Source organism: Nicotiana tabacum, chromosome 6, assembly GCF_000715075.1.
Source record: "Nicotiana tabacum cultivar K326 chromosome 6, ASM71507v2, whole genome shotgun sequence".
Lineage (NCBI taxonomy): Eukaryota > Viridiplantae > Streptophyta > Magnoliopsida > Solanales > Solanaceae > Nicotiana > Nicotiana tabacum.
In genome coordinates this window covers 138,778,976-138,851,064 of record NC_134085.1, presented here as the reverse complement: position 1 = coordinate 138,851,064, position 72,089 = coordinate 138,778,976, and the positions used below count along the sequence as shown (strand labels likewise).

At 36.7% G+C, this 72,089-nt stretch overlaps 3 protein-coding genes across 3 annotated transcripts; 2 read left to right on the top strand and 1 right to left on the bottom strand.

The window, feature by feature from the left end:
• The first annotated feature begins 26,372 nt into the window (after positions 1-26,372).
• LOC107824634 (uncharacterized) lies at positions 26,373-35,664 on the top strand. Its single transcript, XM_075255467.1, has 16 exons — positions 26,373-27,117; positions 29,240-29,361; positions 29,448-29,536; positions 29,625-29,660; positions 29,844-29,937; positions 30,564-30,606; positions 30,694-30,794; positions 31,231-31,295; positions 31,419-31,912; positions 32,007-32,094; positions 32,183-32,302; positions 32,642-33,210; positions 33,836-33,971; positions 34,058-34,126; positions 34,239-34,370; positions 34,985-35,664. The coding sequence occupies exons 1-16, from the start codon at positions 26,906-26,908 to the stop codon at positions 35,096-35,098; spliced, it is 2,484 nt and encodes an 827-aa protein (XP_075111568.1). The 5' UTR covers positions 26,373-26,905; the 3' UTR covers positions 35,099-35,664.
• Positions 35,665-44,029: 8,365 nt separating this feature from the next.
• LOC107824635 (F-box protein At5g52880) lies at positions 44,030-47,826 on the top strand. The gene is made up of 6 exons (XM_075255468.1): positions 44,030-44,385; positions 45,149-45,303; positions 45,966-46,053; positions 46,875-47,062; positions 47,288-47,430; positions 47,588-47,826. The coding sequence occupies exons 1-6, from the start codon at positions 44,198-44,200 to the stop codon at positions 47,762-47,764; spliced, it is 939 nt and encodes a 312-aa protein (XP_075111569.1). The 5' UTR covers positions 44,030-44,197; the 3' UTR covers positions 47,765-47,826.
• Positions 47,827-48,393: 567 nt separating this feature from the next.
• On the bottom strand, positions 48,394-50,852 carry LOC107764258 (reticulon-like protein B5). The gene is made up of 5 exons (XM_016582813.2): positions 50,290-50,852; positions 49,386-49,566; positions 49,166-49,307; positions 48,961-49,030; positions 48,394-48,859 (listed from the first exon to the last, which is right to left on the bottom strand). Exons 1-5 carry the CDS (start codon positions 50,489-50,491, stop codon positions 48,690-48,692), a joined length of 765 nt encoding a protein of 254 aa, XP_016438299.1. The 5' UTR covers positions 50,492-50,852; the 3' UTR covers positions 48,394-48,689.
• Positions 50,853-72,089: the final 21,237 nt, after the last annotated feature.

Sequence of the window (72,089 nt, the reverse complement as noted above, 5' to 3'; positions counted from 1 at the left end):
AAAATAATTTTTTCTTTAAAACACTTTGGACTCCAAATTGAGTCTGCACCGGAGATTTGGTATGGGGGTTCATTTGACTCGGGGAGAAGGTGTTAGGCACTCCCCAAGTCCCGTAACTGGTACGGTTGCATAATTGATCTAGTCGGCTTTTAAAATATTCAAATTGAGGTAAAATCACGAAGAAAACATAATAAACACACATGAGGCTCGAGGTCGTCCCTACCTAATAAAACTAAAAATAAAAATACTACGAGTTCTACTACCGATCTCCAAGTACAAATACTTCGGGGCATACCCTGGAATAAAATATATACAAATCCTTCGGGGCATTCCCCGAATAAATTTAACTAAGGGAACGACCTCTCGCCTCGAGACCAACAAAAATTCTAAGGCTTACCTACCCAAATGTGGTCGGCCTAAACATGCTCCTAATGAATAACAAAGTGAAATAGAAGGAAAAGTAGAACTAAAATAGAACAGTCACTCCAATCCAATGCTTACTTTCTTTTAATTCTGTTTAAACCCAAATCCCCCATACCAACAGGCAATTCTCTTCATTATCTTTTCCATTAGTATGTGAACTAACGTTAAACATCAACACATAAAGAAACTCAAGGCAAACCAGCAGTCAAGCAACAGTATGACCAAATCTAATTAATTTAACTAGATACTCAGCTCAAACAATCAATCAAAGGAAAATAGTAGACAAAATGGTATTAAACTTGGATGAAGCTCAAGACAACTTAAAGGAACCAAAACTCAAAATACCTAGATAAGAAAGAACTAGGACCAATAAGACTAAACAAATTCAATTAATACTAAGGGTATTCACCAAAATGATGTATGTGTGATGTTAGTATGATAACGTTACTCCAACTAATTAAGAGCCACATCATTCCATCCAAGAGATATCACTTTTATGAATAGACTATTAAACATTTCCATAAATTAAAGTATTTTCACGGTCATTAGATTCCAACAACTCTAGAGACCAAAACTCAAGAAATCACTCCTCAATTGGATACTACAACTTCATATACATGCTGACCTTTTCTTTTAGAAAATGACAGTGAATTCAAACATGCGGTGACAGTACTAACCAACAGGAAACTAATGAATTAACGAGAAGAAATGGTATCAAAATCTTGTAGTAAAATTTCATAGTAAGATTATTGAAGTTCAAAATAGTACTATAATCTTCTCACCTTCTATAACATTCTATGAAGTGAAATTAAATTCAAACTGAAAATCCAGATCCTCAAGTTAAGTCTGAAATCCAGATCTGACATATTATAATGAAACTTATTGAACCCATAAACAAAACGATATTGTCACTTAGATTACCAACCGTGATACCAAGATTTCTGGAGCAACACGTTGATTTCTCAAACCAAGGATATAAAATATGTTCTAACAAGACATGATAATGAAATTCAGCGAAAGGTCCGATAATACATTTAAATCACACATCAAAACTGAAAGGGAAAGAGGGAAAAGAGACAGACCTGAGCACACAAAAACTTTTAATTAAATTTAGCTTGGGATCAAATACAAGTGAATCTGACAATGGAAATCTGAAGCAATAGCAGCCAGAGGAAAAGAGACGCATGCTTGGATCCGGGACAGAAACTCGGATCGACACTTCAACTCAACTAAATCCACACAACTTCAACCATCTTCGTAAACAGAAATTGAAAGGAAGAGATTAAAATATTTTGGGGTATTTTCTAATTTTTTAAATGAAAATAAGATTCGAACAAAACCTAAACTCGAACTATTTTTTGTATTTTGTTTTTCTGGAAAGCAAAACCAAACAAAAAAACCTCAAGAACTGAAAAGAACCCTAGAACTTTTCTCTTAATTTTCTCGAAATTTATGTCCAGATTTTTCAATTTTTCTTCTCACCCCTCAAAATCCCCCGATTTCTCTCATTTATAGTTCGAAATCGAACAAATGGAGGGTCTAGATTGACATTCATTCAATTTATGGCCCCCATTGATTCGATTTGAACTTGAAGAGCAAGAAAATGCATAGAAATGATGAGGCTTTATACGGAGTGTGTAATGTGGAAGAAGGAGAGGGGAGTATAGGGGGGACCATGGGGACCAATTGAGTTAACTCGCTGGGTTGGTGAGATTTTCCGGCGAGTTTGGGTGATGGCAGCAGCGGAGAGTGTATGGGAGGTGGTGTCGTTTGGTTAGAGAGATTAGGTTTAGGGTTAGCAAATATTAAGGTTTTATGTGGTAGGGGAATTAATTGTGGGTTGGTTGATTAAGGTGAATGGATGGCCAAGCTTGAGTGTGGAAAGTGGGCGGTTCATGGGTTGAGAGCGGGTTGGCAGAGTGGGCTGCCGATTTTGGGCCTCTATTTGGGCTAATATTGTCTTTAGAAAATGGCCCTTTGGTTTTACAAGGCTAAAAATGTTGATTTCTTTTCTAAAACAATATACTATAAAATTGTAAAATTATTACTAATTAATCAAAACAAACAACTATGACATGAAGCTTTTTTTGGTATTTTCAAAATTATACTAAAATAAAAATGAATATAAATAGATTAAAATCCTAGTAGAATTAAATAATATATTATAATAATGCTAAAATCCTTAAACAAAAATAGTTATAATAATGATAATACTAATAGAAATGTATAACAATATGAGTATTAATATGTATGTATGTATGTATGTATGTATGTATGTATATATATATATATATATATATATATATATAATTTAATATAAACTCAAATATATATGTATAAAATATTGGAATAGCTTGAACAATCGACGGGTCAAAAATTACATGTCTACAGGTGGAACTGGCTAATTATCAGAAGCCTCTGGCTTCAGAAAAAGATAGGAATAAAATACAATCTCTCTCGAGAGAGAGTGTTTATTGAACAATGCCATGCACATTGCAGCAGCGGTACAAACTTTTCCTCCATTATTTTTTGTATCTTTGTTATAGCAGGGTTTTCAGTTTATATTTCTGTTTTGCAGGCTAACTTCCTTACTTCCAAGGCCTTCAAAGGTTGATTCTTGGTAAGGAGGAACTGACCTCCGAGCGGGATCAACTATTGGCCGAGCGAGACTAACTTGTTGCTCGTCTCCCGAAATTGGAAGCACGAACTGCTGAGGCGGTTGATTTGGAGGCCTAGTTGCAACAAAGCGAGCAAGAGGTAGTGACCCTTGGCTAAGAAGATGTCGTGTTAAGGGTATAATTCGAAAAGGCTAGGGACAAATGGGTTGAAGTCCATAATGTCATTCTTATTGCATCTAATCGTGAGGCTGCCTCTGCTGAAAGATTGAATAATTTGGTGGTAACCTTAAACTCCAAAACTGAAGTTATTGTTGTCGAGGAGAAGTATGCCCGGCTGGAAAAGAGGCATAAGAGGGTCATAGAGCACAATAAAGTTTTCAGCTCCACTGTCCGTGACCTTGATATCAGCCTCCGGGCCACTTGATCCGAGTGGGATAACCTTTCTGCCAAGGTCGACTAACTTAAAGAAGAACTTTAGCGCCGAGCGGCTTCCCTCATTGTTGAAAAAATATATTCTATGTATATCATGAGGAGAAAAACCTTAGAAGAGGCTAAAGCGGGCATCATTGACTTCGATGTTGAAATCGCTAAGGCCCGTGAGTTGGAGTCAACTGCCCGAAGGGGTCTTCCGGTCCGACCTGATGCTACCGACTATTATGGTTTCGGTTCCAGCTTCTCAAGAACTGAAGAAGAACCGAAAGTTGATGATGCTGAAGGCCAAAATGTTGAAGGCCATGATATTGAGCTGGCGACAGATCCACCCACTTCTCTTGGGGTGTAGATGTTTCTCTTCCTACGGGTTCGGGAGATGCAGTAGCTTAGTTTTTGCTTTCTTTTCTTTCCCATATCTTTGTACTTGTGCTGTTTGACACGTTTATTATGAATAGAAGCATCTTGTCATTTAAGTATCGTGCAAGTTTTTCTTTTTGTGTACTTTCTTTTTAAGTATTGCGCAAGTTTTTCTCTTTGCGTTGAATTATGTTAGGCTTCGGATGTATTTTCCCTGATATCATTTGGGTTTCGGGCATAAATTATTCCAGAATGAACCCTTTACCGTGAGGGTTTCATAAGAGAGGGTCCTCTTATATTTACGGTGCTCTTGAAGAGGATGTCCCCTGTTCATATTGCACTAGCATTTGAAGTACTTGTTTAACTTTCAAATAATAAAATTAATTCATAGATAGGACAAGAAACAAGATAAAAATAAAAGAACTTTACTTTATTCCTTCTATTTTTAAAAGCACATCAGCATTCGTTATGTTAAATAAAATTGACATTACTTGTGGCTAACTTGTACAACTTGTTTCTATGGGGCTGGTCGTGCAATCCCCGATCCCAATGATACAACTTTGTTTCCGGATTTTGTGTTCCCAGTTAATGTGGCACCTCTTGTTGTCGTATCCTCATATCATTCCTCTCCCCTCCCCAGCGTTTGAATACGAAGAATGTGAATTTGTACACTGAAAGTTTTGCACCTTTGAGGATTCCACTAGTGAATGGTTAGATAATCTTCAATTCGATAGCAACTAATTTGTATGACCCTTTCCCGGTGACATCTAAAACTCGGTAGGAGGCTTCCCATGTTGGACCTAGCTTTCCTACGTTGCGATCCCGGGTGTTCTAAGTTACTTTCCTTAAAACCAAGTCCCCTACTTTGAAATAACGGAGGTTGGATCTTCGATTGTAATATCTTTCCATTCTCTTCTTTTGGGCTGTCATCCTTATATGTTCCAAGTCCCTGCGTTCGTCGAGCAAATCCAATTTGACCAACATTGCTTCATTGTTTGTTTCTTCATCTACCCAAAAATATCTCAAGGTAGGTTCTCCTACTTCCACTGGGATCAGGGCTTCTGCTCCGTACACAAGAGAAAAGGAGTTTCCCCCGTGCTTAATTTGGCCGTTGTTTGATATGCCCATAGTACTCCTAGTAGCTCTTCGGGCCATTTGCCTTTGGCTGCTTCTAATCTCTTTTTGAGATTTTGTATAATCACCTTATTTGTTGATTCTGCTTGACCGTTTGCGCTCGAGTGATAGGGTGACGATGTGATCCTTTTGATTTTTAAGTCTTTAAGGAATTTTATGACCTTTGCGCCTATAAATTATGGCCCATTTTGCAGGCTATCTCTTTTGGTATCCCGAATCTGCAAATTATATTCTCCCACATGAAATCTACCAATTGGCGTTCGCCGATCTTATGATAAGGACCTGCTTCAATCCACTTAGAAAATAATAGTCAGTTAAAATCAAAAGAAATCTTACCTTATCGGGGCCCGGTGGCAGCGGACCGACTATATCCATCCCCCACTTTATGAATGACCATGGTGACAAAACTGACTGTAGCGGCTCTGTTGATTGATGTACCAACGGTGCATAGCATTGACATTTATCACATTTTTAAACATAAGCCTTGGCGTCTTGTTCCATTCGGATCGCGTAGTATCCTGCCCTAATTAATTATAACACTAAGGAATCCATGCCTGAGTGATTTTCATAGATCCCTTCGTGGACTTCTCGCATAACATAGTTAGCTTCGGAAGCGCCCAAACATTGGGCCAACGGACCTTGGAAAGATCTTTTATACAATTGTCCTCCCTTGAAGCTGTATCGAGCTGCTTTAGTGCGCAGCGCCCGAGATGCCTTGGGATCTTTAGGCAATTTTCCATGCTCGAGATAGTCATAGATCTCATTTCTTCAGTCCTAGACCAAATTGATCGCAACTACTTCGTAATAACTATCTGCATCCAATACTGAATGTGTAAGTTGTACGACCATACCGGAGTCTGATCCCTTCATTTTTATGGACGATCCAAGATTGGCTAGTACATCTTCTTCCGCATTCTCTTCCCTTGGGATGTTCGTAATTGACTATCCCCTGAATCGAGCAAGCAGAGCCTGAACTTTCACCACATATTGTTGCATGTGTTCCTCTTTGGATTCAAAGATCACGTAAACCTGATTTACTACCAAATAGGAGTCGCATTTAATTTTTATGACCATCGAGTCTAGTCACAGCGCAAACTCGAGTCCTACAATCAAATCGCCATACTCTGCTTCATTGTTAATTAGAGGAATGGTTCTTATGGCATGCCTTAGGATTTCTCCCAAGGGCGTGGCTAGCACTATGCCAAGCTCGGACCCCTTCACATTGGAAGCTCCATTCGTGAACAAGGTCCAAAATCCTGATGTTGATTCTTACACCATCACTACTACTTTGGTAGCTAAACGTAGCAGTCCCGGACTGAAATCGACCACAAAGTCGGCTAAAACTTGTGACTTAATCGCAGTCCTAGGTTTATATTCTATGTCAAATTCACTCATTTCGATAGCCCACTTAGCCAGCCTACCTGAAAGTTTAGGTTTATGAAGAATATTCCGTAGGGGAAAAGTGGTCACCACGGCTCTAGGATGACATTGGAGATAAGGCCTAAGCTTCCGAGCAGCGACTACGAGAGCTAAGGCCAATTTTTCCAAATACGGGTAGCGAGTTTCCACTCCTATTAAAATTTTACTAACATAATAGATAGGAGATTGCATACCTTCATTCTCACGGACTAAAACGGCACTTAGCGCTACCTCTGAGACCGCTAAGTAGATCAATAGTTGTTCGCCTTTCTCCGATTTTGAATGGAGGACTTGACAAATAATTTTTCAAATCTTTCAAAGTCTGCTGATATTCCGGAGTCCATTCAAAGTTGTTCTTATTTTTTAGTAGTGAAAAGAAATGATGGCATTTCTCCGAGGATCGGGAAATGAATCTACACAAAGCGGCCAGTCTCCCTACCAACCTTTGAACCTCTCATGCTTGACAGTTGATCTGGAATGTCTTCGATGGATTTAATTTTGTCAGGGTTAACCTCGATCCCCCTTTGTGACACCAGGAATCCCAGAAACTTACCGGAGCTGACCTCGAATGCACACTTCTCGGGGTTAAGCTTCATTTTTTATTTTCTTAGGATGTTAAAGGTTTCTTGCAAGTACTTAACATGACCACCTGCATTCAAAGACTTAACCAACATATCATCTATGTAAATTTCTATGGTTTTCCCGATTTGTTTCTCAAGCATTTTGTTTACAAGCTACTGATAAGTGGCCCCGGCATTTTTTAGCCCGAAAGGCATCACACTATAACAATATGTGCCAAAGTTTGTTATGCATGAAGTTTTTTCCTGATCCTCCTAGTTTATCTTGATTTGATTGTACCCGGAGTAAGTATCGAGGAAACTCATTAACTTATGCCCTGTGGTCGCATCAGTCAGTTGATCAATATTTGGCAATGGGAATGAGTCTTTTGGGCATGCCTTATTTAAATCCTTATAGTCTACGCACATGCGAAATTTATTCTTCTTCTTTGGAATTACTACTACGTTAGCTAGCCAGTCAGGATACTTTACCTCTCGGATTGAACCGATATCAAGCAAACGAGTTACCTCTTATTTGATGAATTTGTTTCTGACCTCGGTAATAGGATGTTTTTTCTGCCTTACCGGAAGGATGTTAAGATCTAAACTTAGTTTGCACATGCCCACTTTCGGAGGGATATCTGTCATATCTGCATGCGACCACATAAACCAATCAACATTAAATTTAAGAAATTCGATAAATCCAGACCTGAGCTTGGGGTTTAGTCTTGTCCCCAAGTGAAACTTCCTTTCCAAGAACTTTTTGAACAATGTGACTTGCTCAAATTCTTCCACCCCGTGGATTTTATTGCGTTTGTTTCTGACTTTCTTCTGGTACCTGGAAATATTGTGGTACTTGGTAGGATTCCGAAGACTCCTCCCCTGGTTAACTTTATTCGGCTTGGGATCAGGCGCCGATTTTGATAATTTCTATATTGCATGCTCATTCCCTTTGCTACTGGAAACTGATATTGCATTCATATCCCTTGCCGCGAGTTGGTCTTCTCTTATTTGTTTAAATCCCTCGGGAGTCGGAAACTTCAGCAATTGATGATATGTTGATGGCACGACCTTCATCTCGTACAACTACCATCTCCCCAGGATAATATTGTAGCCCATATCGTTGTCTACTACCTCGAAAAGGGTCGTCTTCATCACCCTCTCGACATTTGTGGACAGCAGGATCTCTCATTGGGTTGTCACGCGTTCCAGATTGAACCCAGCAAGGAGTTTTGTGTCCAAAATGATATTTTCGGTCAGCTTAGCTTGTTCCATCACTCTCCACTAGATAATATTGGCCGAACTTCCTAGGTCCACCAAAATACGTTTAATTTTAAAATCTAAGACATTTAAAGAGATTACCAAGGCATCGTCGTGCGGCAACAACAGTCCATTTGCGTCTTCCTCTATGAAATTTATGTTGTCCTCAGCGACTTCCCAGAGTCTCTTACTGTGGGTTACTGATACCTTTATCTTTTTTGTTGCCGAAAATGTAACACCATTAATCTCGTCCCCCTCAAAATCATGTTGATCATCAAATGTAGAGGGTCTTCTCCTGCTTTCAAAGGTTCTGCATTATCACAATTGTGGCCGTAGTCGTTTTTAGATTGATCACTTAAAATTTTTTTGAGATGGTCATTTTTCAGAAACATTGCCACCTCCTCGCGCAAATGTCGGCAGTCCCCCGTCGGATGACCATTCGTCCCGTGGTATTCGCACCATAAATTAGGATCCCTCTGACTGGGATCAGTTCTCTTTGGTTGCAGGAATCGTGCTTCTTTAATGTTCCTCATAGCCGACACTAGTTCCACCATACTAACGTTGAAGTTATATTCGAAAAGCCTAGGGTAGGAGGAATCTCGATAACCTAATATCTCCTTATCCTGCAATGACCTGTTATTCCGACCGTGATCAGCTCTCTTATCGGTAGCAAATTTATCTGCCAATCAGAAACCTCTGCCGCGTCCTTTGGTCCTTTCATAGGGAAAAACTAACCCTTTGAAGACCGTTGATCTGTGTCAAAATCATCCTTTGATTTCTCCTTATTCTTTTCTCGGTCCCGACCTTTGGTTGATGCCAGAAAATCGAGCTGATCATCTTCAAGTTTTATCTTTGACTCGTACCAATTGTGAACATCCGCCCATGTCGTTACCTGGATCTCAAGCAAACTTTCTTTCAATTTTCGGGAAGCATAGAAACTTCTCAGATTTCAGCCCTTTCGTAAATACTTATGCTGCCCATTGGTCTGATACGGTCTGGGAGCAGCATCCTTTCTTTCTAGAATCTAGTCATGAACTCCTGCAACAATTCGGACTCTCCTTGTGCAATCCTGGATATGTCGGTCTTTCGGGCATAAACCTTCATGTCCCCGGCATGGACCTTGATGAAAGAGTCCGTGAGGATTTCAAAGAAATCTATGGAGTGCTCGGGCATGAGCGAATACCATGCCAGTCCCCCTTTCGTGAGGGTCTCCCCAAATTTCTTCAATAAGACTGACTCGATCTCATGCGAAGTTAAGTTGTTTCCCTTTACCGCCGTTGTATATGTGGTAATATACTTCTGAGGGTCTGAAGTCCCATCATACTTCGGTCGTCTGGCATTTTGAACCTCTTCAAGATCAATTCTAGTATCGCGTTTGGTTTGAACGGCAACTGGGTGTACTTCTTTGAGTCTGGTCCTTTCAATACTAGTGGTGTGCCCGGAATTTGATCCATTCGGGTGTTTATTTCCCTCACAACCCGCATGAGTTCGGTTTTAAAAGGATTATTCTCATTGTTGTTACCGGATCCGCTATTGTTCCCCCCAGCCCTGTCAAAGCCGACTTCACCCCTCGAGATGTTGTTGTCTACCATCTGTGTTGTTTGATTTGCGAGAACACTATGAGGAACTGGACGTCTATTCGTATTGTTGGAGCACTTGACAATACTTGCCTTAATTTCGTCATGACCTGATCCTGTCATGAGAGATGGCCCATAATGGCCTTTGTTGCTCCCTCAGGATCCTTACGGTTTCGACGACGTGCTCGTCTTCAGCATCGTCAGGAGTTGCCTCTCGAACATGACGCGGATATTGCCCGCCATGAACCGGTGTGGCCTCATCCCCCTCATTGCGGGTATCACTCGTAGAATATTCGTGATGAGGCTGATTTCCCTGGCCTCAATGTTGTGTGCGAAGTTGACATCATTATCTGCCATTTTCTGTGATTTTTTCTAAGAACAAAGAATCAAACAGGTTAGAAATAGATGCAAGCATCAACTCAATTACACAACTGTCTAAGCCTCACGGTGGGCGCCAAACTGTTTACCCGTAAAATTGATACAGTTAAATTTATACGTGAATTATAAACAAGTGAATCAATTTGATCCTAAAATGCTAAATATATTAAACAAGAATATAGGACTTAGCGTTGAAATCGAGATAAAATAGTAGAAATTCTGGTTCCGGGAGAAGAACTTCAGGAGACAATAGTGTTAGTATTAATAAGCAAGAAGATAAAATAGTATTGAGCTTTTAACAGAGTACTCCCTCCGGTTCACAATAAGTGACCAGTTTACTTTTTTATTTTGGTTCAAAATAAGTGTCCAGCTAGGTAATCAAGAAAAAATCAATTTATTTTTACTTGTTTACCCTTATGTGCATATCCCTAAAAAGTTTTCTCACTCCTCACTATAACTATGTGACCAATATTTAATAAGGGTAGTTTAGCCATACTAGGTATTTTTATATAGGATTTAGCATTTTCCTAATAGGCGTGCTAAAAGGAAACTGGTCACTTATTGTGAACCGTAAGGAGTATAATATATGTTTGTGAGAAAATTCGTGTAGGTTGTAGAGGTCACTCTTTATAGTTGCACATAGGGAACAAGGTCCTAGGATCAAGCCCCTATTAAATGGCAATTATGAGGGCTATTGAAGAATGTGTAATGGTAGGTATTGAATGTCACATTCTTTGTAATGGACCATATACTTAATGCTATAGAATATTATCTATTAAATGCTACCAGGTGGCAGATATTTATTTTGCCTTTATGGACACCATTCTCTCCGGTAACACACGAGATCATCATTGCTCTCGAACTTGATTGTCTTCTGTCTTCGGCTCCACGTGTCGCTTTATCATACGAGCACTTAATATGATCATAGTTTACCATATACAAGGGCCTGATACTATTAAAAGGGATATTAGCCTATTAATTTGGCTTGTCAAAGGCTATTTAAAATAGCAAAAGTTTATAATTTTGTGAAGGTCAGAAGTCAGGGACGCTTACCAATTAAATTAGAGGGGGAAATGATTTTAAACAAAAAAAGATCTAACAGTCTAGGTGGACATCTCGATCTATTTAAACGATAAGAAGTTATATTAAATGCTAGAATGAGGTAGCTGTCACGCGAGGTAACTAAAGTTAATATATCTCGTAGAAAAAAAGTTACAACTCATACATATTATTGGTTCAAACATCAGATCTCAGCACCAGCTCACAATCGAACTGTCACAGTTAACAGTTAGCCACCATTTACTTGGAGCTAGCAGCTGCCAATAAAATATTCTACAGCCATAGTTATATTCCTGTTCTTATTGGCTAATGGACATGTTTTATGTTGTCAAGTGGCAAACACCAACTATTTTATTATTTTGTCGCCCGCCTTTGTCATTTTCCTTTGTGTCGGTTTCCTCTATTCCAAGATGTCACTAAGCTAACTTGCTAAGCATAATACAACATAAATGTATCGTAGAACAACATTTACTTGAGTTTCATGTTAATAGAATAGACCTATTAACATAACCCCAACAATACTAAAATTCGGTCAAAACCAACCGCGAACGGCTGACTCAATCGGTCAAAAAAACGGCCGAAACATAGACTGAAATCGATCGGCTTTCCAAAATACTTTATTTTTTAATTTTTTTTTACGAAATTGACCAACTTCGGTCGATTTTTTGGGCGCAAAAATACGGAAAACTATTTTGACGTGTACCAAAAGTTAATTTTTAAGAAACCGACCAACTATATTAGTTTTTTCATGTAAAATAAATTAAAATTAATATTCAAAAAACCGACCGATTTCGGACGATCATTTTAAAAACCCAACCGATTTTGGTAGGAGCTCCTGTCTGAAAAGACGAATACGAATTAGTAGGCTGCCCCCAATAGCTCTTTTTGAATGGACATCTGAGATAGCATCAAGCCGAGCACAAAACAGATCTGGGCTGCAAATAAGGAGGACTGTTAAGCCTTCTAGCATAGGTGATGCCTGTTGAGGCAATTTCCCTCGTCGCTTACCCGCATTTCTCTTGGTATACCCACTTGTGTGCCTCCTAATTCCGTGAAGTACTTGGAGGATGTGCGATTTATTCAGGATCCTTGTCAAGAAAGAAGTCAGTCCCTTATTCTTATTTTATGTTAAAAAGTCTGGACTCGAAGAGGGAGTCGATTCACGTATTTCACCATTTTCTGGGTCGTTATTGCCTTTCCCCGGTTCAGGGTATGGGATCTTTCTCTATTAAGAAAGTCCCGGTGTGAACTCCCCTACTGATCTGACTCCAGCGGATTCTCGAGAAGCCAATTCTTAGGGTACTAGATGGACAGGAGTGTAGGCTCGACGCCAAGTACGGAAAGGTTCTTAACAAAACAAGAAAAGTAATTTTATATTTTTAATAAAACCGACCGATTATTTTCGCACGAAAATGCAATTAAATAGTACAAATAAATTAAAAGAAAGTTTTAAACCAAAATGTATCAATGATCTAGTGGTAGAATAGTATCCTGCCACAGTACAGACCCCGATTCGATTCCTAGACGATGCATTTTTTTAATTACATAATTAAAAATACTGACTAACTTCAGCCGGTTTTTTTGGCAGATTTTTTCATTTTTGACTGTTTGTGAAATTTAATTGACTGATCGAAATCGATTAGAAATTACGATCGACTTCGGTCGCTATTTATTATCGACCAGGCATTTCGATGGATTAAAGTCGATCGATTTTTTCAATTTTTTGACAGATTTCGATCGGTATTCCTGAACGATTTTTGCAGTTTTTTTAGTAGTGCGATAGCTAGCTTTCGAAATGATTGTTCAAAACTGTATATGAAGACATCAATTTATTCCCTCAGCCAGGGACGGAATTAAAGTGCAGCAAAACTCAATAGCTTCAACCCATGTCCTATATTTGTGCTAAAAAAAATCTACTTAATATGTGTAAATAATTTATCTAAAACCCAATAAAATAATTTTTTAGAATATATATTTAAAATTCTAGCTCCATCTCTGCCACAACCAACGTGGATAACACAAATCTAGTATGCAAATATTTACTTGTATCTCCCTTCTCACATGTAAGTGATCTTAATTGCTTTACTTTGAGAAAATGCCAGGAAAATAACTTTGTCCATGATAAAAAATGATGGAGGACATGAATGTTTCTCTCTCTTTTTACTTGGTTGGTAAGCAAACGTATGTTATGAAGTAAAAGGTCAATTTTTTTCAATAATTGGACTCTCAAGTTGCAGTACTATACTACATATATTATGAGCGGAAATGTTAGGACCGCGAACTTATTAATGCGCCTATAATTAATCATTGGTCTTAATTATAAATATTAGAGGGTAGTACAATCACTAAAATGAGCTAAAAGCGACACACTTATATTACAACTCAACAATTTCTTTTAACCAAAAAAAAAAAAAAAACTCAACAATTTCTAATGGTATATTCAGCTAATAGAGAAATATATATATAGAAAACATGTTATGGTGGAAATTGTATCGTTCAAAATCTGACCACCACAACCTCTTTTTAGCAATCTGGTAGTAGAAATCAATAGAGTCCACTTCGTTCCTCCTCCAAGATATCCAACAAATCGACGAGAGCAATGCCTAGCCACAACCAGAATGCAACGCTGATCCTAGCGCGCCAGGTCACGATGAGGGTAAGGAGGTTTCGACTATATATATAGCCCATAAAGGCTTTCAAAACGGGGATCTGGCCCACAGAGGAAAAATAAGGACAAAACTCTATTCTTGTATCCTGAGAGAAGGAAAAAGACAATCTGTAATCCTGCTTCCTTATCCATCAATGGGGAAGGCAGTGTCGAATCTTATTAAGATTATTGATGGTTCATTCGTCTCATGGGTGATCATTACTTTCAAAATCTTTCGATCCGAAATTAATTAAGTTTGACTACGATTTACCCCTTCATCTTTTATCAAAAAAGAATTTAACATCTTTTGAGTCAAACACAAATTTATGTAAGGAAAGTGTAGATACCCTTCCCACAAGAGGATCATACCTAAACAATTTTAATTTATTACTACAAGTTACACGGTTGTAGCAGTGCATGCAATTGCAAGTCGTCTCCTATGTGGAAAGGTCCAAAAGAAAAGGAATAAAGTTATGAGAAGCAATGCATGTGCCAATCAGCTTTTGCAACCGTCCACGTAAAGTAATGACGGCTTAATAATTATCAATTAATTAAATGAATGTAGTCACAGGCTTACGGTGCTATTAAGCAATAAGTAAGCGAAAATACCAATATCTAAATTGACGTTTCTAATTCTCAATGCTAAATTTAGAATGATTATAATTTGTCGGGTTGAAGTTTCAAAAAACGTGATTTATGGAGAAAGTTTGTACCTCGTTCATATTACCACGTCTTACTAATCCTTAATTCGCAAATCAAAAAAAAAATTGTTCCATCATTTTGGAAACAATATATTGGTGGCAATCACAATTGTTCATCTACTTTATGTTTAGCTAACAATTTTTGTCTATTGAAGTAACTAACTTAGATTATTTATCATTTGTGAATAATTTGTTGTTAGTATATTACTACTTTAAACCATTCAACTCTCTCAAATATCTTAAGAGTCGTTTGGTAGGAGGTATTAGAAAAATAATGCAAGCATTAGCTCTATGCATTACTAATACCTTGTTTGGTATATTTTTTCAACCTGTGTATAACTAATACTTATATTAGTTATACATCATACTTTGTATTATCCTATATATAAGTAATGCATAGAAAATCATGGCATTAGTAATACCAAGACTATTAATGCATGCATTAGTATGGTTAAAGACAAAATTATCCTTAAAGTCCCTTAAAGCTAGAGAATATGGATGACATTTTTGTAAACAACTATTTTTCTTAAAAATTATGCAATGCATTATAATTTTAATACACTACACCAAACAGTAGATAAGAAATAATATCTGCATAATTAATGTTTGCATTACTAATCCATGCATTACATCTTATTCCGCATTATTCTTATATACCCTACCAAATGACCCCTTAGAGTATGTTGACTTATACATGAAAAGGTCTGCCTCTGCTGAAGGAAACATGATAAGAAGCGTAGTAATGAATATTTATCCGAAAAAATGTTCAGCAGGAGGCAGTAAAATGTATTTTCTCAACAACAAAAAAATCAAACATTTAGATTTGAAATAAGGATAAATTACAATCTAACATAATATTGATAGAGGCGGCCGTGGAATATAAAATTAATTTGGATAGCAATGTATACTTCAGCTTATTCATTTTGAGTTTACTTAAGTTTGCTAGCCCTAGGATTACTTTCATTATACACGAATAAAAACTGAAATACAATTGCAAGAGAAATCATTTCACTGAAGCTCTTAATTACGAAATTTTTAAAGAATAATTTTAAAACATAAAAATCGATATAAAAGCAGATTGAGTAGGGAAAATTTATATCACAAGTACTACCTTCTGTATAGTACTCTCCCTGTCCGACAAAAAATAAAGCTTATTTGTTTCTCCTTTTAATCAGCTACAAAATGCTGTCCATTTTCTTCTGAAGAAAAATGTTTCAACATAATTGTATATTACAGTAACTTTTTTTCAATTTTTAATAAGACAAAAGTCAACGTATAACTATATTTTACACCCAATACACACTAAACAACTTACATTTTTAACTCAACTCTGAATAGTCTGTTGGGGTTTTATGTATTTAAGTATATATATTAAATACTTAAAAGAAGGTGAATGGAAAATAGAGGGAAATGAAATTTTTGAGTAAAATTTTAAGTTTCCCCCCTTGGCAAAGGGACATTATCCCATATTGGAAGATGAAGAGGTTTTCATGGGTATATAAGCAATTGCTCTTCTTCTAGCTCTTAAAGAGTTGAGAAGAAGGCAAGCCTCGCGCCGTCGTCATCGTCACTCGGCTTTATTTGTTAATAGTAAAATATTAACAGAAATGTTATTAAATATTTGTTTTAATAACAGAATATTAATATTAAAATAAATATTAATAGTAAATCCTCCAATCCATTTTTCAGTTGTGTAACTGAAAATTAAACTATCCTCTTTAATTTTTTCTCTTTATTTTCCCTCTTTATTGTTGAGTAAATAGTCATTTATGTAGTTCTTCTCCTTTCTTCTGCATATTTTAACTTCAAAGAAAGCAATAGTAAGTGTGATTTGCTACCGAAATTTGTGTTCGCTGAAATACTGGGGTTTGAAGTACCACTACACCAGTGTGTAATTCGTTCTATCCTGGGAGGAAATAATCCATAATCTTGGGTACTAGGAGGGAATTAAATTCTTTAAGGAAACACTGTGAATTTAGTGGGCTCGAATTGGTTTTTGTTATTTCGTTTACATTTCTGTTTATGTTAATTTATTTTTTCCAGAATTGTTTTACAAATACAATTTAGTAACAAACTTAAGGAATTTAATATATTTTTTGTATTTGTACTCACTGTTTCTAGATAGTAAAACCTTTGTGGTTTTGTACTCTATTGGAGATTAAAATCTACGTGATTTTAACGTTTGTGTCATTCTCTTACAGAAATGACTAATGATAATGTAAACCAAGTTGTTCCAATGGTGACTGCCAATGCCTCAACCAGCCGAAAAACACCGGCAACATTGGCTCTTGCGGAGAAACCCGAAAAAATTTTCGGAATTGATTTCAAGCGCTGGCAGCAAAAGATGTTCTTCTACTTGACTACTCTAAGTCTCCAGAAGTTCATCAAGGAAGATGTTCCTGTGCTATCCGATGAAACTCCAGAAACTGAACGCTTTCTCGTGATTGAAGCATGGAAGCATTCAGATTTTTTGTGCAAGAATTATATTCTAAGCGGGCTGGAGGATGCTTTGTATAACGTCTACAGTGGCGTGGAAACGTCAAAAGAACTGTGGACTACGCTTGAAAAGAAGTACAAAACCGAAGATGTCGAGTTGAAGAAGTTCGTTGCTGCAAAGTTTTTGGACTACAAAATGGTAGATAGCAAGTTTGTTATTACCCAAGTCCAGGAATTGCAAGTGATTATTTACGATCTCCTTGCTGAAGGTATAAATCAAATTAATACTGATGTTGAAAGTAGTAATCGTAGTATTTTTACTAACAAAAATTTCATTGAAGGTCTTGTCATCAATGAAGCATTCCAAGTAGCAGCGATAATTGAGAAGTTACCTCCTTTGTGGAAGGACTTCAAAAACTACTTGAAAAACAAATGCAAGGAGATGTCCCTTGAAGATCTCATTGTTCAGTTGAGAATCGAAGAGGACAATAAAGTTGTTGAAAAGAGAGCCCGTGGAAACTCGACAATAATGGGAGCAAATATTGTTGAAGAGAACAAAAAGAGGAAGAAGACTTCTGGATCGAAACACAACCCAAGCAAGAAGCGGTTCAGTGGAAATTGCTACAACTGTGAAAAAACCGAATACAAATCTACGGAGTGTCGTGCTCCGAAGAAAGACAAGAAGAAGGGTCAAGCAAACATGGTTGAAAAGCATGATGATGTTGATGACTTGTGTGACATGCTTTCCGAATGCAACTTGGTGGGCAATCCTAAAGAGTGGTGGATTGATTCTAGAGCCACTCGCCATGTTTGTGCTGTTAGAGAAGCTTTTGCTACTTATTCTCCTGTTGGACCCGATGAGACGTTTTCTATGGGAAATGTTACAAAGGCCAAGATTGAAAGATGTGGGAAGATATTTCTCAAAATGACTTCCGACAAAGTGGTGACTTTGAACAACGTCCTTCATGTTCCCGAGATTAGGAAGAATTTAGTCTCTGTTGGACTTCTTATTAAGAATGGCTTTTGTGAGTACGTGATTTTTGCCCTATATATGAATAATTCCCAAAATCCCAAACAAAATAATTTTTCTTTTGTTTTTACAATTTTTGTGCGTTTTTGGTGTCATCTTCTGATAATTTTTGCATTTTATTTGTGCGTGTTAATTTTATAAAATACAAAAATACGCATTTTTCTGCACTTAGGATTTAATTTTATACTTTAGTATTAATTAAGGATTAACCTGTTTTGGAATAGGATATGAAGAAAATGACAATAATAGTTCACTTTAACGTTTTTATTATTTTAATTGTGAGACAGTCGCAAATAGTTATCAAGTTAATTTTAGGCATTAATTGGTTGTAGCTTAATTGTTAGTTTAATTTCACATCTTTGAAAAAATCAGAAAATAAATACAAAAAAATACAAGATTGCAAAATGAAAAATGGAAAATTATTGTTTAAAAGAATAATAGAGGGGGTCTTGTTTGAGACCCGAAATTTGGGCCAAATACACCAAATATTTCAGGCCCAAACGCATCAAACATTTTAAAGTGAGTCCAGCCCAAGTCCCTACCCGGTCTGCCCCCCCCTTTAAATGAAACGGCGTCGTTTCAGGGCCCTTGGATCAGGACCGTTGGATCTCATCAATCCAACGGTCCGGAACTAACGAGGTTTCCAGTATTTAAGTGTCCAAACCACCCCCCTACCCCCCATTTCCATCGTCTTCCTCACCCCACCCCTTCTCCCCAAACCCTAATCCGCGCCGCCCTAAAATCCCTTGCCGACGGTGAACGCGAACTACGCCGTTCACCCTGAAATTAACACCACGGACTCCCCTCACCCTCCTCTTTCTATTGCACCCGTTGGTTTGCCTCGAATAAGGCCGGAACTCTTCGAATCTTGATTTGAAGTTTTCCGGCCAGGTGACAGTTTGTCCGAATCAACCCAAAATCACACCCTACAACCCCCAGCCCTTCCTCAACACTAATCTGTGGTTGTTTTCTTTCAAATCACCTTGAAACAACCCAAATTTTAGATCTAAGAATTGCTGGCCAAACCCTAAAACTAAATCCTTTTGATTTCGAACCGTAGTACCCTTAACCATGTGTTCTCGTGTAAGAACACATGGTTAGGGGTGTTACGCGTCAAAAATCTGAAAGGATTCAGATGTTTATGACCAGCCAGAATCCCTTATGCCTTTGTGAGTTTTTCTTTTCTTTTTTTTTACTGTTTCTTAAACTCGCATGATTAGAATATTATTTGCAGTCATTGTTTCATTGTTGTTCTATTAATTTTAGGGTTTAATTGTGGTTCTGTTAATTACTGTTGATTCTGAGATTGTTAGTTGGTTGAATGATTATAAGTTCATGGTTCAATAATTAGTTTTAAGTTCATTCAATGGTAATCGTGGTAGCTTAAGCTCAGTCTAATTTTGTTTAGCTTGTTTGAGTTGGTTAATTGACCAGAATTGGTTCAGTCAGCCTGATTAGTTGGTTTCTGATTGCTAGTTAATTAATTTTAGTTAGTTTCTGATTGCTAGTTAATTAATTTTAGTTAAGTTCCAGAATGGTTTAGGATATTGGGTATAACTGTTAGGGATAAGGGTAGGTTCAGTGATTCTAAAAGTCTTTCAGGGGTAATCTGGGTATGGAAAAGGGTAGTTCTGATAGGAATAGTAATATCAAGGTATAGGGAAGGGCAGTATGGGTATTGTATGAGTATAGGAATACCTTAGGGCCTTCTAGAATAGGGTTCAAGTGTAAGTTTTAATAATTATACTGCAGTTACTTGTTTAGCAAGATAAAAATAGAGGGACCAAATTGAAAATAGAGAGGGACTAATTAGAAAATCAGAACCTAGTCCATTCTCTTGAGGGTTGCTTATAAAAGGGCATAAGATGCCTTGGGGAAAGGGGGTCTGCTCAGTCTACTGCCTTGAGCCCTAAGTTTTAATTTGAGCTTCATTCCTGTTTTTTTTAAATCCAGTTAACATTTCAATTCTGAGATTATTCAGAAAATAAAGACATCAAAATATGGAGATCTGAAACAGCTTCATAGTTCCATTACTAATTCTGGGTTTCAGCTGTGAGGGTCAGGGAAATGTTAGAAGTCTGTTAAGCTGATCTGTGGGAATTTGCTTATATTCCTGGTTTCAAAACAATCTGTTTGTGTTTCTGTGGTGTACATTGCTGGGTTTGTTGTTTGTTGCTGTTGAAAGTAGCTGATTCCTCTCCTTTTCTCTATTTTCATTACAATTCCCAGGTACATTTCCTTGACTCGCATCTATGTAAATCCAAGTTTGAAGTGGAGAAGAATGAGAATGTTACTGGAATTCTGTTGTCTTTCGAAACATTGTCTATTGACTATCTTTTCATAGTTTAATTTGTTTAAATTGTTGGACTGTTACTAACCTACTTAGTTGTTGTTGATTCGAGCCAATAACTGATTTGTATAATCGAGACTGATGAACTGTCTAGTATGAGTTTGGTTATTTTAATTAGTAAGTGGACATTTGGATATTTAGATTTATGTATATAGCCCAGGGTGCGAGCTGTTTAAATGGATCATTTCATGTTTATACAATTGTCATTTTCAATTTGTTTAAAGTTTCACAGTATGCTGGAGTCAAGTCTGCAAAGTTGTGATTGATTTAGAATTCAACACACATGGTTTTTTTAGTTTTGGTCTAAGATGAATTGGGCACAACTTCATACTGGGCCAATTTTGGGCCTGTCGAATTTGCAGTCGGCCCAGACTGTGGTTAGGCGAGAAATCGAAATGGGGCCTAGGTACATCAAGGTTCGAGAGTTTAATTAAATAGGAAGGAGCCTCGAGGGCTCGATCATTGGGCTGTGCATTGGCCCATCCATAAGTAAAATTTGGCCTCCGTAAGGCCTGGTTCTTAGAGCTCTAAGAACCCTCACCTGCAATATATGTAATGACAATGCTTTGGATTATATGAGCTCAAAGCCCATTTCCTCAGTACTTCTGCATAGAAGCTCAAATTTCAGGTTTAACGGATGATTGGCCTTAACCAATTAGGATCCTTAAGTAATTGTTGACATAATTATCTCGCTGTTTAGATTTGGGAAGGTTGTTTAACAAATTTCATGGCATTCCCCCAAAATAACACTACGTTAGCATCTTAGGCACGATTTAATTGAATAACATTCTTAAAATTAGAGTGCGCATTGATGCGACTCAAATCCAAATCTCGACGAAGTCAAAATGTGTTGATAACTACGGGTGCATTGATTGCGACGTGGTTCGAAACGCGTTTTCATGACGTCGCAATTCTTTAAAAATAAACAACAATAAAAGCGGTTTACAAATAAAAAGCACATAAGTTAACATGTATTAAGATCAGATAAATTCAACTACAATAGTTAAGCGACCGTGCTAAAACCACGGTACTCGGGAATGCCTAACACCTTCTCCCGAGTTAACAGAATTCCTTACTCGGATTTCTGGTTCACGGACTGTTAACTGAGTCATAAATTTCTTGGGTTCGGGATTCAACCGGTGACTTGGGACACGATTAATCTCCCAAGTGGCGACTCTGAATAATTAATAATTAAATCCCGTTCCGATTGTCCTTTAAATGGAAAAACTCCTTTACGCCTCTTCTGGGGGTATAGGTGTGAAAAAGGAGGTGTGACAACTTTAAATGTGTATTTGTATCCGATAAGGTTGTAATAAGTAAGAACGAGATGTTGGTAGGAAAAGGTTACCTCACCGAGGACCTTTTCAAGTTGAATGTAATGGTTGTTGAAACTAATAATAAAATTTCAACTTCGTCTTACTTACTTAAGTCAAATGAATTGTGACATATAAGTTTAGGTCATGTTAATTATAAAACCTTACAGAAAATGATTAATTTGGAAGTATTGCCTAAATTTGAATGCGACAAATCAAAATATCAAATATGTGTGGAATCTAAGTATGTTAAACATCCTTATAAGTCAGTTGAAAGGAATTCAGATCCATTAGACTTAATTCACACAGATATTTGCGATATGAAGTCAATACCATCTCGCGGTGGAAAGAAGTATTTCATAACTTTTGTTGATGATAATACTCGATATTGCTATGTTTACTTACTTAATAGTAAATATGAAGCAATAGAAGCATTCAAGTAATACAAAAATATAGTTGAAACGCAACTTAACTAGAAAATCAAAATGATAAGAAGCAATAGGGGTGGTGAATATGAATCTCCTTTTGAACAAATATGTTTAGAATATAGAATTATTCATCAAACAACGTCCCCTTACACGTCCCAATTCAATGGGATTGCAGAAAGAAAGAATCGTTCATTAAAAGAGATGATGAACGCATTATTGATAAGTTCTGGTTTGCCATAGAACTTGTGGGGGGAAGTCGTTCTTACGGCTAGCCGAATACTAAATCGAGTACCCCATAGCAAAACACAATCTATTCCATATGAAAAATGGAAAGGAAAGAAGCTCAACTTGAATTTTTTAAAATGTGGGGGTGTTTGGCAAAAGTACAAGTTCCTAAACCCAAAAGGATAAAAATAGGACCGAAAATCGTTGATTGTGTTTTCATAGGATATGCGACCAATAGTAAAGCATATCGATTTCTGGTTCATAAATCAGAAAATCCCGACATTCATAATAATACGATTATAGAATCAGATAATGTTGAGTTTTTTGAAAATATATATCCGTATAAAAAGGAATGTGAGTCGATTGGTGAAGGATCTAAATGACCTCGGGAAGAAACAAAAGAAAGTACATTTATTCAGGAGGTTCCAAGACGTAGTAAAAGAACGTCTACTTCATTTGGACCAGATTTTGTGACTTTCTTATTGAAAAAATGAACCTCAAACATTTAAAGAAGCTATGTCTTCTTCGAAATCATTGTTTTGGAAAGAGGCAGTCAATAGTGAAATAGAATCCATACCGAACAACCATACATGAGAATTGGTTGATCTTCCTCTTGGAAATAAACCTTTGGGTTCTAAATGGATCTTTAAGAGGAAAATAAAAGATGATGGCACTATTGACAAATTTAAGGCAAGACTTGTGGTCAAAGGGTATAGACAACGAGAAGGTCTTGACTATTTCTATACATACTCTCCACTTACAAGAATTACGTCCATACGAATGTTAGTAGCGTTAGCTACAGTGTATGGTCTTGAAATTCATCAAATGGATGTTAAGACAGCATTCTTAAATGGAGAGTTGGAGGAAGAAATTTACATGGAACAACCTGAAGGGTTTGTGGTTCCAGGTAAAGAAAAGAAGGTATGTAGACTTGTTAGTCCCTTTACGGACTAAAACAAGCACCCAAACAATGGCATGCGAAATTTGATCAAACAATATTGTCAAATGGTTTTAAAATAAATGAATGTGATAAATGTGTGTACATTAAAAATGTTCCAAATCACATAGTCATTGCTTGCTTATATGTGGATGATATGTTGATAATGAGTAATGACATTGCCAACATAAATGCGACTAAGCGCATGCTAACTGGTAAGTTTGATATGAAAGACTTGGGAGTTGCTAATTTAATTCTAGGAATTAAGATCCATAAGACTTCTCAAGGTCTGGTATTGTCACAATCTCATTATATTAAGACAGTACTTGAAAAATTCAAGCACTTGGGCTTTAAAGTTGCAAAGACTCCAATTGATATGAATCTTGCATTAGCAAAGAACAAAGGCCAAAGCATATCACAATTGGATTATGCTCGTGTGTTGGGTTGCTTAATGTACATCATGAATTGTACACGACCAGATATAGCTTGTGCTATAAGTAAATTGAGTCGATATACGAGCAATCCAGGTCAATCTCATTGGATGGCCATAAAATGAGTTTTGGGGTATTTAGTACATACCTAGAACTTTGTTTTGCACTACAGTAAATATCCTGCGATCATTGAGGGATAATGTGATGCAAATTGGATCACAGTATCAACTGATTTCAAGTCCACAAGTGGATATGTATTCATTATTGGTGAAGAAGCGGTATCTTGGAAGTCGTCCAAACAAACTTGTATTACCCACTCTACAATGGAGGCTTAATTCATAGCCTTAGATAAAGCCGGTAAAGAAGTTGAATGGCTCCGGAATTTCTTGGAAGATATTCCATTTTGGCCCAAACCGTTGGCACCAATATGCATACATTGCGATAGTCAAGAGACAATTGGAAGGGCTAGGAACGTTATGTATAACGGTAAATCCCATCATATACAACGAAGACATAAACCGTTAGGCAATTACTCTCTAGAGGAATTATCACGGTTGATTATGTAAAGTCAAGTGATAATGTGTCGGATCCACTTACAAAAGGCCTAACTAGAGAGGTAGTTGAAAAATCATCAAAGGGAATGAGACTGTGGCCGAGAACAAGTCATAGTGGCGGTAATTCTACCTAGAAGACTGGAGATCCCAAGATCTAGGTTCAAGAAGATCAAACAAAGTCATTAATGGCGGTTCAATATTGTCAACTAAACTTTTGGTCCATTCTCGTGATGAGACAATGTTCAAGTACCAAGGATAAAACATTAAGGCTTTTTAATGATTTCTAAATTTGATATGGGGTATATCAAATAGTATATCTACGGGATGAGACGTTTATGAATCACCTATGTAAGTGTGAAGTGTTAGTCGCTTCAAGGAAAATCTTGCAATGCCAGTTCTCTATGCACTTATGAAGCCAGACGGTGTTCATGGGTGAAATGAACACAACAATGAAAACCAAAGATAGTTAAGGGTTGGTTGTGTGACTTGTGGTTGTCTAAGTATACACCAAAGTTCGACATTTCAAAGATATCAAATCTACCGATTGATCGAGTATATCCGACATAAGTTCACTACGGAAAGTTCAAAGGGAAACCTACTTATCTAGATGCAATTAATCCTTGCTTGTGAATTACACAATTTTTCATCCATGTTTCCATGATATAGCCATTCCCTATTCATGTGGGGAATTGTTGGGATTTTATGTATTTAAGTATATTAAATACTTAAAAGAGGGTGAATGGGAAATGGAGGGAAATGAAATTTTTGAGTGAAATTTTAAGCTTCCCCCTTGGCAAAGGGACATTGTCCCATATTGGAAGAGGAAGAGGAAGAGGTTTTTTTATGGGTATATAAGCAATTGGTCTTCTTCTAGCTCTTAACGAGTTGAGAAGAAGGCAAGCTTCGCGCCGCCGTCGTCGTCGCTTGCTCGGCTCGGTTTCAGCTTCGGCTTCGGCTTCGGATTCAGATTCGAATTTGGATTTGGTCAAATGATCGATTGATTGATTAATTTTTTGGACCAAATTTATTTGTTAATAGTAAAATATTAACAGAAATGTTATTAAATATTTGTTTTCAATTTTTCCTCTTTATTGTTGAGTAAATAGCCATTTATGTTATGGCATTTATGCTGTGGCCGTTTTGCATAAACAGTCATTCTGAAGAGTTGCACCTCTTCAGATTTCAGCCCAACTTTGGCTATAAATACAAGACTATTCTGCTCAGAATTTCCATACGGATTTTCTGAGTTCTTCTCCTTTCTTCTACATATTTTAACTTCAAAGAAAACAACAGTAAGTGTGATTTGCTACCGAACTTTGTGTTCGGTGAAATACTGGGGTTTGAAGTACCACTACACCAGTGTGTAATTCGTTCTATCCTGGGAGGAAATAATCCATAACCTTGGATATTAGGAGGGGATTAAATTCCTTAAGGAAACACTGTAAATTCAGTGGACTCGAATTATTTTTGTTATTTCATTTACATTTATGTTTATGTTAATTTATTTTCTCAAAAATTATTTTACAAATGTAGTTTAGTAACATAGTCATGCCGAGTCAAACAATGAAAATCATAACTGGACGAAAGAAGTGCCAAATGAAAAAAACGAAAAAGACAAAATGCTTCTCCCTATTTCGGTAACGAAAAAAATAAGTTTTTGAAGGAAAAAAAAAAAAGAAGCAAATATGTTATTTTGAGCACATGTGCTAGACAAAAAACGGAGGGAAAGGGCATTGGAAAAGCAACGATCAATAACGTTCCTAAGAAAAGTAGTAAGAGAGTAGTCCAAAATCAAGAAGTAAACATTTTTTTAAAAAAAAGGAAGGATTATTGAAGTAACAGTCAAATTATCATCGTATAATCATAGGCCATGTGTTCTAACAGTCACTAATAGTTGTATTGGAGTAGATTCTCTATATCACATCTCTTAGTTGTGGAAATAATATTTTAGGCGAAATACATAAATCAGTCCTATAAGTTGTGCTCAACGATCGTCCAGACATCTCAATTGGCTCTTTTATCATTTAAACAATTCAAGTGGCTATTAACTTGCCATGTCATTATGAACCGTCCATTCATGCACGTAACTTGCCATGTCATTATGAGGTGTTTACTTGATATAGTTAATAGCCACCGAGTTGTACATTTTAAACATTTTTTTTTATAAAAAAAAGGTTGGAGCATTGAGTCAAAAGGTCAAAAAGAGCTTTCAAATGGGGCTCCGATTTCATCTCTCATAACTCTATAAATTGAGACAACACTGCGTGTAAGAAAGAAACAAATTAAACAGAGAGAAAAACAGCGCGCAGTCGCAATGGGATCGATCAATTGATCAAGTTGTTAATTGTTTTTTCATTACCTGTCATTATTATTAAGGCAGAATCCACCAACGTCTCCTTCCTTTCGTATATACGACCCATTTCACTTTCTCTCTCTCTCCATCATTTTCCAACTTCCTTCTTCTCCATTCCCGTACATTATTATTTCACATTTTCCCCATTATTGCTTGTTTGATATTGACATTTATATAAAAGAAATACGTTCAACTTGTTTCAATTCAACATTTTGGAACTATTTTTTATTTATAGAGCAGAGGATCACAACACAAAAACAAAAACAGATCTATCTTTGGCGTGAATATGGAACAGAAGCACGTATTGTTATCGGCATTGAGCGTAGGGGTTGGAGTAGGGCTTGGATTGGCTTCAGGACAGGCTGTTAATAAATGGACCGGTGGTAATTCGGCGGCGGAAGGGATAACGGCCGACCAAATCGAGCAGGAACTTCGACGGCTCATCGTTGACGGCAAGCATACCAAAGTCTCCTTTGAGGACTTCCCTTATTTTCTCAGGTAACAGTTTTTTGACAAAGCCGCCATTTTTTCTATCTTCGGTTTTTTTTGTTGATAATTTGCTTAATATCTGTCAAATGCATATACATAAAAAAAACTTATCAGTGCTATACAAATAATTGCAGAACATAGTTGTTTATGTTTCAATTTCTTTTTCTGTTGTTTTTTCGTAAATGATCATTTTATATTAATTCCCTGGATCTCATGATTTAATTGTGTTAAGCCTACGTGATGTAGTCCTGTCACCTGTAATGCATTGCGCGCACCATTGATGCTTCTTTTCGAATTTGGAATTTTCAAGTTGAGATTTCTCTGCAATTTTTTCTTTTAATTTTCTTATTGAAAGTTTGTTTCTTTTTTTCTTTTTAAATTTATTTTTTGTTTTGTATCTGTTCCCCTCAGTTTTTAGTCCTTCAATAAAAACAGCTGCTTTTTAGATAAATCAACGATTTTATATTTTTTTTTTATAATTTTACTTTGTTCGTAACTTGTTTACTCTTATGATGTATGGTTTTTCAAAATTGGCCCTTCAGTAAGCAAACTACTCTGGTGCTCAAAGGTCCATTAGTAATAATTAGTAATAGCATGAAACTTGCAAACTTGCAACTACTACTTGAATTTCCAAATTTTATGAATTTGGTAAAACTGGTGATTTCAAAATTGTTGGTCGTGGTAAATCTTAAGCCCAAAATGATCCGACACTTTCATATACACTAGTTTATGGTCTGGTTCAAGTTGAAATTGCTGATACTAAGACAGTGGCAAGATATTGCAATTAAAGCTTACTCCCTCCGTCCCAATTTATGTGGTTGTGTTTTAAAAGGGACAGATTATAAGAAATAAAGGAAGACTTTTGAAACTTGTGATCTCAAACATGCCTTAATAAATATTTTTATAGCGATAAATTATTTTATTAAGAGTAAATTTGAAGTTTAAAGCTAAAATGTTTTCTAATAAAAAAATCATTCTTTTTTGGAATGGACTAAAAAGGAAAGTACGTCACCTAAAATGAGACAGAGGGAGTATATATTTCAACGATTTCGTTCTTCTTCTCTAGATTGTTTAATAAGCATATAGGTGGAAGATGTTTTATTATATAACGATAGTTTTTAGGTCAGCTTGAGCAAATATTATACCATGTACCTCTTTTGCACTACTGCATCTTCTTGATGCCATCAATGAACAAATTACTTTATCAAAAAAAACTATTATACCATATACCTGTTATATATCACTAGCTAGGTAATGGGTAACTCCGTCCACTAGCGGAGAGGAACAATCACCTAGTGCTTTTTGCCTCCCTACGATTTGAATTCTGGTCTCTCACAATTTTTATTTCACTTAATTGACCGCTAACCACACCTTGGGTGCATCAACTATGTGTATTTCTTACTCTTACCTTTTGTTATCTAATTAATAGACAACCTAACTTATCAAAGTACAATACTTCCTCCGGTTTATTTATATGTCTTAGTTTGATCAACACCAAGTTTAACAACGTAAAGAAATTTTTTGAAGCTTGTGTTTATAAACTAAAGGTATGTGTAATATGCGAAAAAAACTTTTTGATTTTTTTAGTCTTCTAATGCCACGTCATTCCCATAAGAAAGTGTTACTAAAGGTAAAATGAGTATTGGAATTACAAAATAGAAAGGTGACATTCTTTTTCTAAACCGACTAAAAAGGAACATAAGACACTTAAATTGAAACGCATGGAGTAACAATAACCAGCCACCCACTAGTGCTTGCAACCTATGAATTTTATGGGTTGCATGTCTGGAGTTCTTCTCAATACAGCAAAGTTGTTGAATGCGGAATCAAAATAAGCAGAAGAATGTAACAGCTTTTTGTTTGACAAAATTCAAGTACTGGTTATCCCTTGACACTTGCACCTAAAGTTCTCATTCCTTCACCTAATGTTCTGTTGTTGGAGACTTATGCTAAATTTCATTGTGGTGGCTCCAGTTAGGATCTTGGTAAAAGTTGATAATTTCAAAAATATCTGTTCACGTCCAACTTGTTGTATCCTCAATCTACTTCTCTGATAATCTCTACGACTATATGTTGAAGATGGTTTCCGTTCACACTTGATAATCTCCTTCAAATGTGATGGCTTTGACAGTGAACGGACGCGCGTGTTATTAACAAGTGCAGCATACGTTCATCTGAATCACTTAGATGTGTCTAAACATACAAGAAATCTTTCTCCTGCAAGCAGGGCCATACTGCTTTCAGGGCCTGCTGGTATGGCTTTCGCATTTAAAGTCTGTTCCAAGTTGATATGTTATCTGCATTTAGCGCTTTAACTATGTTTGATACTTATAATGCAGAACTTTACCAGCAAACTCTAGCGAAGGCTTTGGCGCATCATTTTGATGCTAAACTGCTGCTTTTGGATCTAACTGACTTCACTCTAAAGGTATTGTGTAAGGCCTCTTTTTACTGTACTTTAGCATATCTTCTGCTGATACTTGTATTCATTCTATTTCATGGGTCAATCGTTGCAGATGCAGAGCAAGTATGGCATCTTTAAGAAAGAATCGGTAAGTACTAATTTTTACTATCTTTGAAGAATTATGTTCTTATTTGGTCAAAATATTGTTGTCTTGGGGCCCATTATTCATGTTTCCTTAACTGTTGAATCTGAATTCACTTCCACTATAAGTAAAAGGGAATCATTTCACCCCTAGTGGAATATTACCTGATTCAGAATCTTACTTTTGTAGGCTTTCAAGAGGTCAACCTCAGAGTCTATGTTGGGACGTTGGTCCAGTTTGATTGGTTCATTCTCAATTCTTCCAGCAAGAGAGAATAATGGAGGTATATGAAGAAAGGCCATAGTTCTTCACTATTTGGTACACTTAATTGTATTTGTGTCTGTTTATGTAAATTAATGAATATATCTGAACTTAAATATAAGAATATGAATCACAAACTATTTGATCTCCAGATCTGCTGATTTCTTTACACATACGTTATATTTAAATGAGGTTCTAGATGTTTATGGAGTTACGAAATATTAATAGTCGTATAATACACCAGCTTTAAGCCTTTAACAGTACGTTTATCTTGTGGGAAGTGATGCCATTTCCACATTAACACCAGCAAGTTGTTTTTGTCCTGTACGTGAAGAGTAAAAGCTATCAAAGCTGATCCTAATTTCATAAGTCCTAAGGTGGAGTGAATTTATCGTGAGAACTTTTCAGAGGCTGGTAAGTGTAAAGTTAAAACAATTGATCAGAAAACAAGAAATGTAAAGTTCAAGTAATTGCTGAAGTTCAACATCCATCTTTCACGTGGAGCTCCGCAGCCAGTATGCTGATGGTTCTGATTTCGATCTAGACCTAATCAGAATTTTAGAACTTAAAATCTCAGGCTTGATAATTTCATGTTGCTTTACTTCTCCAGATGCTCTTCATATACAGTTTTTATTCTCTTTTTGGCAGGTACCTTTTCAAGGCAAACCACTGCGTTTGATGCTAAATCAAGGTATATTAGTCTTATTCCTCATTCAGACATTAATGCAGGTTTTTGGAGTTGACATTTCATTTTAACCCTTAGCCTTGGGATATACAGGAATAGGGAAGGTGCAAGCAACTCTATAAAGCATCGCAGGACCGCTTCTGTTTCTTCTGATATAAGTAGCATCAGCTCTGACTCCTGTTCTTCAAATCCAGGTGGGATGCTTGTAGGGAATTGATTTACTTGTCATGGCTCTGCTATTTGCTTCCTGTTACACGTCATGCATGGAGTTCAGAGTCCGCTTGCATTCATGATGTTCATGTATAATTGTTAGTGAAGTTGTTAATTTGGATCATGATTTGAATATCCACTAATTATGTAAAAGTATCATTTTCTTACTCTCATGATCTTGCTACTACAGTGTGGTTTGCATCTTTATGTTTCTTTTATTGAAGGATCTCCTCAAATTTCCCATCTAACCATCAACCAGCTTTACCTGATATAGTGTTCTTGCAACGGATTTTTAGATTCATCTCTTGCATAAGTTGCATCTATCAATTTCACAATGTTGAATTTTGATTAACCTATGAGGGATAATCATTTGATTGAAGATTATCTTCTGATCATTTCTTGCTTCTTCATTTTCATTAGCTCCAACTAAGAGGGTGAACAGCTGGTCAATAGATGAAAAGGCTTTCTTACAGTCACTTTACAAGGTAGTAAATTTTCTCTTAATTTCAAACTTGTATCTGTGTTGTTATTCCATATGATCTTCTCAGTATCTTTCACGTTATGATTGTTTCATCTTAAATCTTACTAAAGAAGGAGGTTACTTGCAGGTTTTGGTGTCGGTCTCTGAAAACAACCGTGTTATTCTCTACATCAGGGATGTTGACAGACATCTTCAACCACCCAGAGTTTATAAACTCTTTGATCGAATGCTGAAGAAGCTGTCAGGATCGGTGTTGGTTCTAGGCTCCAGGATGTTTGAGCATGAAGATGATTGTGAGGAAGTAGATGAGAAACTCGGTCTTCTGTTTCCTTACAATATTGAAATTAGGCCCCCTGAAGATGAGACACATCTTACAGACTGGAAAACACAACTCGATAAGGATATGAAGATGATTCAGTTTCAGGACAACAAGAATCACATTGCAGAGGTGCTTGCAGCAAATGACCTCGAATGTGATGATCTAGGATCTATCTGTCAAGCTGACACAGTGGTGCTGAGTAATTACATAGAGGAAATTGTTATCTCTGCTATATCATATCATTTGATGAACAGCAAGGATCCAGAATATCGAAATGGGAAGCTCCTCATATCATCCAACAGGTAGATGCCAGATTTCCAATTTGTTTGAGTAATTTAGCTTCTTTTATTTTTCTTACTTGATGTTTATGTGCGTACCATGCTTCGTCTGGTGCAGTTTGTCCCATGGATTAAATGTCTTCCAGGAGGGAAAGAGTGGTTGCAGAGACTCCCTCAAAATGGAGGCAAATGCTGAAACGTCCAAGGTTCTTTTGCATTTTGGTGTTTCTGTTGAACCTTGAGGAATTATCTCAGACGAAATTAATTCTGTTTTCTCTTTTCAATCAAAAATAGGATACTGGGGATATTGGGTTAAAGCCTGAAACAAAGTCTGGGAACCCAACATCTGAGAGTAAGGGCGAGGCTGAAAAATCAGTTCCTTCAGCAAAAAAGGATGGAGAGATTAAGGCCCCGGTATGTGCCGCACCTGATAGAATTTTTTTAACAACCTTCTCTACTAAACCTTTCAGTTGGTAGTAGTTGATCTTGAGAGCTGTATTCTTTCTTTTTCTTCTCAAATGTCATGTTGACTAATTTATAGGATGTCTTTATATTCCTCTGAAAAAATCAATGCTGATTTACTGGTTTCAACAATGTCTGTCTTGTCACAGTATGCGCTTACATTTTTTACTCTCTGATTTGCGTCTTGGTATATATTTTGACTATTTGGCCCAACTTGATTTTTTGTTTGTTAATTCAATCTTCATTTGGTGCTTCTTCCATTTGCTTTAATGTGTAATATGGTATCTACAGGAAGTTCTTCCTGACAATGAATTCGAGAAGCGGATAAGACCAGAGGTTATACCTTCAAATGAGATTGGAGTGACATTTGCGGATATTGGTGCTCTAGATGAAACTAAAGAATCACTTCAGGAGCTGGTCATGCTTCCTCTTAGAAGACCTGACCTCTTCAACGGTGGACTGCTGAAGCCTTGCAGAGGTATACTACTCTTTGGTCCACCTGGCACTGGGAAAACGATGCTGGCCAAAGCAATAGCCAACGAAGCTGGAGCGAGCTTTATAAATGTCTCAATGTCAACCATTACTTCAAAATGGTTTGGGGAAGATGAAAAGAATGTCAGAGCTCTTTTCACACTTGCAGCGAAGGTTTCTCCTACGATCATTTTTGTGGATGAGGTTGATAGCATGCTCGGGCAGCGGACAAGAGTTGGAGAGCACGAGGCTATGCGAAAAATTAAGAATGAGTTTATGACTCACTGGGACGGATTATTGACTAAACCAGGTGAGCGTATCCTTGTTCTTGCTGCAACCAACAGACCTTTCGACCTCGATGAAGCAATAATCAGGCGGTTTGAGCGCAGGTACTTCTACAGCTCGACACCAATCATTTACTTAGCTTAATTGTGTTCTCCAGTCGTGTGAATTCATTTTCACCAGTATGTTATGCATTTCGAAACTTTACTGCTAATCCTCTACATCTCAAAGAAGCTTTGTAAAAAGAGGAAGAAAAAAAGAGAGGCAGAAAGCAAGTTAGATCTCCTTCTCTGGCGGCTTGAACTAAATGCTGATGCCCTTAAGCTTCTCCACTCTAGGATGAAGATCTATTTCTTATAGTAATCTTCATAGATTTTCTCTTTTGAGCATAAATATGAAGAACAACAAAAATATTATTCATGCATTTGTTATGTGTTTCTGTTAGTTTTACATTATTTTCTGCTAGACTAGTTGCACGATTCTTAATTTTCTGGTGACAAAAAGTCTTCTGTGATCAGAGGTATGTTGCTCATCGTAACAATTTTGTTAGCTCTTGCCTTATCTTCTGAAGGTTTAGTAGGCAGTTAGTTTTGCAGATATTTTACTCTGTGCAATGGTTCCTATTGATACTTTGACGTTAAGGAAACATTTATAAACTTCGAGACCTTTTTCAGTTTATGATGATATAGCAAAATGATATAAATGCTCAAATTTGGTTTTCGTGTTCGCCAGAATTATGGTCGGTTTACCTGCAGCTGAGAATAGAGAGAAGATTTTGAGAACTCTTCTAGCAAAGGAGAAGGTAGAAGATCTTGATTTTAAAGAGCTCGCAGCCATGACCGAAGGATATAGTGGAAGTGATCTTAAGGTTTGTAATGTTCTATTTCCAAAATAATTTAAGAATGTGCCTATTATTATCTTGAAATAACTGAAGGCATTAATTTCCAACAACAGAACTTGTGCACAACAGCAGCTTATCGGCCTGTCAGAGAGCTAATACAACAAGAGAGAAAGAAAGATATGGTAATACTGCAAGCTTCAAGCTCCCTATTTTTCTCGACAACATAACCTTTTTTTATCTATCTGCTTTATTGTGTATTCTTCGTGTTCTCTTATATATTCTTCTTCGTCATAGGAAAAGAAGCGGAGAGCTGATGAAGGGCAGAGTGCAGAAGATCACTCAGATGAGAAAGAAGAAGCCACAGAAGAAAGAGTAATTGCTTTGAGGCCTCTAAACATGGAAGACATGAGACAGGCAAAGAATCAGGTAATCCATTTCTTATATTGGGTCCATGAGGCTTAATGCGTAAAACAAAAAAGATCCTAAACCAAATTATAAAAATACTTCTGTTCTCCTTTGATTGGACCATCTGAAGCATTTAGTTCTTTCATTAATTTTTCCTTTGTCCTAGCATTTGATCCCAAAGCTACTCTTTGGCCATCTTGGACAGGAAATTGCTGTTTTTGGTACACAAAATTTCTTGGATGGACTAATATTATAAAGAATTGGTTCTTTGCACTATCATGACATTACAGTATCTCCTTGCTTTTGAAAATGAAATTTCCTGTTTGCTGTTTATTCCACAGAAGTTGTAATTAGCTGTAGCTCTGCATTATTATTAGTGATGATATTGTGGCTGATTGTAGGATTATGTTTTTCTAACACAAAAGTGCAATACGAACCAAGAATTGTTTTTATATAGATTAAGGCATGGAATAATCAAGCACTTGGCCACTTTGTAGTCTTTCTTTTGTGGAACCAAAGAACCTGGAAATCAATACTTAACAAATAATGCATGCGAAGGACTTATTTCCTTCAGTTCTTTTGTTGTATTCAATTTGGCATACACACAGATCTTCATGGATCACTTCTTTTGCTAGGTTGCTGCTAGCTTTGCTTCTGAGGGATCCGTAATGAGTGAGCTGAAGCAGTGGAATGACCTTTATGGAGAAGGAGGTTCTAGAAAGAAGCAGCAGTTATCTTATTTCCTTTAGGTCGTCAAATATATGCATCAAGAAATGATTGTCAGCATTATTGTTCGTGAAAGGGGTGATAACTGTGATCGGTACAACCTTCAGAATCGAAAACTGCATTCTCCTGAATCTAAGGAAGAGATACTCGAACCCTGTGCCAAACTGGTCTCCACTTCTGAGAGGTGTGACATGAATATGCATGAAATGTGCTTGTCAAATGCTTGCTTGTGTTTGTATGTGGATGGTTGCAGAAGGAAGGAGAATTCAGTCTGTTTCTGCTCAGAGCGACGGTTAGCCCATAGCAGTCTTTTAGGATATCAAAGATGATCTCTGCGTGGCAACTGGAATGGCACATGGGCTCGGAAATCTCACAGCAAGTTATGATTTTGTTCAAATCTATAGTGATTCCATGTAATAGTGTATTGTAAATTAGTCTTGTTTACAGTTAATGCTATAGTGTAATTTATCAACTACTTTTCAAGAGTTTCCTGGGACTAATGTATTCTTCATTTAGACACTTTACAGCACAGGTTTGATTTTCTTTTGAAATTTGGGAAGTCATTTTAATATGAATGTAGTTTCTGCCACTTGTTGCCATGCAACTCTTTCTTAAATACTAGTCTTAGGGTATGCGCTTTGCTCGTGTACTCTATATTAATGAATATAAAATTTTAAAATTATATAAATATTATTAACTAAAGTGTTTGAGTCATAAAATATAATTTAAAAAATATAAGCTCTTGAAAATGACGAATATTGGTCCTATTTGGTCAACAAAAATAATTTTGATAGCTTAGTGATCTATTATTTATCCTTCTTTTGTTTTAACTTTGGATGAAAATAATTGTCTAGGTAATATGTATTCTAGATAAGGCCAACTAAAGAAAATAAAATAAAAATTATAATAAATTATGTAGCTAAAAGGCAAATATTCATTGCTGAGTAGAATTTAGCTATGGGTTAGTGATAGATTATCAAAAAATGTCCTATTAGCTATAAGACGAATTTCAAAGCTAATTCCTACTTTCTTAAAATCAAATTCTATAATAAATATTATTTTTTACCAAAAAAAGTCCTTTTCATCCAGTTGACGGAAATAAGCAATACAATAAATTAAGGTATTTCCTTGTAAACAAAGTGTTTTAATTTAGTATTTTCTGATATGTATTATAGGTAAAATTTTAATGATTTTAAAATCCTAAATAAAAGGACTTCTTATTTAATTCAAATAAGGAAAGAATTAAAAATAATAAATATGATTTAATTCAAACACCTAAATATTAGCTTGGAGAATAATCAAATGACTATTTTATCTAAAAAGGCGAACCACATTCGTTAAGAGCCTTCGTACTTTTAATATACTATACATCTTAGAGCTTGAGCCTAAACAAAACGGCTTCAGGACATTCTGTTACACAAGACAGATTTGTCACAGGCTCATTTACCATCACTTTATCAAACAGCTTAATTCGTGCGCGTTGAATTTTGAACTTGCTTCATAACTAGTCTGGAGGGAAGATTTTTTGATAAGCAGCTAACAACAACAACAATGGGTAAAGAGGCTGTTTCCAAATATAAACCCGACATCCTTCCCTCCAAGAACTTCTCACCTTGCTCTTGGGGAGAATCGAACTCACAACCTCTTAGTTGGAAGTGGAAGTTGCTTACCATCAGAGTAGGAGTGACAAACGGGCGTGTCGGGTCGGATATGGTTCGGGTTGAAAACGAGTAATGAAAAAACGAATCAATTATCCGCCCCGACCCATATTTAATACGGATAAAAAACGGGTTAATCGACGGTTATCCATGACTTCTTGTATATGATCACTTTTGGGAGAATTCTTAGTCTCTCTAACTTGAGGAATCCCCAATTTGAGGCTTCACAAATATAAAAGTTAGACCCATTGGTTATCCATTTTCTAAATGGATAATATGGTTCTTATCCATATTTGATCCATTTTTAAAAAATTTATTATCCAACCCATTTTTTAGTGGATAATATGGACGGTTAACTGTTTTCTTTGAACCATTTTGCCACTCCCGCATCAGAGCAACCCCTCTTGTGGAGATAAGTAGCTAAGTTGCAAGCATCTGAGAGATGTTAAGCTTAAATGAGTGACCTAGGGATTACAAGATTCTATAATTGAAGTCTTCTGTTTTCAGGTTTCACTTTAAAACTTCACAAATTTGTTCTTGAAACGTTATTTGCTTTTTCAATTAAGATGGAACGATGCTTTGAATCAAAGAATGATCGAGAATATCAAGGTATATTGTCTCCTGGTTAAATCCAAGCAAAATTGTTGCTATTCAATTCTAAAGTATATGCGCCTCTAGCTTATAATTCAGAGGTTAAAGGAAAGGAAGAAAAGTAAAATCAAATTTTAGGTATAGATTGGATATGTTGAATCATGAGAGTTGAGAAGGAATTTTGGTAATCAAGATTTAGTAAGAGTTCTACCATCCTCCTTTATCCTTCGATCGATGATCTATGGGAGATTGGTTGCAACCACTGAGTTGAGATTAAGAATTGACCTGATTAAATTATTGGTTGACTTCCCTCAAGAAGATCATATGATTTATTGCTTTGTCTATAGAAAGGGGAATTAGAACAGAAGCAAAAAAAAAAAAAAAAAAAAAAGAAGAAGAAGAAGAAGGGAGGGGGAAGAGAAAACTCGTTTAACCGTCTGGTAAAGACAGGCAAAACTTGAGCATAACTAATCTTTAGGAGACTGAAATTTGTGAGAAACCTTGGAGTACACCTATGAAATTAATTATCAGTACAAATTGTTGAGTGATGATTTTTATGAGCTCTTGAATGAGTTTACACTTGCATAGTTTTTTTTGTTAAAAGCTCATTAGGATGACGCCGATGTAACTAAAATGAAATTATTAAATATATTATCATTATAAAGAATTACTTTTTTCCCTTTTTTTCAAGTGAATTAAAAAATAAAAATAACTTTTAAAACTTATGTTTTTAAATATATTTGTTATAAAATAAAGACTATAAAGTAAAGACAAGTATAGAGAGAAACTGATATATTATTCGAATTCAAACTGATGTACATAATGAACTGAAATCTCTTCTATTTATAGAAGAAAGGAAGCTGCTACTACAAGCTGCTGTGTAAGCCGCTACTACAAGCTGCAGTGTAAGCTACTATAAGCTGCTGTGTAAGCTGCTACTACAAGCTGTTGTGTAAGCTGCTACAAGCTGCTGTGTAAGCTGTTGTTGTACCAGATATGGATAATCTTCTACTGAGAACAATATTTATCCATAACGGAGTACTGAATGGATAAGCTTATTATATCCGGTATGGATAATCTTCTACTGGGGGTAATGTTTATCCATAACCGGGTACTGAAAAGATAAGCTCATTATACCCGGATGGATAATTTTCTACCGGGGATAATGTTTATCCATAACTGGGTACCGAAGTGATAAGCTTCCTGAAGAAGCTTCCAATATAGTACTAAATAGATAAACATATTTACGGTGGAGTCCCATATGGATAAGCTTCTTCAGGAAGCTTATTTACAACGGAGTACTAAATGAACATCCATAATATAATATATTTATAACACTCCCCCTTGGATGTTCATTAAAAAGATAATGTGCCTCATTAAAACCTTACTGGAAAAAACCACGTGGGAAAAAAATTCCAGTGAAGGAAAAAGAGTACACATATTTAGTAAGACGCATTGTTAGGTGCCTCATTAAAAACCTTATAAGGAAAACCCCATGGGAAAAAACCTTAGTAAGGGAAAAAGAGTGCATCGCGTATTTTACTCCCCCTGATGAAAACCTTGTTTCAAATATTTGAGTCTCCGCATTCCAATCTTGTATGTCATCTTCTCAAAAGTTGAAGTTGGCAAAGATTTAGTGAATAAATCTGCTGGATTATTACTTGAACGGATTTGTTGCACATCAATGTCATCACTTTTCTGAAGATCATGTGTGTAGAATAATTTTGGTGAAATGTGCTTCGTTCTATCTCCTTTTATCAATCTTCCTTTCAATTGGGCTATGCATGCAGCATTGTCTTTGTATAAAATTGTGGGTCTTTTCTCACATTCCAACCCACATATTTCTCGAATGAATCACTGATCTCAATCATATTCACTCCCTGCTTGCCGGTTTGAGATCGAGCTTTATGGGTATCGGATAAATAACCTGCATCTGCATTATCAATACGATCTGCACCACTTTTGTTAGCATTAGCAAGATAAATAAGTGCAACATCTACACCGAGATAGAGTATTTCAGGACCAAGGAGCTCCTCATCCTCTTCTAGAGGTTGGAACAGATCCTTATTCACTTCAAGTGATTGAATATCCAATGGTGTACTTAATGGGTACACTTTGTCCATGTAAAAGCATTTTTAAGACCCTCTTGAGCTCTTCTGGAGTTCCAATTTATGTCACCAACATAAACAACAAGTGTAATAAAGTCTGATGATATTTTCTTTATAAAAATACATGGACAAATAACATAATTTATGTAACCTTCTTTCAGCAAATATTCACTAAGGCGATTATACCACATGCGCCCAGATTGCTTTAAACCGTACAAAGATCTTTATAATTTGATCGAGTACATTTCTCAAGACTTTGAATTATATGCTTCGGGCATTTTCAATCCTTCAAGGATCTTCATATAGATTTAGCCAAATAAGTCATATAGGTTAAGACTTGTATCTAAATGGTACGACATCTTCAAGTGTCTGGACTGCTAGTCCGATCCTCACAATCGTTTACAATATTGTGCACTATATTGTATTAAATATATCGTCGACGATCATTTTGTGTCAGTTCCAAAGCGACATAACTTGTGGAGATCTCATCACTTTCTTTATTTTCAGGTACCTGAACTTTTTCGGGAGTTTCATGAAATGTTATGTCGTGGGCTCTTCTAGAGCTTATTTCCTCCTCATTATGATCATTTCGATCATTAGCTCCTACTATTTTTCAAGGATTGTTACCTTTGGAACCGATTGGTCTACCACGCTTCATGCGTACAGTAAACTCTATCCTTCAGGGACTTTAATTTTAATAGGAGCATTTGCAGCTGAAATATGATATTTAATTTTGGATCAGCAAATGCTTCTGGCATTCGACTTGAATTATCTTCTAAGTGAGGATCATGATAATTCAATTCATATAACATATTTTTCAACTGTTTATTCAATCCCTCAAATGTTAGAAAAACTAACATATATCCTCAATCATCTTTGGGAAACATATCTTTGTGTATTATGGTAGAGAAATTAATCACATACCACACAACAAAAGATAGTAAAAATATTTGGTTTCTGATCCTATACCAATTGTGAAGGGAGGATTTATCATATATTGTTGATCTGATGCATACAAGTGCTGCTATATGCAATTTAGAAAATCTTAGGCCAACACATGAAGCTTTGTTCTCATAAGCAATGGTTTAGACATTAATAGGAGGTATTCAATGCTAAACCAGCTTGGATATAAACCAGCATTATCAAGATGAACTGTCTTGATTTCATAATCTGAAAATTATGCTCTTAATCGAGAAAAGCAATTCCAAATGCCAAACTGCAGGTTGACAATAATTACACATGTAACCATCTCATATATGCACCTACAAGTGGTTCACATGATAGGTGAACGGGCCCATATTCACCTTTTATATATTTCAGAATCAGGGGTCTTAGTCCCAACTTTAGCTGGTATAATCAATTCATTATGAGAACAAGCAACACATGAGAATTCCTGAAGAATCTTCTAGTTCTTTAGTATATGCTTATATGAATTCTCAAATAGCTCATTTTAAAAATGGCAAATGAAAACTTCAAGTTTATCATGTCATGTGCTATCTCTTAGTAAACTTCTGGTTTACTATGACATAAACTTTTGCTTTAGTAAACTTCTGGTTTACTGTGATACATGATATAGTACAAATTAAAGAATAAGGGTAGGTAACTTCTCACATACATATTATTTTACCCCCTATGATTGTGGAAACATGAAGATAATCAATCTTCCAATCATTTGTAGTCTCAATATGATAGCCATTTGTATTAGTAAACTTCAGGTTTACTACAACATATGTTTTGACCATAATCATGTAATATGAATGACATATTTGTATATAAGCTCTTCGAGAGCCTTAATTTATTATCCACAATCTAATATTTATCTGGCACTACTGGTGTCATGTATTCTTTAGGCAAACATTTAGCTCTTCAGGAGTTATTGATACATTTTGTACTATCAAATATTGCTCAGACACTGCTGGTGTCATGAGAGAAAATCACAATCAAATAAACAATGTAAAACAATTGTTTAAGCACACGAAAACTCTTCTTTATAATATTTTTCCACTTCAAGAGGCAATTTCAACTGTGTTACTTCTTTAGGAGCAAATTTAAAACACGAAATATTGAGTATATATTCTCTCAATTATATTAACTCTTCTGGAGGTGAATTGTAATGTATTCACATCAAGAGCGCGTTCATATTTACCCGACTTATTAGTATTGTCACATTCACTTCAGGGAATGGATTAATATTATCAAAAGTTCTCATCCTTTAGGAAATCGAACATAATTATCTGAATGCACATTAATCACATTAAATTGTGATGCCTCAACCTCTTTTAAAATATTTACTACTTCAGGAGCAAATCGAGGCGTGCATTTAATATAGAGAATATTTATGTAGCTTATCTTCAATTGTAACTATAGAAAGCCTAAATTATCACTTCTGGTGATCATAGACATATACCACTTCTGGTGGTTAACAAAATATAATTACAATGAGATATATGAAATATAACTACTTCTGGTGGTTGTATATTTCTTGCAAACTCTGCTAGAGTTTAAGTTGATCTAATAATATTATCCATATTCTTTAAAATGACATAAATAAGATATATTATAGTAAATATCATTATCAAATCATAATTTTTCTTTATGTACAACAATTACATAACCATACTATCTATTACAAATAACAAAAATTAAAATATTTATATTTCTACAGATTCACCACCGATTACATTTCTCCTTCTGGGAGTGCAAAGTAATCAGCTACATCCAAATGCATGAAGTCTAAATTATCTTCAGAAATAAAATTTGCTTCAGCATTTTTCTCTGTCTTCTTCAGGGAGGCTTAATAAAGCTCAACCAGGTGCTTTGGCGTACGACAAGTACGTGACCAGTGCCCTTTTCCTCCACATCTATAGCATGCATTTTCTACATTTGGCGCTTGCACCGCTTCATGCTTTTGTTCCTTCCTTTTCCACTGCTGGTGGTGAGAAGGCTTCTTTGGTGCATTATTATTACCATGATTGGGATTTCTTCCCCAACCACGGTCATGACCACGACTGGGGCCACGACCTCTTCCACGTTTAGCTTGGTGGAAGTTCGTCTCATTCACTTCAGGGAATGGACAAGAACCAATAGGTCGGCTTTCATGATTTTTTATTAATAGCCCATTATGTTGCTCTGCTATAAGAAGATGTGAGATAAGTTCAGAATACTTTTTAAATCCCATCTCTCGATATTGCTGCTGCAGGAGCATATTCGAGGCATGAAAAATGGTGAAAGTTTTCTCCAACATATCATGATCATTAATATTATCACCACATAACTTCAATTGGGAAATAATTCTGAACATAACAGAATTATACTCACTGATAGATTTAAAATCTTGTAGCCTTAAATGAGTCCAATCATATCGTGCCTGTGGAAGAATGACCATCTTCAGGTGGTCATATCTATCTTTCAAATTATTCCACAGTATGACTGGATCTTTAACAGTAAGATATTCCATTTTCAGGCTCTCATCAAGGTGATGGCGTAGGAATATCATTGCTTTGGCACGGTCTTGGTTTGATACCTGATTTTTATCTTTGATGGTGTCTACCAGACCCATCGCATCAAGATGAATTTCAGCATCAAACACCCAAGACATGTAGCTTTTGCCCGATATATCCAGGGCTACAAATTCAAATTTAGAAAGATTTGACATTATTTAGGAAAAGAAAGTTCTTACCTCAGATACTTTCAAAATATTTGCTCGAGATGGCAGAGTCTCGTGCTGATAACGTGTTATAAAATAAAGACTATAAAGTAAAGACAAGTATAGAGAGAAACTGATATATTATTCGAATTCAAACTGATGTACATAATGAACTGAATTCTCTTCTATTTATAGAAGAAAGGAAGCTGCTACTACAAGCTGCTGTGTAAGCCGCTACTACAAGCTGCAGTGTAAGCTACTATAAGCTGCTGTGTAAGCTGCTACTACAAGCTGTTGTGTAAGCTGCTACAAGCTGCTGTGTAAGCTGTTGTTGTACCAGATATGGATAATCTTCTACTGAGAACAATATTTATCCATAACGGAGTACTGAATGGATAAGCTTATTATATCCGGTATGGATAATCTTCTACTGGGGGTAATGTTTATCCATAACCGGGTACTGAAAAGATAAGCTCATTATACCCGGATGGATAATTTTCTACCGGGGATAATGTTTATCCATAACTGGGTACCGAAGTGATAAGCTTCCTGAAGAAGCTTCCAATATAGTACTAAATAGATAAACATATTTACGGTGGAGTCCCATATGGATAAGCTTCTTCAGGAAGCTTATTTACAACGGAGTACTAAATGAACATTCATAATATAATATATTTATAACACTCCCCCTTGGATGTTCATTAAAAGATCATGTGTCTCATTAAAACCTCACTAGGAAAAACCACGTGGGAAAAAAAAATTCTAGTGAAGAAAAAAGAGTTGAAATAAATAGGGCTACATAAACTAAAAAAATGTATGGAGTATTACATTATCATGAAAATCAAACTATTATAGTAGTATTATACTGTATTTTCTAAATTACCATACTAGACTTTAAGCGGATGGTTAATACTACAGTACTAATTAGTATAGCAATTTTCCCAATAATTTGACATGTTAATGACAATCAAAGTCAGGAATCCGGAGAAGAGCACAAAAAATCGAAACCAGAAAAACCGACCATCTCCTCTTTACGCAACACACACATACATATTTGGATCTTCAATCGGCCATTGAAACACACAGCAAACATGTGTGGGCTTGGATCTTAGAGTAGAGATGGGAGGTTTAATGGTGGAGAGGTATGAAAAGCTAGGGTTAAAGGAGTCGTTGAGTCGAGCCTATCATTACCCAATTGCTTGTGAAGAGCTAAGCTGTATTCTAAGAAATGCATATTCTAAAGTTCCCAAAAATTTGCAATCTCTCATCTTTCAGGATTCCCTCGCCGCCTTTCGCCTCCTCCCTCAGTAAGTCACTCCTCCTCCTCCTTCGATTTTTATTAGAAATTACTACTGCATAATCTACCTGAATAGTTAATAGGTTTGTCCTTGTATTTTCTTTGATTCGATTAATAGAAATTTAACTCCGTGTATATAAAGGATAGTTCGTCCAAGGTAGATTGGAAAACAGTGTAAAATTAGTTTATCTATAAACAAAGAGGATTTCATGTAGTTAGCTTAATTAATTGGGAATTGCAGCATAATTGACTGATGGATTAATAGGATTTAGAATGTTTAATTACTGATTGATATATGTTCCTTTTCACTCACTAGCGAATTGTTGATTATTACATTTGAGAATCGAAGTTTCCGGTGTGCATAGAACTAGAGAAGCATTTACTAAAATTTGCAAGTTTAGAAATTAAAAATATAGTTGATCAACACTTTCCGTGGGGCTTAGCACTTGTGCTAACGTGTTGGTTAACCTTAATAGAAGACACACTAGCTACTACATTTTCATCTTTTTTCTGCTTTCCTAATGATAAGCATTTGCTGGTAATAAGGGCTTGATGGAGCCATGCCATGTTGAAGGAGAGATCCAATCCTTTCTACTTTGAGCCTTTCAGGTCCCTGAATCAAAAGATCTTATAGATAACCTAATTTACTGACATTAAGAACATACTAGTGTTCACATATTTCTTGTTCATGAAATTGTTTGTTGTTGATCTGTATTTAGTGATATGTTTCTATTTCAAGTGAAGGAACCTTAATATTAAAGTTTTCACTTCAGAATGCAGACACAAGCAGCCATATCAGCAGCAAATGGCCTGCTTCACAGCATCGAGGCTGCATTACCTAAACAAAAAAAAGTTTTAGCTGCATCTGAATTTAAACAGGCTATGGTTGCTCAAAGGAGGCGACGGAAGGTCCAACCAATGGTAGAAGGTAGTTTTAATTTAACATTTCTTTTCAATGATAAAGGTCAGTATAGACATTTAGTGCTTTCAGTATGGAATACCTTTTTGTCAAACCCTGCGGATTAAGACACCTGTAGCTCTATTGCCTTTGCTATCCAGCCATAGTGGCATATTCCTCCAAGGCCATTTTTTAAATCTCAACTTGCAGCCATGTCTGCAAGAATGGAGTGGACAGCTTTAAAGGAGAGTTATTTCCAGAATTCTGGAAATGCAAACACCTCCCCCCCCCCCCCCAACCACCACCACCACCACAACAACAAATAAGAAAGAAAGAGATGTTCGTGTGTCAGAGTCCTTAGAGATTTGTTGAGAACATTCCTCCACCTCTCTTCTTCCCAGTAAAGGGAAAAACATTAGCGGAGAAATGGACAGTGTAATATACTACTTGGTAAGGCAAAAGATCATCCTCCAGTTAACAGTTAAATCTCGAATTTATAGTGCCTCCACCGACCCTTATGCCACAACTGAACTTCAGCTAATGTAGATTTCATAAGGAACGGTAAAGTAAATTGCTAACCAGTTGTAGAGATGTTAACATTCAATATGGTGTCCTTTTTCTAAAATATTGCTCAATACTTCTGTATCACTGCTCACTGCATTCTAATTTTGTATTGCTTCTTTGCATTCCAGGTAGGAGCCAACTTCCTCAGGATGTTCTTGTACACATATTTGGCTTCTTAGATTTAACGTCTCTTATCACTGCCTCTTTAGTCTGCAGGTATGAGTCTTTCCTTATCAACTTAAGTGGTTGCATCAAATAAATTCAGTGTAAGCATCTCTTGAACATAGGACCTAGTCCTCTGTCTGATTTAATCAATTACCATCAGAGGTGGATCCAGGATTTGATGGTTACGGGTACCACTGTCTCTAATGTAAACTTACCTCTAGTCAAGGAGGTCGAATTAGGGTATACATTTGGCTAGTTTGCTCAGTTTTGAATTAACTCGGTTCGGTTCGGTCCATTTTTCAATGTTCACTTTATAAGATTTTCTGGTGCATAAATACACACGTGATAACTAAACTAAAAATGTTTGGTCCTTCAAGAAAAAAATAACATTAACTAGATCAAAAGAAAAATGATTAAAAGCATATTGAAATTTCAAAATTCGAGATTTAGAAAAGGAAAACAGAAATAAATATACTTTTATAATCTAAATAACTAATAAAAATGGAATTGTATAGAGAGAGAATACAAAGATGAAAATAAGAAATTAAGAGAAAGAGAAGAAAAGAAAAATCTAGAAAAGAGGGAACAAGGAAAAGCAAAATAGGCTTTGTTAAAAATGAATGAGAGGAGACTCGATCCTGGGCTGTGGGCCTGGCAGGAAGCACTTGGACCGTGGCACCTACCATAACTTTTTTACTCAGGGTGCACACTTTAATTTATGTACCCTTTTTACATGAAATATCAGTGGAATACCAATACTAATATGAAATTCTACCGGAGCGACCGGGTCGCGTACACCCCCTTCCCTCCGCGTATATCCGCCCCTGATTACCATATCAGAATGATATATCAAAAGGTGTCTACTTTTGCAGGTCGTGGAGTGTGGCAGCTAGTGACAACCATCTGTGGCAGTCGATGCATATTAACTTTTTCGGAAGGCCAAGTGACAACCCAAATATTATCAGGCTTACCTATGGTGTGGAGAGAATTACTTTTACTCCGGGAAATACCACCACAGCTAGTGTTGACTGGAGAGATGCTTTCAAGCGAGCTTATAGAGGTATTCCCATTGGCTGCTATCCCACTTTGATTAGGCAGAATAATATTCCGCCTATGTTTCATTGTTTTTATCCATGTTGCATGGGTTAATAGACCACTTGGACTATTCTAGCATTATCATTTGTCTTCATTCAGAGAGGTCTTTACTTTATCTGCTTGTTTTCTTTTTTCTTAACAATTCTTTTTGTGTCATTTTTTTTCATACACCCTAGCTGTTTTGACTCAGGAATTTCAAGAAAGGTAACATCCCAGAGGGGCTTTTGCAAGCAGTGCAATTCAATTGTTTGGCTGAGTAATTCCAAGTGTTCCAATGAATGCTTTGGGAAAATTTCTGATGAACATCAGATCATGCCTGTGTCAATTAAACAGGTTTGTGAATGCTATCTCCTTAGCACTGTAAGGAGAAAAGAAATGTTCCTGTCTCTTCAGATTTTCTTAGTTCAATACAACATTGTTTTTTCACCATCTTAAGCAGCTCATAGCTAGTCCTGCAAGGTTTTCTGAAGTTGTCTTTTGCCTTTGCCAGATTGTGGACTACGTAATAGAGGAGTCCATACCTTCCTCAGATAGTGATAGTGATAGTGATAGTGATTCAGATGACTCAGTTGATGGCTCACTCTTCAAGCTGTGGGCGTATCCCATGAGAAGATCTTTGTTAATATATCGAGACAAACAGTTCATTGGCTGGGGACTGAAACAATGAGGTAAAGGATTGTAATTAATGTCCCCGTTCAAATATCAATCAAATGTGACAATTAATTTGCCTTCTCCGTTGTTTTGTCCTTTTTATTGTTTCTGGTTTGGTTGGGGAGCTTTACAGTTTATGTGAAATGGTCGAATACATCCTTTATACAGAGAGTTGTAGAAATGAAAATGTCATCAGCGTAAATACATTTTGGAATTAGGTTCGCAGACTGCAACTATTCATTGAATCCGCCTAACCTACATTTTGCAAGTAGACAATTGACAGCTCACAAGTTTCAATCTTTTTTAATAGTCAAGTCTACCAAATCATAACCTTGAGCTAAGCCATGTCCTTGAACTGTAATGAAAACCAATTGATGCCTCAGTGCCATCCTATGCCTAAATGGGCCATTGAAGCAACAAGGTATAATGCAATATCAAGAGTCCTTGCGGATGAGACAAATGCTACAGGTATTCTAGAGCCACAGCAGTATCACCAAGTACATTGCACCGTACAGCAATATTACCGAGTACATTGCACCGCAGCAAATTATACGGCCAAACTGATACATAACACACTGAATTAAGTTGTGAAACGTAATTCGCATCATTCCCACCCTTGAAAGTAGCCACACAGAGAGACATTGCTGTCAAACAAAAATCAAATACGTGTTTTTCATTATCTGATTTATAATTGTAGGAAATACTCACTTGCATATTAATGTGTACTGTCACCCTGATGACTGCCAATATTCATACAGCAGTCTTTCAAAATTTAACAAAGAAGAAAACCATATCTGGAACTCAAAAACTACCACAAAAAGCGCCAAGCTTGTTTAGTAATAACAAAGCAAAACCAGTAAACAAAGGGTCTTCTAGCATAACTGAATCACAACATCTGGAGAAACGACTCTGTGAACCTAAGGGGTGCCACCTATTCTTCTCTATAGGAACTTTTTGTCTTTCAGTGGACCTCTTGGAATTTTGCTTAGAACCTTGACGTTAAAAACAGCATACTGCTTTTTGATCTCTGCCTCAGCCTTCTCAGCAAAAGCATCAACCTGGTCCTCATACTTCTCATAAAGTACAGGGACGGTATGGAGCAATACAAAGCCTGTTTGCAAAGAGAAGGGAAAAGGCGCACTATCAGAACTAAACTAAATCATACACATTAGATCTATTCATTCCAGTAAAGAACAGGATAAAATCGCTTACATATGTAGAACAAGGTGAGGAAGTTCCAGCAATTCCCCAATATTGAAAGTACCCATAAGCCAGCAATAACCTGCATGTAATTTTTGTATCAAAACTTGGAGAAGATGAAACTTAAATAATGAAGAACCAACAAGAAGTTATGCTCAAGCTTAAGCTATCAAAATAATGGACTCAAATTACAAAACAAATGGACACGAAAACATACAGCAAGGAATTTCTTCAATTCCTTTCCAGAGGCAATATCCCGAAGGATTTCAAGAGCTCGGTTGATTTCAATCCTGAGGGCAGAAGCAACACCCAGGACAATGTCCTCGGGCAAAATGACTTCCGGAATTTGGGGTGGAGACCTGGTGCATGATATTTCAAGGTCAATTATCAGGTAAATCTGGATAGAAAATTACTAAAGAAGGGAAGAATATACTTACTTGTTGATGAAGGTGGATGCATTGGACCAGAGGAAAAGGACAGCTAAGGCAAGGATCAGAATATGGCACACAAGTGTGAGCAAGTGGTACTCAAGCAACTCAAAAAGCACCCAAATTGCAGTGGCAAACCCAAGCACGCCGGCAGTAATTTTTTTGTCCCTCCACAGGAAAACGTCAGCAGCTGCCCAATCGAATTGAATAATTAGATACATAAAAGCATGCAGCTATAAAAGAAAACTGTGTAACTGCACATCAGACACACATCACCGATGTAATTCTACCATCTCACGTAAACCGTGCTGCTAAAGTTAGATTGTATATCAAATATACATGTTACATGTCAAAATTGGCCAATAAATCTTCCTATAAAAATAATTCTTCAGTTAGTGGATACGAGTAACAACGAAGCATGCGAGTGTCTAGTTTATTTACAGGTAGTACATTCACAATGCAACCTTCTCAAGAATTTGATCTCGCTATGAACCAATTTCGAAAATATTATACACTGCATGAATGGGAAAGATAACAACACAACCAACCGCAGATCCATGCGAAGCCAATGAACAATAATGTATCAGAAAAGGAAAACAATAGAGAGACACTAGCGTGGATCCAAATGTATGTAGCTACATATAAACGAATGAAATTCGGCTCCAACTGTTGCAACAGATCTCCAATTTCAGAATTTTGAAAAGGAAAAGAAGAATTAAAGCGCATTTCAACAGCAATGCCAAATAAATCTAAAGTAATTCAAACTCCGAAAATCTTAAACTAATTTTAAGGTATAATGAAAATGCATTTTGAATCAAAGGACAAACCGTATCACATATATCTTTATACACATCTATATTGAAAAAAGAAAAAAGTAGAGATTTAGAGAGAGAAAGAGATTTGAGAGATGTACGTTTTCCACCGCCGAGAACCTTATGGACGGGTTTTTCCCTGCCAAAGAGACGATAGATCTTAGCCTTGACGGCCTCGACCGGCGATATTTTCTCCTTCTCATCTTCGGAGTCCGATGAGGATGAATCGTGGTGCAACTTATCGTTGATCTTATCCATCACAGATTCAACAACTGACTCGTGCTCGCCGGCGTGATCGGCCATCCTGTACTCCGATCTAACAGTCGTTTGCCGCCGGCAATTGGGGATATTTTTTTGCTTTTTGAGTTGCTTTCCTTACGCTCGCAAGTGTGGGGAAAGAGGGAAAATATCGAAAGGCTTAAAGAGCGTGATTTCGAACCTGAGGCTCGGATCCGAACCAAGTGGTTCGGCAAAATAACGGAAATCGATGAAAAGCTGGTGTCCGCTAAAAAAAAAGAAAAAGAAAATTCTATCTCAGTTGATGCATTCGAGGATAAACGGAAGACGTCGGATTTAACGGCTTGAGAATCTTTCGGACAGCCCCTCGTTGACGGCGTCAAGCTGTCGTTGATTCTACGTGACTGCACAACGCGCAATGGGCGCTGTTCCGGGCCCTTTTCCGGTAAATTTGGAATATGTCGACACGTGGGTGCGCATAAATGGAGCATTACAAAAGATTGGTGGGCCAGGAATAATGGCTGGGCTTCAAGCAATAGTGGCATCCAAATTAGTTGGGCCGACTACAACCGACGACTTTGGTTTATTTCAGTCTTGAAATTGCTGAAGGTTCTAATGACGCGGAGTGGTTCACCAATCACCATCCATTTACACACTCAAAGGACGAAGATTTCTTTTTTGAAATGTATTATTTCTAGTCGTTCCCGGAATAAATAGTCGATAAAATATGTATATATTTTGTGTATATGTGTATTGTATAAAAAAATATATACATATTTTATATAATTTTTTAAAAAAATGCAATTAGTTTCGACCAATTTTATTCTTTTTTTCTCTAGAAAAGGTCGAAGATGTTACCCTTTTATTTATTTTTTTTTTATGTAGGTCCATACATCAGTGTGTACCTAGAGTTATCTTAAACTCCTAGGTCCTTGAGTTTTAGTCGAGAAATTTATTTACATATGTTAAATTTTTTAATTTTCAATAAGCCTATTTTTTGGTAGTTAAAAGTTTATACCTATTGCAACTTTTGCTCGTCTACTTTTACGTGGCACTATTTGACAGAACAGTGATTTAAAGATTTTTTTTTTTACTTAAATATTACATATCATAATGTAAAAGGGTACTAAAATTTGGTTGCAATGTTAATTTGATGAGACGACTAAGTATGACTATTAAAATAAATTTGATTTCATGAAATTTCTGAAGTTGTATTAAATAACATTATTAATGGGAGTATGCCTAAAACTCCAAGTTTCCAACACGTCTCAAATTAAGAAATGCGTCGTATGATTTAGAAATTATAATTGATAAAGTAATGTATGTTATAATTTTGAAATAAACGTCCCTTACTATGTTATTAAATAAGTCATATTATTTATTTTGCCCATGGGAATAGGAATTTTAAAAGAAAAGAAATGTGCAACTGCGAATCCACGTTCAAAGAACACGACTGATCATCATTAACAGTATATATTGAGATTGGGATGAAACATAAGATAAACAATCCATTGGGCAAAAGAATAATTTAATATTTTTTGTCCTAATTCCTATAGACATGTTGACAGAAAGCAATTCTTGAACTTTGCAATCTTATTGTAGTCCTACAGATTTTCTTCATTCACATGGTAGCAATTTTTTCAACTCTCCAATTTTGTGTGCTATGCTATGCAACTAGAAGGAGGACCAGAACAAGTTTTAAATAGCGAAAAATGATCAATTACATTTTTAATCTTAGTTCTAAAAGCTCATGCCATTTGAGGTGAGCAAACTAGTAAAATAGGCCGATATTCTAAAAGGAAAATTGCGATGCTGTCTTGTACCCTTAACTTGAATTTTGCCATTTTTTTTATGTCTAAAGTACCTTGGATGATCCTACACCACAATATCTCGAGCTAATGGCCTAATTCAAATTCGTTAGGGAACAGTGCTCCTATCAAAAAAAATTTATTCTCAAGGCTCAAACTCAAAATCTCTAATTAAAGACATGAAATTCATTCATCCTACACATCCCTAGTTGGAACCACCTAGCTAGCGGTTAAATAAACATGCCTCCATAGAGTTTGAAGTGAACTCTTGACAATTATTAACGATTAACCAGTTAATTGAGGTGAACAAAGTAGTAAAATAGGACGAAATTCTAAAAGGGAAATTGCGATGCCGTCTTGGCCTTGCACTCTTAACTTGAATTTGCCATTTTTATGTCTAAAGTACCTTGGATGATCCTACACCATAATGCCTCAGAAGGACGACCTAGATTTTTTTTCTTAAAAGCCATTGGGTATCAAAAACTAATGGCCTAAACTAATACTATATATTTGCACCGAGTGGCTCACTTAAGAGGGAAACACTCTTATTAGAAAGGTCTGACTTCTAATTAAAGATAAAGAGATTCATACATTCCACACATCCCTTACTGGTACCACCTAGCGGTTAAAAAAATATGTCTCCATTGAATTTGAAGTGAACTCTTAACAATTGTTAACTGTCAACCAGTAAACGAGTTAACTATATATACCTCAACTCTTCAATCTTATATTAGCTAGAGCAGTTACATAAATATTTCTTATTCATTCCGCTCTTTTGTGGTCCACTCCATTCCCCTACCATCAATTTTTTAAAAAGAAAACAAATGCTAAAGTCCCTAAGTCATGGTCGTGGCACCAAACAACTCTTTTTGGCAGGTAGAATTTTATTGTTTTGAACGAGACTAAAGGGTCTAACAAGATTTCTTGGTCGCTGGTCTGACTTACTAAAGCTGTCACCTCAGCATGAACCTTAGAATTGTAAAGACTTCCCATTTCTAGATCATGGGTTGTTAATATGTACTAATTACCGGTGTTTTAAAAGGCGTTCTCGGGCAAGCTCCGAGGCGAGACGCACTAGAAATGCCCTGAGGCGATGGTGTGAGGCGAAAGTCTCAAAAGGCGTACACCCAACAATTCGGGGCGTACATCCGGGCGTTCGGAGAGTACACCCGGGTGCTTGAGACGAGTTTTTTTAGTTGAGGCGTAAGCCCCAGAGACTTTTTCAAATTAAAACAAAATTTGTTGAATAAGAAGGAACTGAAATGTAAAATCTAAAAGTCAAGACCTTTTTTATTGATTGAAGCCCTAATTCATGGTATTTCCCAATTCTTTATCTCGTCCGCTAGTCTGCTAATATCTCCCAAAAGCAATGAATATTTAATTTTTTTTACAAATACAAAGAGAACTCCATTCTCCTTCATAGCAATAAGTTCTGAGTTCAAATTCTAGGTTAGTCAATCTTTTTGTTTCTTTCATGTAGAAAGCTTTATTCTTTTCGACTCAAGCTACTTGAGTAGTGTATAATAGATTGTTTTGACTAATTTTTTTTGGGGAGAGAGTGTGTGTGTGTGTGTGTGTGTGTGTATACACACACACACTCTTTTTTCACATATTTATAGTTTTCTTCAATTTTTATGTAATTTTACATGTTTATAAATATTTACTGTAATTATATTATTTTATAAAATATTAAAATTTAAATACCTATGGGGCTTATGCCCCGTGCCTCGGGGCTTACGCCTCGCTGGGGCATATATAAAACGCTCCGCCTTACGCCCACGACTTTTAAAACACACCTAATGACTAAACAAAACCGTAGTAGGAAAGCAGGAGACCTAACAATTAATTTTGGCGTCTTGATATTCCCAGCATGACAGCTTATTCTCTGCAAAATTACTTCCCACTTTACCCAATTTAAGAGTCTATATTTGTGTTTAACTTTTATATTTTGTGAAAAAAAAATATTTATATAATTATGTCACTTATTACGTAATTACACGTAGCTTTTACGATAAAAATTAATGCATAAACAATTAAAAAGATTCAGCAACGTGATATTACAAATTAAACTATAGTTAAAATGTAAAAAATATGTATATACTTTAAAATGACCAGCTAGTGATTGTCACGAATATTTAAAAAAAATAAGGAGATTACAGCTTTACCTGTTGAAACATGGAGTAGACCTTCTTCTGAAGCAGCTTAAGAGATGAAGTGATTGTTTACCTCAGGAAGAAGATAGGCATTTCTATATTCCATTTTTTAGGCATTTCTGTATTTCATTTGAATAGTTTATTCGGGTATATGCATTTATTCTGGAACATTTCAAGAATATGCTAACAAGAAGGTCCAAAAGAGTCCACATCCTGTCAAAATTTTACATAAATGTACTTCACCTAATAAGCCTTGTCTTTCTTTTTTTCCGCACCTGGTGTCCTTAGTAGAATCCACATTGCGCTCCACTTAAATTCGTATTCGCGCCAAAAAGTCTCATATTTAGAGTAAAATGCTCTATAACAAAGAAGACTTATATTCAAAGCTCGAACCAAAAATATGTGGTTAAAGATGAATGAATGCTTATCATTCCACCACAAATCCACAACCTAATAAGCCTTGTACTAGTATGGAAGGAAAAACAACTTTCTTTAATGATTTAGGTTAGAGTTAGACATCAGATCAACATTATTTTTACCTTTTGTTTTATAATTAACTTTACTAGTAATTGTTATGCCAACTCAAATTGTTTTTTTAAGTAGTAAATTAGATTGTCCCCTTTAATTATGTTATTAATGATACTACATGATTTAAAAATTGTATTACTTAAGAATAGATACTGACAATTGGCGTCATCAAACTAGAATTTCAAACAATTTCATTAATTCAGTAAATAATTCTCCTGAAGTTTAAAATTGGTCACTATAGAATTAGTTTGTTATTATAGTAGTACAATATATTGTTGTTGCGACCAAGCGCACACGCAAGTATACGCGATCGTCAAGTAATAAAGTGACTATAAGTCGGATGTCGAACCCACGAGGACTTGTGATTAACTACTAACTAAATTATATTATTCTAATTATCTAAACAAGAGTTAAACCTAGAAGTATTTGATTCTAAACTAATTAAATAAAGAAATATAAATAATGAACTTTGAACAGAGGAAGAGCAGATTTTTATGTTATCAGTGTGATGAAAACGATCTAGGGTTATGGGCTACCTAACATTCCTCTTGTATTTTTCAATTGAATTGTCTAACTAATTTATCTAGTTTATTGGTTAACATGGTTAATATTGCTCATAAGAATCTATCGGGTTCTTACTCGCCTATTCACGCTAACCTAACGCCTATATGTCTATGGGGTTAGTGTCACGACCCAAACTGGAGGGCCATGACTAGCACCCGACCACACTTGCCGAGCACCAACGTACATTTCATCTAACCTTCATTATTATCTTTTAAGGCTAAAGAGATCAACATAAATGGTAGACCTAGATCATGGACAACCAGCAATAAAATATGACGGCATGAACATACATAGCAGGGGATGACCAGACAATCAAGAAACTACATATAAGGTATGAGCTACCACGCTACTATGAAAGACTATACAACAAAAACTAGCCGACAAGGCATACCAAACTATACATGAGCCGACACTTGTCTATGAGCCTCTAAAAGAACATAAGTGTTGCAACATAGCCGGAACAGGGCCCCGACATACCCATAATGTCTATAACAAAAATTGCATACCAAGACCAAGGCAAGTCCGGAGAAGGGATCTCGCCAATCACCGCTGATCTACTGTGGTGGGGGAGCTGTACCTGCCTGTCTATCAGGACCTGCAGCACGACATGCAGCGTCCACAAATAAAAGGACGTCAGTACGAATAAAGTACTGAGTATGTAAGGCAAGGAACCATAAATACGATCAGTAATGTAAGCAAGGATAGAGAATATACAACCTGTAACATCTTAGTACCTCTGAGGGCTACTTACATGAAATGCATGATACATATGTATAAATACATAAACCTTTAAAGCATTCGCCTCTGTGGGCATCATCATCATCATATCGTACCCGGCCATAATAGGCTCGGTAGAATCGTACCCGGCCACGTGGAGCTCGGTAAAACCCAACTGATCAGTGGTTGCACAATAGGTGCCGTACCCGGCCAACTATAGCGTGGCTCGGTAGAGTAAAATAGATACATATATATAATGCATGCTCGACTCATGGAATCACATTCTAAACCTTTCGGAGTGACGTAAGGTCGGTATCCTCTGTACACGTTATTAGGACTAACTCTTCACTATGAACCTTATAAGAATCAGGAAGTACCAATAACATTGATAACATAAGAATAAGAGAAGCAACATTAACATCAATCGTTCCATAAGAGGGAAAACAATGTAAGTACTGCTAGCTTCTAAGAGTAGAGTATCTTTGGAAGCTCGTTCATTACATTATGTACAATCGGAGTCGTGCAAAAGAAGGAAAGGGATAGCCTCACATACCTTGTATATACTGCCCCAATCTCAAGCTATGCAATTGTCAAAACTCCTTAGTCTACAATAAGAGAAACGATACTATCGTTATCATTTAAGCGTCATAACTATTATGTATCGACCACAACCTATTTTACGATGAAACGGGCAGCACCTCCCCTATATATATGACCTCACACCATTCAAAATAGTCACCAAACAGCCCAAACAACATCAATAATAAACATATTGAGCCTCCCAATATAGTCCACACACAGCCTAATCACTCCATACATACGACGACCACCGTAGTCGTGTCAAACAATCTGGAAATATTACGAATAACTATCAGCCCATAACCCTACATATATATGGTGTTTCCCCACACCCTTACTCCTCCAAAACTCCACAAGATAGTAGTAAAATACGCAGCCCAACAACAACGCAAAACAGTCCACAAAACAATAACATTACTACCAAACCTTTCGATATATATCTCACAAGTTCTAGCTTCAATGGCTTAGCCGCAACTTGGATAATCTTAAATACATATAGAGTAAGAGGTTCCTTACCTTTATACAGAAAGAAAAACTCCAATTTGACCTTAAATTTCCAAGAAATATCCCTCCAATGCTGCCACAACAAAAAAAATAATGAAACTAGCGATCAATTAGTGCTTTTCGGCACTAGAATCACTTTAGAAGGCTTGAAATCACCTAGGATTAATATTAAGAACATTAGGGAGTATTTACAGAACATATACCCTTTAAAACAACCTCCCACACGAGCTGTAACGACACAAAAATGAGCAACAACAAGAAGAACAAGAGACTTACTAGCGCCACGGAATTCCCGACACTTGATTTGTGTTGTTTGCCCTTTTTTGGGTCTTGAATCTTGAGAGAACCTTGAGAGGATGTTCCTAGGGTTCTAAGTTCTGAAAATAGTGAAAAGAAATGACTAAACACGGGTTGTGGTCATCCTATATAAGTCCAAATATCTTAAACCGACTTAGTGGGCCCCATAGAGAGGTGCTTGGCGCAGTCTCGCGAAAATGCGAATATCTCTCTACTCCGAGATCGTATCGATGAACGGTTTAATGCGTTGGAAACTAGACTCATATATCTTTAATTTGGTGGGTATATCACCCCGTAATTCCTTGTAAATTATGAGAAAAGATTAGAAACATTTGACCTAATGTTTAAGTAAAATTATGAACCTAAGTTGCGACAACTTTTGTCGACTTTTGTTTCATAACTCGTTTGACTTCAAGACTTATGATACGGATATTATATGATTAAAATACCTTAATAAATGACCTCTTGAGTGTATTAAGCACCGCTAGATTACCTGAAAATACGAGTTACAACATCCTTGATTCGTTTAACTTCTAATATTGGTTAATCACCCTTATACACTCTTGTATCACTTAAGACCAATAAGATTGACTTCTTATCATCTCAAAGATAATTCCTTCTTGGATTTATGTTAACTAATATATGGCATGAACTAACACATGTGGATATGGGTTGTAACACCCTCCCCTCCTTAGGAACATTCGTCCTCGAATGTAAGGGTTTAGGGGGAGTTTAAATCACCGTGGATTCCAATGGAAATTTCCGATCAATTTTCCCCTATAAAATGGTCACTAACAAAACTTGCATGTAATTAAGCCCAACATATGGCTTCACAAGGCTACACAAAGCATTATGCGTATTTACATTATCTACATATCACCATTTTGTATTAAGGAGGAGTATTCTCAAATTATTGCTTACCTCATAAAGCCGTTTCTTCTTCCAATGTATCCTGTCTTCCACCAGCATCCTTGTTATCTTCATTCTGGAATAAGTAAGGGTATTTAGACTTCATCTCCTCTTCTGCTTCCCATGTCATTTCTTCCATATTTTTGTTCCTCCACAATACTTTGACGGAAGCTACATCTTTTGTTCTCAGCTTGCGGACTTGCCGATCTAATATCGCCACTGGCACTTCTTCATATGATAGGTCCTATGTAACTTGTACATCTTTGATAGGGACGACTCGAGAAGGGTCTCCAATACATTTTCTCAACATAGATACATGGAATACCGGGTGGACAAATTCCAATTCGGATGGCAATTCTAACTCATAAGCAACCTGTCCAATCTGTTGAAGAATTTTATACGGCCCGATATACCTTGGACTCAGCTTACCTTTCTTCCCAAAACGCATAATACCCTTCATTGGTGAGATCCTCAGGAAAACCCAATCACCAACCTCAAACTCTAGATCACGACGTTGGACATCAGAATAAGATTTTTGCCTGCTTTGTGCCGTCCTCAATCGCTCCTGTATCACTTTCACCTTCTCAATAGCTTGGTGAATCAAATCTGGCCCATATAATTCTGTTTCACCGACTTCGAACCATCCAACTGGTGATCTACATCTCCTCCCGTATAGTGCCTCGTATGGGGCCATTTTAATACTGGAATGGTAGCTATTGTTATAGGCGAATTCTATGAGTGGAAGATGATCATCCCAATTCCCCTTAAAATCTAGAACACATGCTCGTAGCATATCCTCCAGTGTCTGAATGGTACGTTCAGCCTGTCCGTCAGTCTGCGGATGAAATGCAGTGCTGAGATTTACTTGTGTGCCTAAACCCTTCTGGAAAGACCTCCAAAAGTTAGCCGTAAATTGAGCTCCTCGGTCTGATATAATAGATATGGGCACACCATGAAGCCTAACAATCTCCTTGATATACAACTTCGCATAATCTTCAGCCGTGTAAGTTGTCTTCACTGGCAGAAAATGGGCACATTTTGTAAGTCGATCAATTATCACCCAGATGGAGTCAAACTTATGATAAGAGCGAGGTAATCCAATAATGAAGTCCATATTAATCACCTCCCACTTCCAGGTCGGAATCTCTATATTTTGAAGCAATCCACCGGGTTTCTGATGTTCTATCTTTACTTGTTGACAATTGGGACACTGGGCCACAAATTCTGCAATAGACTTCTTCATATTATCCCACCAATACTGCTCCTTGACATCATGATACATCTTTGTCGAGCCGGGATGGATGGAATATCGGGATTGATGAATCTCATTCATAATCTTCTCTCGCAACCCTGCCACATTAGGCACACACAATCGGCTCTGGTATCTCAGTGCCCCATCTTTTCCGATCCCAAAAGCCATACTTTTACACTGTTGAATGTTTTCTCTTAATCGTACTAAGATAGGATCTTCATATTGTCGTGCTTTTACCTCGGCTACCAAAGATGATTCTGATGTATTCTGTACAGTAACACCTCCGTCATCAGAGTCTAACAATATGATTCTCATATTGGCTAGCTGATGAAGCTCTTTAATCAACCCCCATCTACCCGCCTCAATATGTACTAAGCTTCCCATTGATTTACGGCTGAGAGCATCTGCCACAACATTGGCTTTACCGGGATGATACAATATCTCGACGTCGTAGTCTTTCAATAATTCAAGCCACCTACGCTGCCTCAAATTCAACTCTTTCTGCTTGAAGATGTATTGTAAACTCTTGTGATCTGTGTAGATGTCAACATGGACGCCGTATAAGTAGTGCCGCCATATCTTCAAAGCATATATTACTGCAGCCAATTCCAAATCATGGGTTGGATAATTCTTTTCATGCTTCTTCAATTGTCTTGATGCATAAGCAATCACATTCCCATGTTGCATCAATACGCACCCCAAACCTATACCTGAGGCATCACAATATACCACATAACCTTCTGTTCCTTCAGGAAGAGTGAGCACTGGTGCAGATGTCAATCGATTCTTCAGCTCCTGAAAACTACGTTCACAAGTGTCAGACCACTGGAATTTGGTAGCTTTTTGTGTTAACTTAGTCAATGGTGATGATATAGAGGAAAATCCTTCTACAAACCGCCTATAATATCCTGCTAGCCCTAGGAAGCTGCGGACTTCTGATGGTGTTGTAGGTCTCGGCCAATTCTTTACTGCATCGATCTTCTGAGTGTCGACACTAATACCCTCATCAGATATCACATGGCCAAGGAATGCTACTGAGTTCAGCCAGAATTCACATTTGGAGAGCTTAGCATATAACTTACGATCCTGAAGCGTCTGTAATACTATCCGCAAGTGGCCCGCGTGTTCCGCCTCCGAACGAGAATACACTAGAATGTCATCAATGAATACAATCACGAACACATCAAGATAGGGCCTGAATATAGTATTCATGAGATCCATAAAAGCTGCTGGGGCATTTGTTAGCCCGAACGACATCACCAAGAACTCAAAGTGCCCATATCTTGTCCGGAAGGCCATCTTTGGAATATCTTTCTCCCTAACCCTTACCTGATGATACCCTGAACGTAAATCAATCTTGGAGAAATACTTGGCACCCTGGAGTTGGTCAAACAGGTCATCAATTCTTGGAAGTGGATACTTGTTCTTTATAGTAGACTTATTCAACTGTCGATAGTCGATACACATCCGTAACGACCCGTCTTTCTTCCGCACGAATAGGACTGGTGCACCCCAAGGTGAAGTGCTAGGCCTAATAAAGCCCTTATCCAGCAAGTCCTTCAACTGCACCTTCAACTCTCGCAACTCTGCCGGGGCCATTCTATATGGAGGAATAGAGATCGGTTGAGTGTCAGGTAACACATCAATGCTAAACTCAATCTCCCTTTCAGGAGGAAGGCCTGGGAGTTCATCTGGGAAAACATCTGGGAATTCGTTGACCACAGGGATTGATTGTAAAGTAGGCGGTTTCGCCTCCACATCCCTAACGCGAACGAGATGATAAATGTAACCTTTTGAGATCATTTTCCTTGCCTTAAGATAGGAAATAAACCTACCTTTCGGTGTAGCAATGTTCCCTTTCCATTCAATGACGGGTTCACCCGGAAATTGGAACCTAACCATCTTCGTACGACAGTCAACATTTGCATAGCATGAGGCCAACCAGTCCATTCCCATTATCACATCAAAATCAACCATTTCTAACTCAAATAAATTTGCCGAGGTTTGACGACTACAAATCATCACAGTGCAACCTCTATATACCCTTCTAGCAATCACAGAATCTCCTATCGGAGTAGATACCGCGAGGGGTTTACTTATCAATTCAGGTTCAATGCCAAACTTATTAGCCACAAAGGGTGTAACATATGATAATGTAGATCCCGGATCAATCAGCGCATATACATCATAAGAAAATACAGATATAATACCTGTAACAACATCTGGAGACGACTCGAGATCCTGTCGACCTACTAGAGCATAGGTTCGATTTTGAGCACCACTCGAACTCGGCACTACACCTCTACCCCTACCACGACCTGTCGACTGCTGAAAACCCCGTGCTGGAGGTCGAACTGATGAGGAAGAACCAGACACAGATCCAGTCGGCTGAGCCATACCATCACCTCCTCTATTAGGACAATCCCGCATCATATGGCCAGGCTGCCCGCACGAATAGCATGCATTAGAACCTCGACGACACAGTCCAAAGTGGGCCTTGCCGCACTGATCACAATGTGGTGTTGGGGGTCTCATTTGACTAGTATCCCTGTGATGTTGCGAGCCAGATGCCCGCGAACTCTGACCTGGACCAGAATAGGATCGATCATATCGAGGCCTCTGAAACTGTGGAGGAGCACTAGCTACAGGTGGCGCCGAACTCCTCGAAAACTGTGGCCTGATGCGGCCTCTGAAGTCATCAGAATACCCTGCAAATCTCGCCCTCTTATGCTGGCCTCTATCCTACTCCCTAACTGCCCTCTGCTGGCGCTTACGATCCTCTAGGGTCTGGGCATAAGCTTGAATACGGGAAATATCCATACCCTCCACCAAGGAGGCTGTCGTACACTCATTTATCAGATGTGGTCCCAACCCATTCACGAACATATGCACCCTATCACTCATCTCGGCCACCATATGGGGAGCATACCTTGCCAAAGAATCAAACTGCATACTGTACTCTCGTACACTCATATTACCTTGTCTAAGGTTCAAGAACTTATCAGCTCTAGCTCGTCGTATCTCAACTGGCAAGTAGTGACGAAGAAAGGCCTCAGAAAATTCCTTCCACACAGCTGGAGGAGGGTTCGGACCCCTGGATCTCTCCCAACTATCATACCAGAGAACCGCTAAATCCCGTAGCCGATAAGAAGCCAACTCTACTGCCTCTGTATCACTAACATGCATAACCCGAAGTGTACGATGAACCTGGTCAATAAAAGTCTGTGGGTCCTCCTTGGGGTCTGATCCGGTAAACACTGGAGGGTCTAAATTAATAAAATCACGAACTCTTGTACTAACTGGTTTCTCAGCAGCACCTGTATTCTGCCTCTGAGCCTGAGCAGCTACCAAGCTAGTCAATAACTGCAAAGCACTCTGCATATCCTGGTCTGGAGTGCCAGACGGAGGAACTGGAGGCGCTGGGTGCCTTCTAATATCCTCTGGAGGAGATGGAGTAGATGAGGTATGAGAGGGCATCTCACTTTGAGCCTCACTTTGTCCTGCTCTGACTTGGGGCACCTGACTGGTACCCTCTCCCGCTGCTGTATCAAGCCGCCTACTAATCGTTTGCTTCCTAGTCGAAGGCATCACTGAAAAAAACAAGGTGAATATTAGAGACAAACACTTACGACTCAACTCTACGCACGATCTAGATTCAGGAAGAAGGTAACAACCCTAGATGTCATGTAGCCTCCTGATTATAAATGTGGCGCGCTACACATCCATAATCAAGACTCTACTAGACACGGCTCATAGACAACCCCTAGGACAGACTTGCTCTGATACCAAGTTTGTCACGACCCAAACTGGAGGGCCATGACTAGCACCCGACCACACTTGCCGAGCACCAACGTACATTTCATCTAACCTTCATTATTATCTTTTAAGGCTAAAGAGATCAACATAAATGGTAGACCTAGATCATGGACAACCAGCAATAAAATATGACGGCATGAACATACATAGCAGGGGATGACCAGACAATCAAGAAACTACATATAAGGTATGAGCTACCACGCTACTATGAAAGACTATACAACAAAAACTAGCCGACAAGGCATACCAAACTATACATGAGCCGACACTTGTCTATGAGCCTCTAAAAGAACATAAGTGTTGCAACATAGCCGGAACAGGGCCCCGACATACCCATAATGTCTATAACAAAAATTGCATACCAAGACCAAGGCAAGTCCGGAGAAGGGATCTCGCCAATCACCGCTGATCTACTGTGGTGGGGGAGCTGTACCTGCCTGTCTATCAGGACCTGCAGCACGACATGCAGCGTCCACAAATAAAAGGACGTCAGTACGAATAAAGTACTGAGTATGTAAGGCAAGGAACCATAAATACGATCAGTAATGTAAGCAAGGATAGAGAATATACAACCTGTAACATCTTAGTACCTCTGAGGGCTACTTACATGAAATGCATGATACATATGTATAAATACATAAACCTTTAAAGCATTCGCCTCTGTGGGCATCATCATCATCATATCGTACCCGGCCATAATAGGCTCGGTAGAATCGTACCCGGCCACGTGGAGCTCGGTAAAACCCAATTGATCAGTGGTTGCACAATAGGTGCCGTAACCGGCCAACTATAGCGTGGCTCGGTAGAGTAAAATAGATACATATATATAATGCATGCTCGACTCATGGAATCACATTCTAAACCTTTTGGAGTGACGTAAGGTCGATATCCTCTGTACATGTTATTAGGACTAACTCTTCACTATGAACCTTATAAGAATCAGGAAGTACCAATAACATTGATAACATAAGAATAAGAGAAGAAACATTAACATCAATCGTTCCATAAGAGGGAAAACAATGTAAGTACTGCTAGCTTCTAAGAGTAGAGTATCTTTGGAAGCTCGTTCATTACATTATGTACAATCGGAGTCGTGCAAAAGAAGGAAAGGGATAGCCTCACATACCTTGTATATACTGCCCCAATCTCAAGCTATGCAATTGTCAAAACTCCTTAGTCTACAATAAGAGAAACGATACTATCGTTATCATTTAAGCGTCATAACTATTATGTATCGACCACAACCTATTTTACGATGAAACGGGCAGCACCTCCCCTATATATATGACCTCACACCATTCAAAATAGTCACCAAACAGCCCAAACAACATCAATAATAAACATATTGAGCCTCCCAATATAGTCCACACACAGCCTAATCACTCCATACATACGACGACCACCGTAGTCGTGTCAAACAATCTGGAAATATTACGAATAACTATCAGCCCATAACCCTACATATATATGGTGTTTCCCCACACCCTTACTCCTCCAAAACTCCACAAGATAGTAGTAAAATATGCAGCCCAACAACAACGCAAAACAGTCCACAAAACAATAACATTACTACCAAACCTTTCGATATATATCTCACAAGTTCTAGCTTCAATGGCTTAGCCGTAACTTGGATAATCTTAAATACATATAGAGTAAGAGGTTCCTTACCTTTATACAGAAAGAACAACTCCAATTTAACCTTAAATTTCCAAGAAATATCCCTCCAATGCTGCCACAACAACAAAAAAAATGAAACTAGCGATCAATTAGTGTTTTTCGGCACTAGAATCACTTTAGAAGGCTTGAAATCACCTAGGATTAATATTAAGAACATTAGGGAGTATTTACAGAACATATACCCTTTAAAACAACCTCCCACACGAGTTGGAACGACACAAAAATGAGCAACAACAAGAAGAACAAGAGACTTACTAGCGCCACGGAATTCCCGACACTTGATTTGTGTTGTTTGCCCTTTTTTGGGTCTTGAATCTTGAGAGAACCTTGAGAGGATGTTCCTAGGGTTCTAAGTTCTGAAAATAGTGAAAAGAAATGACTAAAAACGGGTTGTGGTCATCCTATATAAGTCCAAATATCTTAAACCGACTTAGTGGGCCCCATAGAGAGGTGCTTGGCGCAGTCTCGCGAAAACGCGAATATCTCTCTACTCCGAGATCGTATCGATGAACGGTTTAATGCGTTGGAAACTAGACTCATATATCTTTAATTTGGTGGGTATATCACCCCGTAATTCCTTGTAAATTATGAGAAAAGATTAGAAACATTTGACCTAATGTTTAAGTAAAATTATGAACCTAAGTTGCGACAACTTTTGTCGACTTTTGTTTCATAACTCGTTTGACTTCAAGACTTATGATACGGATATTATATGATTAAAATACCTTAATAAATGACCTCTTGAGTGTATTAAGCACCGCTAGATTACCTGAAAATACGAGTTACAACATCCTTGATTCGTTTAACTTCTAATATTGGTTAATCACCCTTATACACTCTTGTATCACTTAAGACCAATAGGATTGACTTCTTATCATCTCAAAGATAATTCCTTCTTGGATTTATGTTAACTAATATATGGCATGAACTAACACATGTGGATATGGGTTGTAACAGTTAGAATCAACAAGAACACATTTATAATTCCTGTAAATCAATCAAGCAAGGCGATTAGGTATATGCCTATCCTAACCTCGAATTTGTTCCTCGATGCCCAGGTTCAAGAACTTGCTCTACTCAATCTTATATGCAATCTAGAATTCTCACTTTCGAGTTCAATTCTAGATCCGTAGATAGTATTCAATTGGTGATCAAGCAATCAAATAATTAAGCGCGGGATTGAATAAATAAACCAATACGATAAACTAAGAAATCAAAATCAATATTCGAATAACAATAGTCATGAAAGAACCACAACCCTAGAACGTGAAGTTTAGCTCCACATAGACATGATATGAAAACAACAAATCATACAAAGAAACATAAAAAATACTAAGTTTGGTAAAAGAAAAGATGAAACCCGACCTCTCTGTGCCTCCCTTGGTTAAAAGCTACTCTAAAAAACGTCCTCCTCCTCCAAAATAGGTTTAGGACTGTTGGAATGTGCAGGGTCGAAATAACCATATCCCAAGCGAACTAGGGAAAGTCACAAACCACAGCGTCCAGTCCAGCGCCTCGCCCTGGCGCACAATACAGTATCGTTTTTGCTATGAATTCTTGCGCTTTCCAAATTCAATTCGTTGCCTGTCGCTTCTTTGTAAATGTTTCGCTGCTTCATTCTTTGTCTTTGTAGTGCTGGTTCACCTAACTTTTGCTTTCTTTCTCGTTGCTTTTTTCATCTTCTCCAAGTAATGCCTTCACGTTTCTTTCCTTATTTTTGTTTCATGTATTCTTCCTTTTCAATTCTTGTTTCCCTTTTCTTATTTTAATCATCACCCCATCATTATGTCTTCAGTCATCACTAATCATTAGAAAATCATGAGCTTATTATTGTAGTGTATAAAATACACATAAAATTTAGTTTGCTCACAATTTCATCTTCAAAGTACCTACACATAAATTCAACTCAACTAAGCACAAATATAGTACAATTTAGCATTAAAGCACCATAATGTAAGATATATAATGCACTAAAAATATATAATTATAATCAAACATCAATTGTCGTATGATATTCCTGTATGATCGGCATTAAAACTCTTGTGCATGCTTTATTTCAGTTGCAATGGCAATTGAAATAGAGTATGGAAACCAATATATGAATTAACAATTTAACAAGATTTGATTCTCAATGGGTAATAAGAGTCTTAGTGATTCGAATAGGATAGTAAAAGACTTTAAAGATGAAACAAATTAAGGCCTTTGATTTGTTATCAAATACTAGTATGGAAGGCCTTTATTTGTTTTTCTTTTTAAAACTTTTTTACTAAGTCTCTTTGAATAACTAAGACTCTTATTATCCATTGAAAATCATATCTTCTTAAATTATTAATTGGTATGCATTGATTTGTCAGTTCTATTTCAGTTGTCATGCAAGATTGCTTGAAATAAAGCGTTCACAGGAGCAATATCAAGGGACAAGAATGTCAAACTACAACATACTCTATTTCTATAGTACCAAAGTGATTCTGATAAAACAATTTCTATGAGATAACGAGCATTGTTTACCTCAAACGGTAGAACTATCGAAATGTTGGTTATATGCAAGGATGCAGAGACGGAGTCAGAATTTAAAGTTTATGGGTTCTGAATCTGTCATCGAACTCATAGCTCAGTTAGTTACTGTGTTCGCAGTTAAATATTTATAAATATTCAGTGAATTTTCTAATATAAAACAAGGTCTAGGCAAAAGCTACTGGATTCGTCCGAACCCGTAAACCATACACCACCTCCGCCCCTGCAAGGATGTCATATTAATCTACGTTTTGAAACCATGTAGTATCAGTAAGACACTCAATTAAAAGTCAATCTTCTTTATTATTATTTTCAAAATATGCAACTTCAGTTAGCATAGCAATAGTAACAGTTAGGAAACTCAGTAAAATAATTTTGATCAAATGTCTGACTAATTTTTGTTAAGAATTGCAATGATCCAAACAATTTGGCAAAAGTCTGTACATTAAGTCAGATATGAAAATTCTCCCAAATCCAAAAAAATGAAAAACAAGAGGAAGACCATTATATATTGAAGATGTTATCCCCCATTTTAAATTAGTAGTTGTACATGTGACCAACTATCATACTATATTATAAATGTGAATACCTTAAGTCAAAGTTAATTTACAAAATTACCCATCAAAGACTGAGTGATGATTTTACCCTTCAATTAAAAAAAATATTCCAACAATATTTATGTACAAAGAGGTAAATATACATTCCAATGAAAATAAAAAATAAATAGAAATTTAAATTAGAATGGGGACCCATTAAGATGACCAACTTTTAATAAGGCCTTTGGACTTCTTCGAAATTGTCTATGCAAACTTGAGTATTGTATTTATTATTCTACCTTCAATATCGTGTAGCAATTATATTCGAAAAACTATTGCTACTCAATTCATTACCGATGACCGTAAGCCTATTTCTATTATATAATATAAGCATTTCGTGGTAACTGACATTCAAGTTACCGTAATTAGATTATTTAAAAAAGACATTATTTTTTCAATATTAATATGTAAAAGCACTAAATAATATAAATGTATCTCGCACCTTTGGAGTTTGTGAAACTTTTAGTATTCCTAATTAATTAATTAATTGTGCAATTTATTACATTATGAACTGAATTCATGAAACTTTTGAGAAGAGAAAATACAAATCGAAATACAAATGGTCACAAAGCTCTCCCTGAATATATTGCCACTTTTGTTGCGGTTGCGGTTGCGTCTTTGTCCTCTTGATAGAGAGACATCAAAGCTCTCCCTAAATATATTGCTACTTTTGTTGCAGTTGCATCTTTGTTTAGCTATATTGGCACCATAGTACTCTCATAATTGCATAAACATGAATTTTTCTTAATGTATTGTCTCTTTTACAAAGAAAATATACATATTAGTTTAACTTTGAGGCATAATAATACGATCCGATATCCGATCCGATCCAAACTTTAAAATTCGATCCAATCCGATATAATTCGGATCGGATTCGGATTACATTTTCTAGAATCCGAAATTCGAATTTGAAATGTGCTAAATCCGATCTGATCCGATCCGTGCACAACCTTACCCAAAATCAGCAAAATCGTCTCAATCCTCTCTCTTCTCCCTCAAATCAACAGAATAATCGGAGTCATCATCGTGGTCGTCCTCAAAATTGTCGTCGGCGTCATCATCCACTATTGGCTCATCCTCTTAGGTGAACAGATCTGGCCATGGCTACGCTCGAGAAGATTTTAGGACTGGATTTTTGTTTGTCTCCATTTTTAATTTTAATACAATATTTACAGTATTTTTCTTGACTAGAAAATGCTATCTCCGACGAACTTTCTTCTCTTCTTTGCTATTTAGTCACATACAATGATACAAATACATTATATTCTGTACAAATACATTCAAATACATTGTATTTTTATATAAAAACATTATGTTTTTACCTGTATTTATGTATTCCAAAGATCTGTATTTTTTTAATACAGTCGAATATCATTGTATTTTATGATTTTGTATTGTTTGAATACAGTTGAATTGAATACGGTTGTCACACCTCCTTTTTCCGCCCCGCGAGGGGTGAAGGAGTTTTTTCCAATTAAAGGACAGTCGAAACGGGATTTGTTTATTTATTTCAGAGTCGCCACTTGGGAGATTTAGGGTGTCTCAAGTCACCAATTTAATCCCGAATCGAGGAAAAGAATGACTCCATATTACAGTCTGCGCACCAGAAATCCGGATAAGGAATTCTGTTAACCCGGGAGAAGGTGTTAGGCATTCCCGAGTTCCGTGGTTCTAGCACGGTCGCTCAACTATCATATTTGGCTTAAATATCTGATTTTTATACAATTATGAGCTCATGTGCAAATTTTTAACTCTTTACCGCTTTTATTATTATATTTTTAAAAGAATGTGAACATCGTTTAAAAACATGTCTTTGGATTGCGTCACATAAAATGCACCCGTGATCTGGAACGTTTTTTATTCAATGTTTTGGGATTTGGATTTGGGTCGCATAAATGCGCACCCGTGTTTAAGAATGTATTATTATTAAAATCGTGCCTAAAGCAATTAGCGTATTATTATTTCTGGATAAGACCGTGGAATTCACTAAACAGTTCATCCTGAATTCTAAATATTCAAATAAACATTTATTGAGGGCCCCGCAATTGGTGCATTTTATTGGGCGAGGCTCATCTCATTTTATTTTTAAAGGACAGTCCTAAAATGCCTACATTTTTCTCTTATTAAATTTGTCTCTACAAAATAAAAGAGAAAATGTCTTAATTTATGTACATGCTTGAGTTGTTATAGATGGGTTTCGAATATGATTCATAAAATCTGAAAATGATGCAAACAGGACAGTCCGTTGCCACTGCGGGCCCAGACCCAACGTGTATGACATAAAACTAGACCTGGGTCGTCTTATTCACATGTTACTACTTAGTTACATTATACTAGGCGTGTTCTCAGTTTGTCAAATTAAAAAAAAAACTTAGCAATCTAATTTTAATCCTAGACCATTTACATGCTGAAATTAACCAATATTATTTAACTAAACAATATTCCTACCAAGTTCCTAAATGGCCTATTCGTTTGATTTTTTGACTAGGCGGAGTTACTACACCATTTATTTATTTTTAGGCAATATATAGATAGTTCATCTGTTAAGCTATCGTCGGATGTTCCACTATATATATTAAATAGCTACATGATTCTGATTTTTGCAAGCTAAATAATTTATACATACAAATAAAATTCAGAATATAATTAAATTAAATTTAGAATTTCAACTCTTCATTTTCGTATTCATGCTTCATATTTCGGTTTACAATAACCAGCGTGTCAGTTGTGTACCTGATATTGGAAGCAAAAGAAGATGAAGATGAGAATCAGCAGCAGTAATAACAATACAGCACAGCAACAATAGCCCAGCAACAAACAACCCAGGAACAGATTTGAAAATCAAAATAAAATCCAGAAACACCGACAACAAACAACGGACAGAAACCAAGGGAATTTTCAGATTTGAAAGGCTAATTAATGTTTAATCCTTAATTTCTAAACCCGTATATCAGAATATTTATCAGGTGTGTACTACTCTCTCTTCTAATTTCCAGCTCCTTTTTATTTGTATTTTTTCTTTTCTTTTCTTTTTCTTGAAAGTTTTAATATTTTTCGGAATTTTCTTTCTCTCTTAAATATTCAGCTTTTTTTTTTCTCTCTCTCTATCTGTCCGTTTTTTTTTCTGTCCTCTTAAAATCTGATCCCCTTCCTCTATTTATTTCCCATCCAAAACTCTTTAATCCATTAATAAAACTACACTTTCTCCTACCAAACTCATTATCTTCCCACTCATCCCCACTACATTAAATAAATATATCAACTCCACCCCATTACATCTTGTCCCCCATGCCTAACATAAACAATTACCATATTCCCCTCCACTACATTATGTCTTGTCCCCCATTTATATTAAACAATTATATCACCCACACCCCATTACATTTTGTCCTCCATGCTTAACATAAAGAATTACAAAATGTTCAATTACCAAACTACCCCTCCGACCTTATTGCAATTACCATTTTACCCCTGAACATACTGCGATTTACCAAACTACCCCATCAGCTATAACCAATCAATTAATCAAACTTAACCAAAATATAGCCAATATGACTAATTTCTAAATAAATTCAAACAACAAATCACATGAACACGATTTCTGAACCAATTCAACAACAAATCACATGAACACAAATTGAACAACATCAAATTAATGTGCATAAATTAACCATATTGGGAACCAATCCTGGTTAACTTAGACCAAAAAATTGATGAGCAAGGAAACAACAATATTAACAACACAATACA

Excerpts from the sequence above, each read along its gene's own strand:
- LOC107824634 (XM_075255467.1), top strand. The coding sequence starts at position 26,906 with ATGGAACAGAAGCACGTATTGTTATCGGCATTGAGCGTAGGGGTTGGA. Across the intron at positions 29,938-30,563 it reads AGCAAGAGAGAATAATGGAG|GTACCTTTTCAAGGCAAACC; the intron begins GTATATGAAGAA and ends TCTTTTTGGCAG. Across the intron at positions 33,972-34,057 it reads ATAGTGGAAGTGATCTTAAG|AACTTGTGCACAACAGCAGC; the intron begins GTTTGTAATGTT and ends TTCCAACAACAG.
- LOC107824635 (XM_075255468.1), top strand. The coding sequence starts at position 44,198 with ATGGGAGGTTTAATGGTGGAGAGGTATGAAAAGCTAGGGTTAAAGGAG. Across the intron at positions 47,063-47,287 it reads TTTCAAGCGAGCTTATAGAG|GAATTTCAAGAAAGGTAACA; the intron begins GTATTCCCATTG and ends GTTTTGACTCAG. Across the intron at positions 47,431-47,587 it reads TGCCTGTGTCAATTAAACAG|ATTGTGGACTACGTAATAGA; the intron begins GTTTGTGAATGC and ends TGCCTTTGCCAG.
- LOC107764258 (XM_016582813.2), bottom strand. The coding sequence starts at position 50,491 with ATGGCCGATCACGCCGGCGAGCACGAGTCAGTTGTTGAATCTGTGATG. Across the intron at positions 49,567-50,289 it reads GGTTCTCGGCGGTGGAAAAC|CTGCTGACGTTTTCCTGTGG; the intron begins GTACATCTCTCA and ends TCGATTGGGCAG. Across the intron at positions 49,308-49,385 it reads GCATCCACCTTCATCAACAA|GTCTCCACCCCAAATTCCGG; the intron begins GTAAGTATATTC and ends ATCATGCACCAG.